At 41.5% G+C, this 72,089-nt stretch overlaps 1 protein-coding gene across 1 annotated transcript; it reads left to right on the top strand.

The window, feature by feature from the left end:
* Positions 1 to 25,047: 25,047 nt before the first annotated feature.
* Positions 25,048 to 64,777, top strand: LOC143316276 (uncharacterized). Its single transcript, XM_076724155.1, has 15 exons — positions 25,048 to 25,181; positions 25,874 to 26,002; positions 26,884 to 26,962; positions 27,121 to 27,337; positions 27,492 to 27,769; positions 29,414 to 29,424; positions 35,939 to 36,112; positions 36,551 to 36,724; positions 37,609 to 37,655; positions 37,824 to 38,370; positions 61,353 to 61,461; positions 61,753 to 61,933; positions 62,154 to 62,240; positions 62,352 to 62,469; positions 64,687 to 64,777. Exons 1-15 carry the CDS (start codon positions 25,135 to 25,137, stop codon positions 64,775 to 64,777), a joined length of 2,289 nt encoding a protein of 762 aa, XP_076580270.1. The 5' UTR covers positions 25,048 to 25,134.
* Positions 64,778 to 72,089: the final 7,312 nt, after the last annotated feature.

The following is a 72,089-nucleotide window of genomic DNA, read 5'->3' as shown; positions in this document are numbered from 1 at the left end:
GTTTTTAAGAAGAAACCATAACATATGTTGCAGGGCAAGTAATTTTCTGCATCTGTATGTTCAGATGGTTGTCTGTAGGTGACAATTTCACCCTTTCCCTCCTCCAGCACACTAATGTTATGATAGTAATCACCCCTTCGGCGAAGCTGCTCCAATATTTGTGTCCGTTTCTTGGACTTCAGTGGAAGACATATCACCTGTGCCACTTCTTTTTCATTGTTATGTTTCCGCATTAGATGTCTTGCCATCTTAGTTTGAGGTTTTTTGCAAAACACACAGTAATGTTTCTTATCCCATTTTCTCTTGTCCCCTTTCCTGCAGGTTTTAACAGTGATGCCACTTGACCTACAATCATCTCCATCCTCATCGTCTGTATCTTTGTCAACATCAGTGTCAGCGTTGTAATCGTCAATATTGTCTCCATCTCTCTCGTCTCCATCACTCCCGTCTCTGTCACTCTCAGCTCCATCTTTGGTAGCAGAAACCGCAACTTTTCTAGTTTTCCTTGGTTTTCGAAGTGTAGATTTTGTTTTACCTTCGGGTTCTTCTGCCTCCGAAGATGAAGATGATGGCACGTAGCTACTCTCTAGATCATGACTGGACTCGGATGCATCAGTGCCACAGACATCCTGAAAGAAATTAACAGATCAAAATAATTTTTAAACTGTTGACACACAGCACTCCTACAACGGCCAAAAAGTTTAATCCTCAAAATGTCATATTCTAAACGAAACACTAGCACAGGTTATTGTGGACCTCTCTTCATTTTCTTTGGTTTCATTTAATATGAATTAATATGAATTGTTTTGCTTTTTATCTGAAACATTCAGTACAAAAAATCCTAACTTGGCCCATCTCAGAGCAGGTTTATGAAACAAGAAGACGGGAAGTGACAGAATTTCTGCAGTAATGGATGAGTCAAAATTCATTTTTATAGGAAGAGAAAATCTCAGACAATACTCAGACAATAACTTTATAACAGGAACCTGGCAAATACAAAAAAAGAAAATACTGGGAAAAAAAGCGTGGACACAGGATCAAAGAGTTTTCTTTTCATAAAGTCGATGCAGATCAAAATGACTACATACCAATTCTTGATCTTCGTCCTCCTCTTGTTCCTCCTTTTTCTTCATCATCTGTGGCAAACAGTAGAATATTAAATATACTGGTTAACAAAACTCATTAAACAACATAGCATAGATAAACTCAAATTCAATGATGTTATCAAAGAGTTCAATCAGAAAAAAATGCTTGACCAAATGAGGTCAATTTTAACAGCACCTTGAATCAAAAAGCTGTCCACTACAAATATTATACAGATAATATATTTAGTAAGCATATCAGTCAAACCCAATTATTGATTGTACATTTGCAAACACATCATTTTACTATAGCAATTAAATAAGGCAAAACACTGTATTCGATTACTCGATTAATCAATGAAATAATCCATAAAATAATCTATTAGAAAAATAATCAATAGCTGCAGCCTACGCATTTCTGATGCATTATATTCTGCTCTGTTTAATTTGGAAGATCAAATATCTTGAGAGAGACAGGGACACGGAGAGACACTGAGAGATGACGCTGAAGTTAGCTTCCAATTGGCCAGCTTCCGTTTTGGGACAGCTACCAGCCTCATACTCCTTTAATGTAGGGAAAAGAATGTGTATTCTTTTCTTTTTTTTAAGTGTTTCACCATCCCTCATCTTTGTCAGTCAGCCCCTCCTGCTCTCTCTCTCTCTCTCTCTCTCTCACACACACACACACACACACACACACACACACCGGCGCATGAACAGGTCGCCCTGTACGCACCTGCAAGAAGCACTGCTGTCTGGACTCCTCGTCTGTCCTCCCGCCAGATGATTTTCAGCCAATTGCTAAGTTTTTTTTTCACTGGTTTTAAACACATCAAGTGTGACTGATGTCCAGATATCTTCTGGGATATGATCACTAACATTATGATTTATAAAAGACTGGATAATGGCCTCTTGCCCCCCAGCTTTTTCCCACATGTCTCTGGTCCTCTGTCTTTGGCCTTTTTTGAAGCGCCCCATATTCAAGACCACAGTTAACCTAACCTTGTCGTACAACCTGTCGCCATCAACAATTCTACCGCTTAAAATATGTAGGCTTAAACGTTTCGCGCAATCGAACAAAATGAAAACGGTTTCTGAAAGCAGACATTCGGTGCTTTGTGGTGATATACGAGTCATTACGGTAATCCCAGGCACTCTCAGCAGCAGAGTACTTGCAGCAGCCCCTCGATAGCCGACGTTTGAGGAAGGATGGAGCTGGTAGCCTATTGACAAGTGAGATTTTGTCGCACTTTTTTATGTTTTTTCCCCATTGTTTCTAGTTAGGCTATTCTTTTTACATTTCACATCTTTTTGTAATTTTTCAATAATTTACATTAGAAGTTCAGCTGAATAGCTCCCAGGTCATGTGACCAATGGACTCAAAATCAGAGTGGGATGATACTCCACTGGCTGCATGAGATACACCTCTTGTTTTTACATTTTAAATCTCCAAATAATTTTTATTAATTTTTCATACATGGCGAATGATATTGGAGCGGCTTAGGAGCAAAGGTCTGTCGAATATCCAACTTAAAACTAACTTCACTGTGGTTGAGTTAACGTGAACCAGAAACTTTGTGTAAAGTTAAGGTTGATATGGAGAAATAAAGCCCGACATGATGAATCTTCCGCCTATTGCACGTTGTACGAGTGAAATTATCAGTTTGAGACATAATGTTGATCAAAATTTGACTTTTAGCGATTTATAAATTGTGTTATTTAGCGTATAAATCTGCTCGTTGTATAGATCCAGTCACTTTTCCGCTGTTTTGCTAACCCTCCTCCCGGCCGAGTGCATTTGTTTTCAATGAAGCCTTTGAGAAATCAATCCGTGGAGCGGTGGATTATCTGTACAGTTCTGTACAATAGTACTCATGTCCCATGTCTGTAACATTTGTTATTCAATTTTGCCTTTTTTCTCACTCAGGTGCAATTTAAAGAGATCATCAGCACTGCACAAAATGTGGTGTCAATGCTGAATAAGCGTGTGTCAGGGAATGTCAGGCTGTTAGCTCAGGGACAAGCAGGAGAAGCTGCGCAGTCAGGTCTGAGGCCGCAGCAGGCAGTGCAACGAGTGAAACAAGCAATGGCGCGGGAGGATACATGAGTCATTTGTCTGGACAAACATTCGGACAGACTAGGTCCCTGATTCTGATTTAAGCAGAACGCAAGGAAACAGCTGCAGATGTTTTAAATTCTGTTATTTACCTCAGAATATTTTCAGGAGCTTTTTAGATCTTTTCCAGGATTCTTTAAGAAGGAGACAAGAGGCAAAAGGCGTTTTGCAGCTTACAAGTCAAAAGAATATGGGAAGAGTTTTTTGGTGAATGTATTCCTTCTCCATAAACAATATGAAAAGACACCAAAAGAGGAACTGCCTCTCATGCTGGCTGGCCTTGGAAAACGTACTCTAACCATCTCTGAAAACATGACACATTCAGAGGTATGCCACCATTCATTTACTGCCTTGTGTCAAGTCACATCTAAAGAGAACACACATCTAAGAATTCATCTTCAGGCATAATTGAATTCACATTTGCATGATGAAATACACGGTGTTTCAAAATGTAAGTCATTGCAATAAAGCCTTAACCATGCTTTTATCTCTTAATTTTTCAGATTTGCTTGTGAGAGCATATCCAAGACTGGCAAACATCTGTGGTGGCTGGATGCTGCACAAGTCCACAGGTATGTAGGCGTATACACTGGATTAACGCTGTTTCAAAATACTCTGCCTCCCACTGTTTGCTCCAGGGGAAGACGATAAGGTATATTCTTACATTTTAAACTACTTTTAATTGAACATGAACATCTTTTGCAAGAAGTACAATGTTGAATGTAGCACTGAAATGCACTTCCTTTTTCTTAAAGGTGGATGCAGCCTTCCTCCTGGAAAGGAGTCGCCCTGTCTTCAGTGAGATTGGTTCTGCCGAGCACCGGATGGAAGTAAACATCATGAACTTTCTCCAGGACTACCTTCAGGAAATTGAGGATTCTGGTATGTTTTAGCCAAGATGAAATATAATGTGACCTCTAGGATAACACAGTTTCATGAAACGAGACATGGAGGGCTAACAGATGGATGACTTGCATAGTTATGTTGGCAGTAACTAGAGGTGTCTGAACAGTTGCCACAACATAAAGCCTGTCATCCAGCCAAAACAAATGCAATTTTTGTCAAAATCTCCATGTAGTTTCTGCTTTGATTTATCACTTGAGAGCCCATACAAGATTCACCTCAGGATTTTGTTGAATTCACTTTGATTGAGGACACCTGCCTCTCCATCTGTACACACTCATTTCCTATCAATGCGTGTTGGTACCTCAGCATCTTTCCTGGTGTTGTTGTGCTTTCTTCTCTCATAGGTTCCCGTGGATCATGGCTGTGCATGTAATGTAGATGATGGACATGGTCCTCTCATGTTTATGTCCCAGTTTCATACTAGGCTGACAGTAAGTTGTTTTAGTGATCTTGTATGATTTAGTGGTCATTACGTGTCTCAGTGTTTCAGGTTGACAGGTGGATCAGAATTTTTCACAGGTTGACCAGCAGTCAGCCTGCAGCAGTTTTTGCTGGTTTCTAACAATTTTCAGTGGGTTCAGAAGGGATTTCTCTGGTTTGATTGATTTTACATGCAGTTGCCAATGAGGACTTCAATATTGTCTTTATTGTTGCTATGGAAACCAATGACCTCCCTCAAGCCCTGAGCTCAGTGGAATGTTGATGTCATCTCTGATAGATCAAAGCCACTTTGTGACGTATCAAAGGAGTGGACCAGGGCTTTGGAACACAGGTCCTTATATGGATGAGGTTTCACTCCAGGTGTTGCTGGATTGACCTGAGAGCCCATACAGGATTCACCTCAGGATTTTGTTGAATTCACTTTGATTTCACTAATTTCCAAGTCTTTTCACACAGATGTTTTGAGGTGTGACAGATTTTTCAAGAGGCTTTGAGCAAGTGCATTGTACTCTGACTCACAACTGGACAGTGCTACAGTTGGCTTCTTTTGGTTTTCCATGCCACTAAAGTGCCACCCTTTGTTAGGCTCATACAATAACCTGATGTACTTTGTCTATCACTGACATTAGCAGGCCAATCCGTTTCACTGTATGCTTGTATACTCAGGTTCTCATCACTTTTCCTGTAGCACAACTCTTTGTTAATTGTGCCTTTGAGATACATCAGTACAGCTTAACTGTACTCCATTGCTGTGCAGTAGGTTCAGTAAAGTACTTTGACTATTTGCTTACAGTGCAGCTCAAATCAGATCTGGTACACACAATCAAACAGATGAAGCTTCCTACTGCCTCTCTGTATCTTGTGTCATCATTCATCAGTGCTGCATCATCCACGTAGTTCAGTTTTTGTTCACACGGTGTGGATCTAGGTTTACAATCCTGCATGTTGAACCCCTCCAGGATTTTTTCAACATACTTTGTCTGTGACATTGTCACACAGTTGTCACTCTGGTTAAAATCAATGCCAAGAAAATATCTGAGTTTGCCCAAATCCTTCATTTTGAACCTTGCTGTAAGCATGTCTTTCACAAGCTGCAATGCATTTTCATCACTTACTGCAATGATGAGGTCATCAATCCAAATAACCATGATCACCTTATCATGTTCTGTTTCCCTTGCGTAAACACAGTGGTCAGCCTGGTTCTGTACAAACATGTTTTGGGTTAGATAGTCATGCAAAACCTTGTTCCAATTCCTGCCTGATTGTTTTAGCCCATACAGTGACCTCTCTAGCTTACACACCAACTTTTCATGTGTGAGATTTCACCTCGTACCCCTCTGGCTGTTCCATGTAAATGTCACAGTCTATTGGTGCATTTAAGTAGGCTGTTTTTACATCCATTTGCTGCAAAATCAAATTTTCTTGCTGTTTTCTGCATCAGCACTCTGATACTAGTCAAGTTAGCTGTAGGAGAAAATGTCTCCTCATCATCTACACCCATCTTTTGACTGTATCCCTTAGCAACATATTGGGCCTTGTGTTTCTCAGATCCATCAAGATTGTTTTTAATAGCATACACCCATCTACCCCCCACTGCTTTCTTTCTGGACTTGATCAGTCTCGTCATCAGACACATATTTAGACATTCTACAATCTGTGTATCTGTCTGGCATCCTTCTCTCTCTCGAAGGGTAACACCTGGGCTCAGGCTCACACTTGACCTCTACTGGCTGCAGTTGGTGGCGGCTCACTCCAGGCTGGTGGCTCACTTCAGGATTATGTTCTAGTGAGACATGGCGATCTGGACTTTTGGACTTGTACTGAATAAAGTCATCTACAGGTGTTAAGTTAGTCTGTGTCTGCTGCCCTCCACCTACACCCTGCACTTCTGCACTTTCTTAGTGTCAGGAAAGTAGACAATGTATTCTGGACTGTTTTTGTCATACCCGATGAAAACACCCTTTTCACACCTTGGATCTAATTTTCTTTTGTCTTGTTTTTAAGCAAAACACTCCAACCCAAACATCTGCATTCGAGGCAGGTTCGGCCGTCTGCCTGTCAGTGCTTGGATTGGTGTCTGCTTTGTGCGTTTATTAAAACATCTGTTCCTCTCCACAGCAGCAGTCTGGACTGCATAAGTCCACAGTTGTTTTGGCAGATTACTTTCAATCAACATGCAGCTTGCCATATCAAGAAGTGTGCGCCAATTGTGCTCAGCAGTGCCATTCTTCTAATCCCATGTTCAATGAGTAAAGCCTGGTAACCTTTTCCTGTGTATTCAGTACCTTGCGAGATCAGAAACACTTGATCTTGCCGTATGGGGCTGTGTCAGCCAGAAACTTCTCTGTAGCTTTTTAAGAAATACTACCGGCCTTACTACCACAAGTGGAGGGATCTCCAACTTTCTAAATTGCTTAAGAACGCACACTAATCACTGCAAAAGAACACGTCAACAACAACATGTTTTTTCTAAGAGTGTTATGAACAGAACTGTAACTGTGAACAATAGTTTGATGAACAATTTCCAATGAACAGTGAACATAAGCTATAAATCTAGATGCAATACCACTTCAGGCTTGCTGGGTCTAAGGACAGAGGATGTCACACTTTGTACAGACTGTAAAGTCCATTGGGGTGATGTAAATTGTGATTTTGGGCTAGACAAATAAACCTGACTTGTTTTTCTTTTTCTTCTCCTCCTTCTTTTATGTATTCAACATCGTGTAAGTTGTGGCCTCTTTAGTCTGGTCTCAGTGATCATAGGGACTCTCCAGATCGGCTCTATCCTGCACAGCTTACTCCTGCCTGACCAAACAAGAGTAAACTCTGCTGGGCAGAGCCAATCTGGAGAGTGCCTATGATCACTGAGACATACAAGCCTCCACGCCACGTCAAGGCAGAGTCCATGTGGAGGGTTTTTTTTTTTTCTATTTTTTAATTTTGTTTGTTTTTGTTTTTAAACGTATATAGACTATACAAAGATCAGAAATCTACACAGATTGGTTGTCAGTTCTGTCTCGGAGAATCATCTTCTTTTCTCGTTCCTCTCGCTCCAGCTGAACTCTCAGGCGTAGCACATTTTCACAGCCATATCCTGAGTGTGGTCTGTGCAGGTCCCCTCAGCGGCTACCGGAGGGGACGACGACAGACAGACAGGTAGACACAGACAGAGCCTTTAGGATGAGGCAACATGGGGGGAGGTGGCGAATCAGAGGCAGGTTAAGGTCAAAGGTCAAATGGGAATAAGACTACCTTTAGGTTCGGTTCCAGGTCCAGATCCAGCTGCAGGGTCAGACAGGAGGCTGGGGAGACGAGGGAGGGTGGGTGGACGAGACAGCCGAGGACAGAGGACATCTGGAGCAGCCAGGAGTTTGTCTGCAAGGGGATGTGGACATGTCATGTGGACATGTGTGGACATGCACTGACATGTGGACATGTCAGTGCTGTTTCGGGACAGAGTGGACAAATGTCCAACACTAATCTAGCTCTAACCTTCATCATCATTCTAGGACAACTTGAACATTAGAGGGACAACTGGTCAGACTGGATTTAATGAGGACAAACATCAGCAGTGGACAACATGAGGAGGACATGTGGACATTTCAGGTCAAATTGTCCAACACGAGTTTAATACTGAGAACAACTTACTGTCTGTCAGAGACATGTTGCTGTTTAAAATGAAAGAGGCGATCCATTGACCGGTCACTCCTGAAGGACACACAGCTGGGTCCAGGTCCAGGTCCAGGTCCAGGTCCAGGTCCAGGTCCAGGTCCAGGTCCAGGTCCAGCAGAGTCTGGTGGGTCCTGCTGCTCTGGCCTTCAACACAACACACACAGAGCTTTGAGTGTGAATAATGATGGTGGAGAGATTCGAGTGCTCTGACATGGAGACGAGTCCCGGACAGTCAGAGATCCTGGTCTCACCTCTGAGCTTCGGTCTGACCGTCATCGTCCCCACACAGACTGGTTTTAGAGGGACGGACTCCCTCCTCTCTGTCCTCACATCGATTCATGCTGCTGAACTCACGTCAGCTCACACACACTTTAATCTGGAGAGGAAACACAAATCAGTCATGTGCACGTCAGCTGAAATCATCCTTTCATGGTTTCTCCTGTCCAAATATCAGCTGCTCCTCCTCTGATTGGCTGTTATCTCGTCTTTCATATCAGTGTCAGCTGAATGCAGTCAGACAGCAGTGTGAGGCCGAGCTGCTGTACTTCTATCAGTCCACTAGATGGCGCCACGAAGCTGCAGTGAAGTGAACACACACTTGATGCCTGGATGACCGTTGACATCCACTGACACACACTGACTGAATCTGACAGGAAGCTTCAGTTTGTGGAATATTCAGTAAATTCAACATAACTGAAAGATCCTCGATCATCGATAAGTGAAGGAGAAAGTCAAATATTTACACAGGAGGCATGTAAAATAGCAGGAATATTCAAGTAAAGTACAAGTACTTCCAGACTGTACTTAATAACAGTACTTGAGTAAACTAGTTACTTTCCACCACTGAGAGATCCTTTCAAAATAAAAGCCTGTCTCAATCAAGCCCTCTCAGGTCACATTAAAAGAGGAATCTTTGATTTGATTCTTGATCACATTGAAGCACAAAGTGAGAAAAAGCAGCGACACTCGGAGGAGAGTTCAGAGCTCTGACAGCTCATTTAGTGACACAGTTACAGATTGAATTGAGAAATAAAAGGTTTCAGCTCCTCACAGCCCTCTGAATGCTCCTTCCTGCTGTCTCCACATCAACTATTGAGGATCAACTCACTCTGCTTCTGCTCTTATTCCAGCGTTTACACTCACAAACATCCACACAACATGGCCGATGTTTTTAACAGAGCTGCTTTCAGCTCCTTCGTCCAGAGTTCGCAGTTAAACTCAGAGTTTGGAGAAACGATGGACGGAGCTGCAGATCGATGCCGTTTGTGCTGAAGCTAAGCTAACGACAGTTTGAGTAAAAAACACCTGAAACGAGTTACTTTACCTTCAGCTGGAGCTTCAGAGGAGAAAACAAACTGCGACACACCGAAGGCAGGAAGTGAAAGTAAAGTTTAAACACTCGCCCAACTGGAGAAACCAGTTTACACCAACAAAAGTGATCAAACTGGGCAACCAGCCCAACCTTGTAGGTCTGTTTGAAGCTGATTCGTTGGTTTGGGACACTTCAGCTACAACGACAGCTGGTCTGGCTGCTGCTGATGATGATCGCAATCAGACGACATGACAGAGTCGGTCAGTGGGTTATTTTAGCTGTTTAGTAGCAAAAGGAACGGAGCTGCAGACGTCAGATGGAGTCAAGGACTTCATGATATGAACCAAAGATAAGCAAAGCAATGAACAGCTGGAAAAGACCCTCTCCTCTTAGGAGACTTGGCTAAAATGCTGCTTTACTGTGACTCTACAAGTGATTGAAGTTTACAGGTTTGTGAGATTTGGGTTCTCATCAAACACACTTGCGGCCGTCAGATTGGACTTTTGTCCAGTGTTGTCAGGAAGGAAGCATGTTAGCGCCATCGTGTCTTCCACTGGAATTCATTTCTGTGTTAATGACTCAGGATGATGAGACATCTTTGCTCTTACTTGTCTGTTACCTCTGAAAGAACATTTCTGCACCCCGAGTGATAAAAAGCACCTTTATATCCAGGTACAACAATGTACCTGCTGCAAAGGTGCTGAACTGTTAGCCAATGAGCTACAGCTTGAGCCACACGCCATGTTGTACCTTTATGAGGCACAAATGTTCCCTTACAATCAGAGACAAAATGGATTTAAAGAACAATGAAACTAAATCCTTTTTTACATGTGAACCAATCAGTTTTCAGTGGATTTCAATGAGAACATCGCTCTGCTGGGAAACTTGTAGCACGTCACAAAAAGCAAAAGGTGGAAGGAGCCATTCGCTAATCAATGAGCGCAACAAAACTCCACTTCACAGCGTACACGTAACAAAACTGAGCAGAAAGTACATCGACGAGACACAAACTCCTGATTCACATGCAGGGTTAGAGTCAGTGTTTCAGTACTGACCAGGGGCGGAGCTTCCAGGGGGGCTAGGAGGGCGACATGCCCTCGGCCCGGGGCCCAGGGGGGGCCAGGGGCAGGGCGGAAAAGAGAGATGTCTGTTCCAAGCACGGGGCACCGGGCCCTTTCTCTTCAATATTTTTTAATGTGTGATATGTATGGGCTTATACATGTTGACCCATTCAGGATGAGTCATGGTTGGTAAAAACTTTATAAGACTGACTTTAGTGATGTAGTTAGGTGTAAAATATGAATAAAATGACGTGCTGCGGCTCCATCTGTTTACATGGAGTTTGCGTTTGATAATTATCGACAACAAAAATGATGATGTAATTTTACTTTACATGCGCTGGAACAGGGACTGAGCTACAGGAGGAGAGAGTGGGAGAGAGGGAAAGGAGTAGAGATGATGGAGAACTTCTGTCCCTCTCATATTGTGTAATTTCTCGTCATGTGTGTCACATATGCAGATACAGACATTGTAATCGCTGTGAAATACTCACATGATACTTATCTGACTGCGGCGAGCCTTGGAATGTCTAGTTGATCTGATCTGATTGTCAAGTCTGTTGTTGTCGAAAGAAAACCTTCGGCCACTCGGCCCTTTGTGGAATAGAACAAAAAAAAAAAAAAACACTTTACTTCTGCTAACAATAGTCGTTGGGTTCCATTGATTGCATTTCCATTTGATTTGAGGTCAAAATCACTGCTTTTTAATGGTTTGTAAGTGTAGGACTAATGGTCGTTGTTACTTCCAAAGGTGGATGCAATGACTTGTTTTGTCCACTAGATGGAGACAAGTGACTACGGACACAATAGTTTATCTGTGTTGAAGTCTTGGACCCACTGCTAAAGAACAATGAGATACTCCTTTAACACCTAGAGCTTTGACCTTTGTCCCTGTCTGTCTGTCTGTCTGTCTGTCTGTCTGTCTGTCTGTCTGTCTGTCTGTTCATGTCAGTGTGATCCATTAGTCCTGTGCTTTTTTTTCATTGCAGCATATCTCAATAGAGCAGCCTGTGAGACACTAATGCTGGACAGAGCAGAGTAGGTGTTGGATACATTCTATATGTAACCGGCAGGTTAGGTCTGCCCCACCACCGCTGTATTCTAACAGTAACGTCCCCGCTTCTTCCGGTCACGCACCTGCAGCGAGGCTCCTAATCAGCACCATTAGCGGGACATAAATGCGGGTAGCGGCGCGCCAGCCAATCTCTCTCTCTCTCTCGATTTTAGTCTATTTATACATATACCTTTTATTATTCATATATTTTTTAGTATATTCTTAATTCGTTTTACATTTTACCAAAGATTGTAGCTTGTTTTAGGGTTGTGAGGCTTGTTTTTGTGTAACTACATTTTAAAACTGGCTGATTCATACAGAGGTGGCCTTGTGCTTTACCGTGTAAAAGGTGGCTGTGTGATTTGACTTATTTATTCCCTTATGTGTTCTTTTATATTTTATTTTGTGCTTTGTTTGAAGTGTTTATTGGGTTACAAACATATTTGGAAAAACGATACAAGTTATAAAATGTTGATGGGATAATGCTGCATGCTACTCTTTTGTCATTCTCTTGCAGACAAACTGCTGGCTGCTCCGGATGTCCTCTGTCCTCGGCTGTCTCGTCCACCCACCCTCCCTCGTCTCCCCAGCCTCCTGTCTGACCCTGCAGCTGGATCTGGACCTGGAACCGAACCTAAAGGTAGTCTTATTCCCATTTGACCTTTGACCTTAACCTGCCTCTGATTCGCCACCTCCCCTCATGTTGCCTCAACCTAACCGCTCTGTCTGTGTCTGCCTGCCTGTCTGTCGTCGCCCCCTCCGGTAGCCACTGAGGGGACCTGCACAGACCACACTCAGGATTTGGCTGTGAAAATGCGATGCCCTGAGAGTTCAGCTGGAGCGAACGAGAAAAGAGGATGATTCCCCGAGACAGAACTGACAACCAATCTGTGTAGATTTCTGATCTTTGTATAGTCTATATACGTTTAAAAACAAGAAAAAACAAAAACAAACAATAGAAAAAAAAAAAAAAACCCTCCACATGGACTCTGCCTTGACGTGGCGTGGAGGCTTGTATGTCTCAGTGATCATAGGCACTCTCCAGATTGGCTCTGCCCAGCAGAGTTTACTCTTGTTTGGTCAGGCAGGAGTAAGCTGTGCAGGATAGAGCCGATCTGGAGAGTCCCTATGATCACTGAGACCAGACTAAAGAGTCCACAACTTACACGATGTTGAAGACATAAAAGAAGGAGGAGAAGAAAAAGAAAAACAAGTCAGGTTTATTTGTATAGCCCACAATCACAATTTACATCACCCCAATGGGCTTTACAGTCTGTACAAAGTGTGACATCCTCTGTCCTTAGACCCAGCAAGCCTGAAGTGGTATTGCATCGAGATTTTATTACTTTGAAATCACAATATCATCTTGACACTTCATTTAACTTTCATGAAAAACATTGTGACTTTGAATAAATACGATTCATACAGTTATCACTCATTATTGTTCAATTACACATACAGAGAGGGAGGGAGAAAGAGGGAGATACAGACAGACAGAGAGAGAGAATGACAGAGAGACGCTCAGTCGCAGAAGCGGGATTGGCCAAAAGACTGAGGCTGTAGTTTGGACTGTTGACCAGTAGATGGAGACAAATGATAAGGCTTGGCAGCTGGGACAGACTCAGCGAGTCCTCTGGAGCCAGCTCCAAAGAGATTTCTGAATGATAGAAATCAGGAAAACACACTAGATTAACCAGCTGTATGTGCCGTGACAGACAAAGAGACCCACCCTTTTTCAGGTTTGTTTGATTTCCTCACCTGGCAAATCTTTTTATTCTCTGTTATTTTGATTTCCAATGTTATTTCATTGCTTGGTGTGTGCTTTTGAACCTTTACTGTTATTGTTATTTCTTTATTAATATTTACTTTTTAAGTACATTGATCTCATAATAATAATAATAATAATAATAATAATAATAATAATAATAATAATAGAATGCCATGTCTAACACAACTATGCTGTCTAGCAGCTCGAGGAGTATTGCAAAGATCCAGCGTCTTGTGTCAGCCTATGCCTTCGCCTTCAGAGTCAAGGATTCATTGTCACCAACACTCCTCAAATGTGCCCGACAGTTCAGCCAACTGAGAGGTATGCTGATCTTATTACCACTGCACTGTGACTTGCACTGATGTAGTGACTAATACACCTTTTCTACTCTGTGTTACCTCAGTGACTTTTGCAACAGGTCTCAAAAGAAGGATGTCCTTACTGCTGCACAGAGGGATATTGATTATATCCACCAAAAACTAATCAGTGGCGATTACATCCCCAACACTACAGTCACATCTTTCAGACACTACTGTGAGGTTATCCTGCTGTTGGAGCACCAACTGACAGGGAAAGAAGTTCATTATTTTTCTTTGTTTCTCTGGAGTTTTTGGAATGCTTCTTTAACAACATCAGGCCGTTTTCCCTTTAACAGCAAGATGGAGACAAGATGGACCAGGGCAAGTTCTTCCTTGGAGAAGGTGGGGTCCCATTGTCCAACCCTGCATCAGATTTACAACGGCTGAAGTCAAAGTGAGTAATCAGTATTACTACATCAAAAGCATGCTCTATGAATCTTTCAAGGCTTTGATTTGACTCATAGCAATTAAACAGACGAGGACACATTGCAGCTGTTTTTGTTTCATTCGTTGTGTTGAACTGCTGTCAAATTGGTCGACACACACCCGCATCCCTGCAGGACTGGGACGCTTATTGCAGCACCTTCCCTGTAACGCTGACGAGTGACCCGCCTTTAAAAGACCAATGTACAAAGGCTGGTTTTCTGCACTGCCGGCCTTACTACCACAAGTGGAGGGATCTCCAACTTTGGCAGTGGAGTTAATACATACTGTGTAAGCATTGTGCATGTCTTGTTAATGGAGGCAGCTGTATTGCATCATTTTTTTTTCCATGCACACCTTTTCTGCAATATATATATATATAGCTCTTATGCTACTCACTCACCTTTTTGTACTCCATGGTACAGCTCATTCCATTTACAGATTTACAGGAAAGACAACCCCCCTCATGCAGCCCGAATACAGAAGACACTGGACAAGGAGACAGTCTGGACATCAAACAGACCCACTGTCGATGACCTTGTGAAGGCCGGGGTTCCCCCTCAGCAACTAATTGAGGACAACAACGTCCTCATCCGCTCAGTCGCTGAGCAGAATTGGAAGGGCTTGGCCTTTAAGGATTTTGGAGAGGAAAACGGCAAAGGTACATGCACACATGACTTGCAATCCAATCCCCAATTTTAAGTGAGTGATTACTTCTATGTGCATATGTTGAGTCGGTGCTCCCAATTATTAAATGTTCATTTATTATTTTGTGTTTATGATGGGCAAACTTAATGTTATATTTTGTTTATTGAGTGTTTGAGTTGATTGAGGACTGATTGACTGCAGCTGTCTGATATCCATTGTGGGCGTGTTTAATAAAAGTCTCACACCCGCAGCTGAGTTCAGTTGTGTGTAGGTGACCTGGGAAACAGCATTTTTTCATCATTTCTCCTTGTATACAGTGCTTTTTCTCTAACTTCTGGGTCGACAATGCTGTGCTGCTGTATAGCCCTACTCTGTCAACAGGTTATGGGCCCAGAGTAATCCAGAGACAGTTTAGCGTGTTTCCACCGTGTGTGATGATTAGATGCTGTTAGCACCATGAGCAGAAGAATTGCAGACACAAGCCGCTGGTCTCGGCTCCTATTTGACGGAGATGAAAAGAATTACGAACTATGGGAGACGAAATATTTGGGCCTCCTTCGTCTGCAGGGCATGAAAAACATTGTTTTAAATGACACCGAAACGGAAGACGCAGAGGAGCTGCCAGTGGATGCAGCCTAGAATGCCGAGGCATATGCAGAACTTATTCAGTTCTTGAATGACAAAAGTCTATTGCTGGTAATGTGAGAGGCGGCAGACAACGGCCAAGAAGCTCTGAAGACTTTAAGGGACTATAAACAAGGGAAAGGAAAGCCACGCGTTATCAACCTTTACACAGAACCAACATCACTTCAAAAGTCAGACAGTGAAAGTGTGACTGAATATGTGATCCGCGCTGAGATCGCAATCACAGCATTGAGAAATGTTGGTGAAACATTCAGTGACGGACTACTGGCAGCTATGGTTCTGAAGGGGCTGCCTAAGTCCTTCAAACCATTTGCGGTCCATATTACACAGCGTGCTGAGAACGTATCTTTTGCCGAGTTTAAAACAAAGCTACGCAGCTACGAGGACACAGAAGATGCAGGCTGCAGCAACAGATACGTGATGAAGGCGCGCATGCAGCAGCAGAGAGGGAGACCTGCCAGCGCAGGTGACCAGGGAGCAGAGAGGGCAGCAGCGGACCTGGCGTGCTTCAAATGTGGCCTGAAGGGACACCTGGCCAGAGCCTGCCAGAGAGAGTTGTGGTGCAGTCACTGCAGGAGCACCACACACCGGGACACCACCTGCAGAAGGAAACAGAGCAGAGACCGAGACGATGCAGCAGGTGTCAACATGAGGGGTCTGATGGTCGACTGCGGGGCAACATTGCATATGATCACAGATCTCGCCAAGTTCAAGAGGTTTGATGAGCAGTTCCAGGCCGATACACACTGCGTGGAGCTGGCTGACGGCACAAGGTGCAAGGGGGTGGCAGAGTGCCGCAGCAATGCAGAGGTCTGTCTGATTGACAGCAGAGGCAGACATCTGATCACCACGCTGAGGCAGCCCTGTACATCCCATCCTATCCACAAGACATTTTCTCGGTGAAAGCAGCCACTGCCAGCAGAGCCACCGTGATCTTCAAGAAAGGGAAGGACGTTCTGATCCACAGAGACGGTACGAAACACATTCAGGTACATCACAGATCATATTATTTGCACACAGTAAATAATGATGATGATGAATGTGATGACCAATGCAGGGGATGTTTAGATATGCAGACATGGCATGAGATTCTGGGGCACTGCAACTATGATGACATTCAGAGGTTACAAAGTGTTGTTGATGGCATGAAAATTAAAGGTCCAACAAACAAACCTCCACATTGTGAAGTGTGCACTCTGGGAAATTTTTCCAAACCAGAAACAGAGACCCTGATACGAGAGCTAAAACACCTCCAGAGCTAGTACACACAGATATGGCAGGACCGATCCACCCAGAGTCCAGAGATGGTCACAGATATGCACTTTCATTCACTGATGACTTTTCCAGTACAGTGTTTGTGTATTTCTTAAAAAGCTACAGAGAAGTTTCTAGCTGACACAGCCCCACACGGCAAGATCAAGCGTTTCAGATCTGACAATGGTTCTGAATACACAGGAAAAGGTTACCAGGCTCTACTCATTAAACATGGGATTAAACATGAGACATCAGCACCTTACTCTCCTCACCAGAATGACACTGCTGAGCCCAATTGGCGCACACTTCTTGATATGGCACAGTGCATGTTGATTGAAAGTAATCTGCCAAAACAAATGTGGACTTATGCAGTCCAGACTGCTGCTATGGAGAGGAACAGATGTTTTAATAAACGTGCAGGGTGGTAAAATTTGTGGCTAAAACAAGTGTAGGGCAGCAGACACAGACTAACTTAACGCCTGTAGATGACTTTGTTCAGTACAAGTCCAAAGGTCCAGATCACCATGTCTCACTAGAACATAATCCTGGAGTGAGCCACCAGCCTGGAGTGAGCCGCCACCAACTGCAGCCAGTAGAGGTCAAGTGTGAGCCTGAGCCCAGGTGTTACCCTTCGAGAGAGAGAAGGATGCCAGACAGATACACAGATTGTAGAATGTCTAAATATGTGTCTGATGACGAGACTGATCAAGTCCAGAAAGAAAGCAGTGGGGGGTAGATGGGTGTATGCTATTAAAAACAATCCTGATGGATCTGAGAAATACAAGGCCCGATATGTTGCTAAGGGATACAGTCAAAAGATGGGTGTAGATGATGAGGAGACATTTTCTCCTACAGCTAACTTGACTAGTATCAGAGTGCTGATGCAGAAAACAGCAGGAAAATTTGATTTTGCACTAAATGGATGAAAAAACAGCCTACTTAAATGCACCAATAGGATGTGAGATTTACATGGAACAGCCAGAGGGGTACGAGGTGAAATCTCACACAAATGAAAAGTTGGTGTAAGCTAGAGAGGTCACTGTATGGGCTAAAACAATCAGGCAGGAATTGGAACAAGGTTTTGCATGACTATCTAACCCAGTGTTTCTCAATTCCGGTCCTCGGGCCCCCCTGCCCTGCATGTTTTAGATATTTCCTGCTCCAATTCAAATGAGTGGCTCGTTATCAAGCCACTGCAGAGCTTGATGACGAGCCGATCATTTGAATCAGGTGTGGTGGAGGAGGGAAACAAAACCGAACTGCATGGATGATGCAGCGCTGATGAATGATGACACAAGATACAGAGAGGCAGTAGGAAGCCTCATCTGTTTGATTGTGTGTACCAGATCTGATTTGAGCTGCATTGTAAGCAAATAGTCAAAGTACTTTACTGAACCTACCGAACAGCAATGGAGTACAGTTAAGCTGTACTGATGTATCTCAAAGGCACAATTAACAAAGAGTTGTGCTACAGGAAAAGTGATGAGAACCTGAGTATACAAGCATACAGTGAAACGGATTGGCCTGCTGATGTCACTGATAGACAAAGTACATCAGGTTATTGTATGAGCCAAACGAAGGGTGGCACTTTAGTGGCATGGAAAACCAAAAGAAGCCAACCGTAGCACTGTCCAATTGTGAGTCAGAGTACAATGCACTTGCTCAAAGCCTCTTGAAAAATCTGTCACACCTCAAAAAATCTGTGTGAAAACACTTGGAAATGAGTTAAATCAAAGTGAATTCAACAAAATCCTGAGCTGAATCCTGTATGGGCTCTCAGGTCAATCCAGCAACACCTGGAGTGAAACCTCATCCATATAAGGACCTGTGTTCCAAAGCCCTGGTCCACTCCTTTGATACGTCACAAAGTGGCTTTGATCTATCAGAGATGACATCAACATTCCACTGAGCTCAGGGCTTGAGGGAGGTCATTGGTTTCCATAGCAACAATAAAGACAATATTGAAGCCTGCATGCAAAATAGGGGTGGGACTTTAACACGTTAATTACGATTAATTAATTACAAAAAAAAAAAAAAAAAAAAAAAAAAAAAAACCACGTCAAAAAAATTAACGCATTTAATCGCAGTTTGCACTCCAGACACACGTTTGTAAGTGCACGAGTTCCTGGTCCACCGATCACACTGATGCACAAGACGCGTCAGAGCTAGGGTCGTTTCTCAATAGCAAGTACGCCAACTTGGCAGTTCGGACTTAGCAAGTTCAACCTGGGAGTACAGTCTCTCCAGGACGGGAGGACGCAGGACGGTCATTCTGCAATAGGGACGGCAGCGTACTTGATGACGTCACCATCGCAGCTCGTCTCCGAAAACTTTGGAGCAAATTTTAAACTACGCGCTATCGTGATGAATCGACCACAGATTTTAAGTTTTAACATCCACTTTCTCACATAAAATAATCTTAAAACCACATTCCGTAATACTAAAATAGTAGCATTTCGAAACTTGTAACTTTACAGTTGTGAGTCCTCTCCTCCGCTATCGTTGCTACGAAATGCATTCTGGGATACATGGCTGCCCCAAGTCCAAGATAAGAGCGTGGTTTTGTGCAAATTGTGCAAAAAAGAATTTGCCTACCACCGAAGCACATCAAGCCTGCGGTACCACCTGAATGCAAAGCATGTTGCAGCGAGCACAGAAACCGCCGGAGCTGTTAGTGCGAGCAGTCCTGGTCCGAGTACGAGCAAGCGGCGCCGGCAACCCACACTGGAGCAAATGAAGCAAAATGTGGCTTCTTGTGGCAAATATTGTTATACCATTAAACTGCGATTAATTGAGATTAATTAATCACAAAGCCTCTAATTAATTAGATTAATTTTTTTAATAGAGTCCCACCCCGAGTATTTCTATTTATATTGGATGTGTATTTTATATATAGTCTATGGGAAACTGTCTATCTAATGATTGCAACATCATCTAAAATAATCTTTTATCTACAATGATTGAAATTAATGAAATCAATTAAAATCGAAATGAATGATGCTCATGTTTTGTGTTAATGTTTAAATAATGACAGTGGATCTAGTTGAATGTGATAACAATGTGTAGTGGGCAGTGGAATAACTATTGGTTTCCGTTTGTGATGACTGCTGACTGAGATAAGGGATGAGATTAAATAAATCCTGGAATTTAGCCTGGTCTGGAGCAGGCTAGCTCCACAGAATAAATCTCCATGGTAACTTATCCCATAACATATCCCACTTTCCAATATCCTGCTTTTGGGCAACCGGATCACGGATAAATTGAGCCACGATAACCGACATATCCCGGCTTAATCCCTTATCCTAGTTTTGTGCAACGGGCACCAGATCAACGCTCAAGTTGAACACACACAGGGACAGCGTCATCGTGAAGCAGCAGCAGCAGCAGGAGAAGAGAGAGAGAGAGAGAGAGAGAGAGAGAGAGAGAGAGATAGAGATAGAGATCGGCTGGCGCGCCGCTACACGCATTTATGTCCCGCTGATTAGGAGCCTCGCAGAATGAGCATAGTCGTCAGACAAAAGTTCACATTTATCATGTTGGGTTTGACCAAACCCAATACAATAATCAGATATACGTTACAGAATATAATTGGTCAGTTCCCAAGGCCTGGGCATACCATATCTTTGTTCTGGACATGTGATAAACAACCTGTATGAGGGTGTGTTGTGTGAAGCGTGTATCTAAATGCAATAGACATCACAAACAGAGAAGAGGAGACAAGACTGTCAACAACCAGAGTGCCATCTGCCTTTTTGTTATGAGAAGTGGAGAAGTGGCTCTCACCAGTCATGTTATCCTTACGACTCTAGGCTATGAAAGACATTCATGTAGGTTAAAGATCATGGGATGAAAACACATGAGATGACCTAAAAGGGCCTGATCTTTACAGTTTCAGCTCAGTTCCTTCTCTTTGTCTTTGTCGTTGTGATGGTTGACTTTGAAGAGTTGCTGCTGGATGTTGATGTTTGTCTTCTTTCTGTTCATGAAGCTTTATTGAAACAGGAGTCCGTCTCTGCTGGTCTTTAACTGGAACAGCTTCAAATATTCTCACAGCTTCACACCATGTTTTCATTGGTTTGAAGAAAACTGTGTTTAAAGCTCAGTCGCAGGCAGAAATGAGCACATCCAGAGTTTTTGAAGACGCTGATTGATTTTCTCTTCAGTTCCTGAAATGAATCCAGTGTGAACCATCAGAAATATAGACAGACTTGCTGCAGCATGAATGTAAATGATTCAAGCATCAATAAAGGTCCGATATGGCAGAGATGGCCAGAACTTTAGAGTCAAACCACTGCCGCTGTCCTCCTGTCCTGCTGTCTGGCTCTGGCATCATGCAAAACCCTCAGTGGGGGGACAGTGGGCCATCAGAGTTTGTGGTCGGGGACCTCTCACACCTGGTGTAGAAGGTGTTGAAGCACAGACCTGCTGTTTTGTATATGTTGATATATGTTGTTGTTGTTGTCCTCAGGGATTCTCTGAGACTCCCAGTCGTGACACTCCATGCATCCTGGAGCATGTCAGTTGCTTCTGGAGTCCATCACCTTCCTGTGGTCCTGGATGGTTTAGTCCTCTTCAGGTGCTGTCTCAATGTTGGGACCATCTGTATGATGCAGTGATCTGAGAGTCCAGGACACTCACAAGGACGATGGACGAGATTTCTCTCTGGATACTGGAGTAATGTTGATGTGTTTTTACTGCGTCCAGCTGTTGGTGGTGTAAAAACATGTCGCTGTTGTTATCTGTCGCAATCTGAGCGTTTTCTGTCTTTTGACAACAGAAATCCATGTTGGTGTCTGTTGAGTTTCTTGTGAAAATTGACAAAATGAGCGTCTGAAAACACATAAAGACGTCTCGACCGTGTCATGAAATTGCTGTCACTGTAAAAAAAAACATTTCCAGTTGAGGTCATTCAGTCTGTGAAGGAGTTTTGAGTCTGAACGAGCTGCAGTGACTTTTAGTGTTGTTCTTTTTATGCAATGCAGGAATGGACTTCAGGGACAGACTGAACCTCCTGACGTCTGTCTTCAGAGGACAGATGGACCATCACTGTGGGAGAGGTGGCGTCTGGACTGTCCTGCAGTACTGATGGTCCACCTCACGTAAATACACCAACACTAAACGACTGCTTGGATTCAGGAATGAACCGTCTCCTGCAGACATGCTCGATTTAAAGCTTGGATTTTGTAGACTTGGTCAGCTGTGTTAGTGTTTTCTTTGCTTCTTCTTTTAATGAACGTAGTTTGAAAAATAGACGGTAAGTGCACCCATAAAGTCCACCTCTCTGTTTACAGGGAACTTTCAAGGTAAATTTGTTGGATTTATACAGAAAAAAATATGGCTAAACTGAAAAATTAATGTCCTGTTCGACGTATGGTTGATTACCATAATATATGATGAAATGATGTCTTCAGTGGGTCATCACATACAGATTCAGTTCATATGACTTCTCACTTTTTATGATTAAGACTAAACTAAGTACTCAGATTAAGACTAACCCGTCATATAAACTGAGTTGTTTTACATCCAGAATAGTTTGTTCCCATTTCAGACTTCCTCATGTCACATGCTCTTCATGCTGCTGCACCTTTAAACCTTCCTGTTAAAACCCCTGATGATAAAAACAGCTGATGCAGCGAGTGTGCTGCCTGGGCGTCTGAAACATCTCATCTTTGGAAACTGTCTTCATGTTGCTGCTGCAAATCATCCAAACCTTTCACACTTCAGGGCTTGAACCCAGGAGGCTCCAGCGTCACGCTGACAAATCCTGATTTGCTGCCAGTAAAAATGCAGTGAAGCAACTCATTAACTGATTGTTTTCAAGCTCTAATTTTTCAATTCATATTTTTATTTTCATGGAATTCTTGGAAGGAGTCGAAATGCATCCCACATTTGATTTTCCTGAATGTGTTTGATGCAGATTTAATATCCTGTTAATTTTCTGCATGTTATGCTCAGAATTTGAAGCCTCCTCTTTAAATCTGTAAATCAGTGCTCCACATGTGTGTTTGGCCTTCAGAAGTGACCGATAAACGTCTCAAAGCCCGATGCCTCCAGCGTCAGTGCTGAAACACTGACTCTAACCCTGCATGTGAATCAGGAGTTTGCATCTCGTTGGTGTACTTTCCGCTCAGTTTGTTGCGTGTACGCTGTGAAGTGGAGTTTTGATGCGTTCATCGATTAGTGAATGGCTCCTTCCACCTTTTGCTTTTTGTGACGTGCTACAAGTTTCCCAGCAGAGCAACGCCCTCATTGAAATCCACTGAAAACTGATCGGTTCACATGTAAAAAAGGATTCAGTTTCATTGTTCTTTAAATCCATTTTGTCTCTGAATGTAAGGGAACATTTGTGCCTCATTAAGGTACAACATGGCGTGTGGCTCCAGCTGTAGCTCATTGGCTAACAGTTCAGCACCTTTGCAGCAGGTGCATTGTTGTACCTGGATATAAAGGTGCTTTTTATCACTCGGGGTGCAGAAATGTTCTTTCAGAGGAAGCAGACAAGAAAGAGCAAAGATGTCTCATCATCCTGAGTCATTAACACAGAAATGAATTCCAATGGAAGACACGATGGTGCTAACATGCTTCCTTCCTGACAACACTGGACAAAAGTCCAATCTGACGGCCAATAGTGTGTTTGATGAGACCCCAAATCTCACAAACCTGTAAACTTCAATCACTTGTAGAGTCACAGTAAAGCAGCATTTTAGCCATTTTACACACAAAATACAGCAGGTGTTGGTTTCTGATGAAAAATACTCAAATCTGAAGGGAGAGAAGCACACAGACGGTGCAGTTGAAGAGGAGAGGGTCTTTTCCAGCTGTTCGTTGCTTTGTTTATCTTTGGTTCATATCATGAAGTCCATTGACTCCATCTGACGTCTGCAGCTCCGTTCCTTTTGCTGCTAAACTGCAAAAACAACCCACAGAGCGACTCTGACCCTGTCATACCTGATTACAATCATCATCAGAAGCAGCCAGACCAGCTGTCTTTGCAGCTGAAAAAACGAAGCAGCTTCAAACAGACCTGCAAGTTTGGGCTTGTAAAGTGTCTTAAGTTTACTTTCACTTCCTGCCTTCAGTGTGTCGCAGTTTGTTTTCTCCTCTGAAGCTCCAGCTGAAGGTAAAGTAACTTGTTTCAGGTGTTTTTTACTCAAGCTGTCATTAGCTTAGCTTCAGCACGTACGGCATCAATCTGCAGCTCCGTCCATTGTTTCTCCAAACTCTGAGTTTAACTGTGATCTCTGGACAAAGGAGCTGAAAGCAGCTCCGTTAAAAACATCGGCCATGTTGTGTGGATGTTTGTGAGTGTAAACGCTGGAATAAGAGCAGAAGCAGAGCGAGTTGATCCTCAATAGTTGATGTGGAGACAGCAGGAAGGAGCATTCAGAGGGCTGTGAGGAGCTGAAACCTTTTATTTCTCAATTCAATCTGTAACTGTGTCACTAAATGAGCTGTCAGAGCTCTGAACTCTCCTCCAACAGCAACGAGTGTCGCTTCTTTTTCTCACTTTGTGCTTCAATGTGATCAAGAATCAAATCAAAGATTCCTCTTTTAATACGACCTGAGAGGGCTTGATTGAGACAGGCTTTTATTTTGAAAGGATCTCTCAGTGGGGGAAAGTAACTAGTTTACTCAAGTACTGTTATTAAAAACAGTCTGGAAGTACTTGTACTGTACTTGAATATTTCTGCTATTTTATATTTCTCCTGTGTAAATATTTGACTCTCTCCTTCACTTATCGATGATCGAGGATCATTCAGGCGTAAAGAACCTTTCAGCCATGTTGAATTTACTGAATATTCCACAAACTAAAGCTTCCTGTCAGATTCAGTCAGTGTGTGTCAGTGGATGTCAACGGTGTGTGCTCACTTCACTGCAGCTTCATGGCGCCATCTAGTGGACTGATAGAAGTACAGCAGCTTGGCCTCACACTGCTGTCTGACTGCATTCAGCTGACACTGATATGAAAGATGAGATAACAGCCAATCAGAGGAGAGGCAGCTGATATTTGGACAGGAGAAACCATGAAAGGATGATTTCAGCTGATGTGCACATGAATGATTTGTGTTTCCTCTCCAGATCAAAGTGTGTGTGAGCTGACGTGAGTTCAGCAGCATGAATTGGTGTGAGGACGGAGAGGAGGGAGTCCGTCCCTCTAAAACCAGTCCGTGTGGGGACGATGACGGCCAGACCGAAGCTCAGAGGTGAGACCAGGATCTCTGACTGTCCAGGACTCGTCTCCATGTCAGAGCACTCGAATCTCTCCACCATCATTATTCACACTCAAAGCTCTGTGTGTGTTGTGCTGAAGGCCAGAGCAGCAGGACCCACCAGACTCTGCTGGACCTGGACCTGGACCTGGACCCAGCTGTGTGTCCTTCAGGAGCGACCGGTCAATGGATTTCCCCATTTCTTTTAAACAGCAACATGTCTCTGACAGACAGTAAGTTGTTCTCAGTATTAAACTCATGTTGGACAATTTGACCTGAAATGTCCATATGTCCTCCTCATGTTGTCCACTGCTGATGTTTGTCCTCATTAAATCCAGTCTGACCAGCTGTCCTTCTAATGTCCATGTTGTTCTTGAATGATGATGAAGGTTAGAGCTAGATTAGTATTAAAGGACATTTGTCCAGTCTGTCCCTAAACAGCACTGACATGTCCACATGTGGACACTGAAAGCTGAGGACAATATGAGGCTTCAGCACAAATCCAGTAGGGACCTTCCAAAGTCTGTTTACCATCAAACTTCCTCTTTGAATGTTGGACTAAAATGCTTCAGTGACCATCGTCTCTAAATAACAGTCAGGATATTTGTGCTGAGTCTCGTGATGCAAACGTTCGAAAACAGACCAACAGAGTCGGTGCTGATGGACTCCACAGTTTAGTTTGTTGTCTGTCAATCACAGTAAAATCTGCTCAGAAATCAGTCTGTTGAGTCCTGCTTTGGTCCAAGATTTGATGGACAAATGAAGCGACGATCCACAGACTGAAATCATTCAGCTTCATGTTTGATTGAACTTTGGTGTGTTGATCCTTTTCTTGTTGATAGCTGCTAGTTTCTCCAGCAGCTTCTGAGTCTGAAGAAGTAAAAGTGAATTTCCATCCCTGGTGGTCTTCCTCTGTGTCTGACAGGATCGATGGGAGACCAGCCTCTGATGGACCTGGACCTGGACCTGGACCCAGCTGTGTGTCCTTGAAGAGTGACTGGTCAATTGATCGCCTCATTGAGTTTAAAGTAGATCGACCGTCTGCTGCAAAGAGGTAAACTGTTAATAAAATTAAAGTATCACAGATACTGTTATTTACTGTTATTTATCCAAAGAAGTTTTTTCAACCTGTTTGTTTATTTTCAGCATCGTTCTTCTTCTCATTCGTATCCTCACATGTGGAAGCTGCCCAGTATAACCACCATAACCAGTCAACTCTTGACTCCAGTTGAACATTTCCTCCACACACATCTTCTGACTGATGACTGCATGAGTATAAAACAGTGACTTGATTGAGGCTAACAGATGCTAACGAAGGCTAACCCTGATTCCACTGAGTTCCTCCATCAAATCAACATGTTGTGGTTTTCAGTCATGTGACAACACAAACACAAACATGTCAGTGATAACAGCTGGACTGAGATCAGCTGCTGTGAAACACAGAATGAAGCAACACAGAGAGTCTGAGGAAACACACAGTCTGTTTGTGATTGATGCTGCTGATGGATTCACAAAGTCAAGAACAACACTGACGGCGGCATCATGGCGCCTCACATCAGGCTGGAGTTGTGCCTCTGTGAAGACGTTTCACTCTCTTTATTGTGACTCACTGCCAATTTGTGCTGGACAGGTAGCATCCAGTTAGCTTGTGTGAGCTGTGTGACGCTGTCCACAGTATTATAGGGGTCAATGAGAACTGGAGGGACTCAACCAGACAAGCTGGTGAACCAACACAGTAAAGTGAAAGCTGCACAGAAATGCAGACTGGAATGTTGATTCACGGTGGGATCAGCAGTACGAGCAACACTTTAATGTCAGTGGAAACCATCTGATTCAATGTTGGAATCAACACTTCAGCTCAAAGGACCTTCAGCTTGTGTTTGTGTCTGTGTGGACGGACATGATGTGAGCTAATTCTTCATGATTCCTCCACAGAGTCCAGCAGGAGAGCTCAGAGGTTCCCAATGGTCAGTCTGCCCACCAGCATCAAACTCACCTGGACTCCATATTTATGGTCTGTACATGTACAAGAGCTGCTTTCAAATCTGTTCTGTTCACAATAATCTCCACACTGCACTTTTTAGACCAGTGGACCGTCAGTCTGTCCAACATGGATCTGATGTTTGCTTCCATGAGTTCAGTTTGTGTCATTCATATCATCTTCTGTTCCAGCTGCTGGAGGAGAACATTGTCTCTTTTGTGAGGAACGAGCTGAAGAAGATCAAGACGGTTCTGAGTCCAGATGACCCAGAATGCTTAAAGAGTCAGGGGGAGGATGAGGATGATGATGCAGAGCAGAGGAGGAGCAGCAGAGAGGCATTTCTGAAGATCACACAGCACTTCCTGAGGAGAATGAAGGAGGAGGAGCTGGCTGAGCGTCTGCAGAGCAGTAAGAGGATTTCTCTAAAGGTTTAACTGCTGGATCAGTGGAACATTCACTGAGGTCTCAACAGATGGACCAAAATATGTTCAGACAAGGTCATTAAAATCTCATCTGAACTTTATCAATCACTTATTGATTTATTTGTTGTGTCTTCATTCAGAACATCTTGCCTCAGTTTGTCAGCGTAAACTTAAATCTAACCTGAAGGAGAAGTTCCAGTGTGTGTTTGAGGGGATCGCTAAAGCAGGAAAGCGGACCCTCCTGAATCAGATCTACACAGAGCTCTTCATCACAGAGGGAGGGACTGGACAGGTCAATGAAGAACATGAGGTCAGACAGATTGAAACAGCATCCAGGAAACCACACGGACCAGAAACCACAATCAGACAAGAAGACATCTTTAAACCCTCACCTGGACGAGATGAACCAATCAGAACAGTGATGACAAAGGGAGTGGCTGGCATTGGGAAGACGGTCTTAACACAGAAGTTCACTCTGGACTGGGCTGAAGACAAAGCCCACCAGGACATACAGTTCATGTTTCCATTCACTTTCAGAGAGCTGAATGTGCTGAGAGAGAAAAAGTTCAGTTTGGTGGAACTTGTTCATCACTTCTTTCCTGAAACCAAAGAAGCAGGAATCTGCAGGTTTGAAGAGTTCAGGGTTTTGTTCATCCTTGATGGTCTGGATGAGTGTCGACTTCCTCTGGACTTCCACAACAATGAGATCCTGACTGATGTTACAGAGTCCACCTCAGTGGATGTGCTGCTGACAAACCTCATCAGGAGGAACCTGGTTCCCTCTGCTCGCCTCTGGATAACCACACGACCTGCAGCAGCCAATCAGATCCCTCCTGAGTGTGTTGACATGGTGACAGAGGTCAGAGGGTTCAATGATGAACAGAAGGAAGAGTACTTCAGGAAGAGGTTCAGAGACAAGGAGCAGGCCAACAGAATCATCTCCCACATCAAGACATCACGAAGCCTCCACATCATGTGCCACATCCCGGTCTTCTGCTGGATCACTGCTACAGTTCTGGAGGATGTGATGAAGACCAGAGAGGAAGGAGAGTTGCCCAAGACCCTGACTGAGATGTACATCCACTTCCTGGTGGTTCAGTCCAAAGTGAAGAACATGAAGTATGATGGAGGAGCTGAGTCAGATCCTCAGTGGACTCCGAGGAGCAGAACAATGATTAAGTCTCTGGGAAAACTGGCTTTTGAGCAGCTGCAGAAAGGAAACCTGATCTTCTACCAATCAGACCTGACAGAGTGTGGCATCGATATCAGAGCAGCCTCAGTGTACTCAGGAGTGTTCACACAGATCTTCAAAGAGGAGAGAGGACTGTACCAGGACAAGGTGTTCTGCTTCATCCATCTGAGTGTTCAGGAGTTTCTGGCTGCTCTTCACGTCCATCTGACCTTCATCAAATCTCGAGTCAATCTGCTGTCAGAAGAACAAACAACCTCCCGTGAACGTGCAGTGTCTAAACTTGTTGTCCAGTTGGCAAAAGTCTTCAAAGACAGAGATCCTCATCTTTCACATCTCCACCAGAGTGCTGTGGACAAGGCCTTACAGAGTCCAAATGGACACCTGGACTTGTTCCTCCGATTCCTCCTGGGTCTTTCACTGCAGACCAATCAGACTCTCCTACGAGGCCTGCTGACACAGGCAGGAAGTGGCTCAGAAACCAGTCAGGTAACAGTCGAGTACATCAAGAAGAAGATTGAAGAGACACCTTCTGCAGAGCGAAGCATCAATCTGTTCCACTGTCTGAATGAACTGAATGATCGTTCTCTGGTGGATCAGATCCAACAGTTTCTGAGTTCAGGAAGTCTCTCCACAGATGAACTGTCTCCTGCTCAGTGGTCAGCTCTGCTCTTCATCTTACTGTCATCAGAAAAAGATCTGGACTCATTTGACCTGAAGAAATTCTCTGCTTCAGAGGAGGCTCTTCTGTGGCTGCTGCCAGTGGTCAAAGCCTCCAAGAAAGCTCTGTAAGTACAGAGATAGTGAAGTTTATTCATCAAAAAATACTCTGATATCTAACTTACTGTTTGCATTCTTCCTGTGTCTCTTCAGACTGAGTGGCTGTAACCTCTCAGGGAGAAGCTTTGAAGTTCTGTCCTCAGTCCTCAGATCCCAGTCCTCCAGTCTGAGAGAGATGGACCTGAGTAACAACAACCTGTGGGATTCAGGAGTGAAGCTGCTGTCTGCTGGACTGGAGAGTCCACACTGTGCACTGGAAACTCTCAGGTCAGATCAAGTTACTGTTTGTGTTGACAGATTTAAGTTAGTTCTGTACATTTAGAGATTCATTTAGTTTAAACAGTCTCTCTCATGTCAGGATTTGAATCTTTCAGTCTGTTCTCTTTATTTTCAGATCTCTGACAGATTGATGATTTTGAGTTTGTCAAATGATGATCACAAATAATTTCCCCGTCTGCAGTTGTAGATTATCTTTTCTGTGCATGTCAGAAAAATGTATGCACGTGTCTGAATGTGTGAATTAAGAAAAAAGAAACCTCTCAAAGCCCTGCGATCGGCTGGCGACCGGTTCAGGGTGTACCCCGCCTCTCGCCCATTGCTAGCTGGGATAGGCTCCAGCCCCCCGCAACCCTGAAATGGGATGCGCGGGTAAAGAAGATGAATGAATGAATGAATGAAACCTCTCAAATTCAAGTTTGCGGATGTGTCATAAAGTTTTGTAGCTGTAGAAATATTTTGCGTATCTGTAATTAAAATCTGTGCAGGAATATTTTCTACACTGAGCTTTCACAAAGTGCAGCATGGGTCATTAAATGTGATGAATTGACTATTGATCAGAGTGCTGAGTCATGGGAAACATGAATTCTGAAGGACTGTGAGTCAGCAGTTTGAGTCCAGCACAGAGGCTGTCTCGTGTGAAGCTCAGTGGGATGAAGGACAAAACAAATTAGACCAAGCCAGGCTTCCTCTGTGTGAGCTGCCTCAACTAAACATGAACTCCAGCCAGAGATAACGGCATCACGACGGTGGTTATCAGCTTCCTTTGTTAACTCAGGTTTCCTTCATCAGGCTCTGTGCACGTTGTCATTAAAAGAGACGTTTGCTCCATCATTTGACTCTTTGTCACCACAAAAAGGACCAATCATGTCCCCCCTCCTTCAGTCCAGAGGAACAGATTGTTATAATGGAGAGCTTTGGAGAATGTAAAAAATGAAAGAGGAAAATCAAGACTGTTGCTGCACAGAAGACGAGAGAGGAATGCTGGCAGAAAACTGCTGATCATTTAAATCATTCACTTCATATATTTGTTTCAGCACTCAGTCTCTCTCAGAGCCTCCTGTTTATTTCTAACTGCACATTCAAGAGTCTGAAACTTTAAACTTCATCCAGCAGGTTTAAACATGAGACTCAGGATCTGGATTCAGGTCTGACACTGTCCCCTCATGAAGGACACATGACTGTGTTCTTACAGACGTGAAGACAGGGAATGAACATCTGCAACATGTTTCTGATGGAAAAGCAAAGATTTGAACACACGCTGAGAAGAGACTCAACATTTTAAAATAAATGTTCTTTTTCTTCTTCTTCTTCAGACTGAGTGGCTGTAACCTCTCAGAGAGAAGCTGTGAAGTTCTGTCCTCAGTCCTCAGATCCCAGTCCTCCAGTCTGAGAAAGCTGGACCTGAGTCACAACCACCTGCAGGTTTCAGGAGTGAAGCTGCTGTCTGCTGGACTGGAGAGTCCACACTGTGCACTGGAAACTCTCAGGTCAGATCAAGTTACTGCTTGTATTGACAAGCATAGAGGCTGTATCATCTGTAGCTCTGGAGGATGAACTACGATTTAAGTTTGACAAAACAGATTTTTTTGTTCACTGAGGTTTCCTTCATCAGCCCCTGTGCAGATTCCAAAAGAAGAGATGTTTGGTTTATCAACACTGTCCCTGCAAATCACACGAGAGACATGCTGACAGAAAGCTACGAGCAGATGATAAATACCAATAAACTCATCAGTTGTTCTATTAGCTGCAGTACCAGCAGTGTCAAATGAAACTGACAGTGAATCAGGACCAAACATAAAACCAGAATCCAAAGTGTTCTCTAGATTCTGTACCTTCATCATTCTTTTAGTGTGTTGAAGATCTGCTGTGTCAGATTTAAAGTGTTAATGCGACCTGAAGCAAACAGAGACAAAATGATTGATTACCAGCTAAATGCAAGAAGGTTCCTGTGGCTGAAAACAACATGAAGCATCAGGCTTGTTCTGCTGTGGTCACACGGCTTTGAACATCTGGCTCAGCAGGTCTGCAGACAGAACGTATTCCCTCAGCGGAGAGTCTGGATCCTCATAGAGAAAACCATCAGGAGAAGAATTAAAGTTCAGTCTGAAACTGTGAACAGAACCTCGTCTGGAGCAGGTCAGGTGTGGGCAGGGTTTGTTTTGACCAGAGAGAGAGGACTCATCAGGGAAGATGGCGACTGCAGGGTCCATCCAATGGCTGGACAGACTGCTGTTGGCAGATGCTGGTCCAGTCTCAGAGCTGGGTCTGGGTCCAGCTCGCCAGAGAATGAAGCAAAGTGGTGCTTGATGTGTGTGGCCATCAGGAGGGATTGTGACAGCCTCAACCACAGACACAACCAGAGCTCCACAGAACACAGCCTCTATGGCTGACTCAAACTGTTCCTCTGAATATATCACACAACTCTGAGCTTTCAGTCAGTGGAACAGCAGCACAGCTGCGTTCTTACAGACATGAGGACAATGAATGGACGCCTGCGTGGCCTGAGCGACGCTCAGTGAATTATTTCCTAACAGCTCAGTGAACTTTTAGCTTCAAACTTCAGTGTCACTCACAAAGATAGGAAATTTGTGTTTCAGTCTCTCAGACTCTGAAACTTCACTGCTGAAAATATCTGAAGTATATTCAGATTATCTGTTTGCACAAAACCTTTTCAAACATGGAAAAATATTTCGACAGCTAAACTTTCATTTGTGAGATTTTTTAAATCAAACTCACACATTCAGATTCGTGCATACAGTTTTTTCACATGTACACAAAAGATGATGTTCGACTGAAGGCTGTGAAATTATTTCTGAACATTATTTCACAAAAACTCAAAATATCAATGAGCCTAATTTTCTCCCAGATTCATTTTTTGTATCATGTGACGTTGGTTTCTGGATGTCTGTTTACTTGTGATTCACTGATGATTTATTGTCACATCTACAACATGTTTATGATGGAACAGCAAAGATTTGCACACATGCTGAGAAGAGACTCAACATTTTAAAATAAATGTTCTTTTTCTTCTTGTTCTTCAGACTGAGTGGCTGTAACCTCTCAAAGAGAAGCTGTGAAGTTCTGTCCTCAGTCCTCAGATCCCAGTCCTCCAGTCTGAGAGAGCTGGACCTGAGTAACAACAACCTGCGGGATTCAGGAGTGAAGCTGCTGTCTGCTGGACTGGAGGATCCACACTGTGCACTGGAAACTCTCAGGTCAGATCAAGTTACTGTTTGTATTGACAGATTTAAGTTAGTTCTGTACATTTAGAGATTCATTTAATTTAAACAGTCTCTCTCAAGTCAGGATTTCAATTTTTTAGTCTTTTTTTTATTTTTAGATCTCTGACAGATTGATGATTTTGAGTTTGTGAAATGATGATCAGAAATAATTTCCTAGTCTGCAGTTATAGATCATCTTTTCTGTGCATGTCAGAAAAATGTGTGCACGTGTCTGAAAGTGTGAATTTAAAAAAAATCTCTCAAATTCAAGTTTCCAGATGTGTCATAAAGTTTTGTCGCTGTAGAAATATTTTGCGTATCTGTAATTAAAATCTGTGCAGGAATATTTTCTACAGTGAGGTTTCACAAAGTGCAGCATCGGTCATTAAATGTGATGAATTGACTATTGATCAGAATGCTGAGTCATGGGAAACATGAATTCTGAAGGACTATGAGTCAGCAGTTTGAGTCCAGCACAGAGGCTGTCTCGTGTGAAGCTCAGTGGGATGAAGGACAAAACAAACTGGACCAAGCCAGGCTTCCTCTGTGTGAGCTGCCTCAACTAAACATGAACTCCTGCCAGAGATAACGGCATCACGACGGTGGTTATCAGCTTCCTTTGTTAACTCAGGTTTCCTTCATCAGGCTCTGTGCACGTTGTCATTAAAAGAGACGTTTGCTCCATCATTTGACTCTTTGTCACCACAAAAAGGACCAATCATGTCCCCCCTCCTTCAGTCCAGAGGAACAGATTGTTATAATGGAGAGCTTTGGAGAATGTAAAAAATAAAAGAGGAAAATCAAGACTGTTGCTGCACATAAGATGAGAGAGGAATGCTGGCAGAAAACTGCTGATCATTTAAATCATTCACTTCATATATTTGTTTCAGCACTCAGTCTTTCTCAGAGCCTCCTGTTTATTTCTAACTGCACATTCAAGAGTCTGAAACTTTAAACTTCATCCAGCAAGTTTAAACATGAGACTCAGGATCTGGATTCAGGTCTGACACTGTCCCCTCATGAAGGACACATGACTGTGTTCTTACAGACGTGAAGACAGCGAATGAACATCTACAACATGTTTATGATGGAACAGCAAAGATTTGAACACACGCTGAGAAGAGACTCAACATTTTAAAATAAATGTTCTTTTTCTTCAGACTGAGTGGCTGTAACCTCTCAGAGAGAAGCTGTGAAGTTCTGTCCTCAGTCCTCAGATCCCAGTCCTCCAGTCTGAGAGAGCTGGACCTCAGTCACAACAACCTACGGGATTCAGGAGTGAAGCTGCTGTCTGCCGGACTGGAGAGTCCACACTGTATACTGGAAACTCTCAGGTCAGATCAAGTTACTGTTTGTATTGACAAGCATTGAGGCTGTATCATCTGTAGCTCTGGAGGATGAACTACGATTTAAGTTTGACAAAACAGCTTTCTTTGTTCACTGAGGTTTCCTTCATCAGCCTCTGTGCAGATTCCAAAAGAAGAGATATTTGGTTCATCAAAACTGTTCCTGCAAATAAGACAAGAGAGACATGCTGACAGAAAGTTACAAGCAGATGATAAATACCAATAAACTCATCAGTTGTTCTATTAGCTGCAGTACCAGCAGTGTCAAATGACACTGACAGTAAATCAGGACCAAACATAAAACCAGAATCCAAAGTGGTCTTTAGATTCTGTACCTTCATCATTCTTTTAGTGTGTTGAAGATCTGCTGTGTCAGATTTAAAGTGTTAATGCGACCTGAAGCAAACAGAGACAAAATGATTGATTACCAGCTAAAAGCAAGAAGGTTCCTGTGGCTGAAAACAACATGAAGCATCAGGTTTGTTCTGCTGTGGTCACACGGCTTTGAACGTCTGGCTCAGCAGGTCTGCAGACAGAACGTATTCCCTCAGCAGAGAGTCTGGATCCTCATAGAGAAAACCATCAGGAGAAGAATTAAAGTTCAGTCTGAAACTGTGAACAGAACCTCCTCTGGAGCAGGTCAGGTGTGCAGTATCAGTTACCACAGAGACCGAACCATGTTAAGAGAGAGACGCCTTCATAACACTGAAAACTGTTCTCGGCTCAACAGACCTGCTGACCATTGGTCTCTGTTTGGAGTTCAACCCTCTGGTTGTGTTTTTCTCTTGTTTGCTTTGTAAAACAAACAGCCGGCAGTGCTCATACGGTGGATTGTGAGCTGTAGTTTTCCCGGGAAACACACCGACCTCTTTGGCTGTCACAGTCCCTGTCACTCTCCGGCCTGAGTGGGTAATCCTGACCACAACCAATTCTCAGATCAGGCAGTGATCATCCCTCCCACCTGGCCTGGTGCTGCTCCACCCTTTGCTGACGGAGTGTCTCTGGGCTGGACAGAGTGGACAGGCCGGAGTCCACGGCACCACCTGCCGTCGGCTGCCCCTCCACACGCACCGAGCCTGGAGAAATCACTGACGCGGCAGGGCGGGGTTTGTTTTGACCAGAGAGAGGACTCATCAGGGAAGATGGCGACTGCAGGGTCCATCCAATGGCTGGACAGACTGCTGTTGGTAGGTGCTGGTCCAGTCTCAGAGCTGGGTCTGGGTCCAGCTCGCCAGAGAATGAAGCAAAGTGGTGCTTGATGTGTGTGGCCATCAGGAGGGATTGTGACAGCCTCAACCACAGACACAACCAGAGCTCCACAGAACACAGCCTCTATGGCTGACTCAAACTGTTCCTCTGAATATATCAATATATTCAGATTATCTGTTTGCACAAAACCTTTTCAAACATGGAAAAATATTTCGACAGCTAAACTTTCATTTGTGAGATTTTTTAAATCAAACCCACACATTCAGATTCGTGTAAACTATTTTTTCACATACACACAAAAGACGATGTTCGACTGAAGGCTGTGAAATTATTTCTGAACATCATTTCACAAAAACTCAAAATATCAATGAGCCTCATTTTCTCCCAGATTCATTTCTTATATCATGTGACGTTGGTTTCTGGATGTCTGTTTATTTGTGATTCACTGATGATTTATTGTCACATCTACAACATGTTTATGATGGAACAGCAAAGATTTGAACACACGCTGAGAAGAGACTCAACATTTTAAAATAAATGTTCTTTTTCTTCTTCTTCTTCAGACTGAGTGGCTGTAACCTCTCAGAGAGAAGCTGTGAAGTTCTGTCCTCAGTCCTCAGATCCCAGTCCTCCAGTCTGAGAGAGCTGGACCTGAGTAACAACAACCTGCAGGATTCAGGAGTGAAGCTGCTGTCTGCTGGACTGGAGAGTCCACACTGTGCACTGGAAACTCTCAGGTCAGATCAAGTTACTGTTTGTTGTGAAAGCGTTGACGTCTTTCTTTAACCTCAGAAGTCCACACATTTGACATATACAAACATTGATTGGCAGATGTTTTCTCTCAATGTTCCTTTTATTAATGAAGTCTGGCTGAGATGGAAATCCTCTTTTCTGTTTTGTTGTCATGTGACTTTGATTAGTGGACATCGCTTTATTCCTGATTCAGTCATGATTAATTACCACAAAGGTGTCACTGAGGACCTCAGGAAGTGAAGTGTCGAGTGTGAAGTCGTTGACCTAAAACACAGAAACTGTTGAGAATTATTATGTGTTGTAAATCCTCCCACGTGATGCTGCTCAGCCTATCAGATCTCTGCATTTTGAGAGCAATGATTTGACGGACACAGCAGGACCCTCAGATGATCTTCCATGTGTGTTGTTCTGTGTGTTTTCAGGCTGTCAGGCTGTCTGATCACAGAGGAAGGCTGTGCTTCTCTGGCCTCAGCTCTGAGATCCAACCCCTCCCATCTGAGAGAGCTGGACCTGAGCTACAATCACCTAGGAGACTCAGGAGTGAAGCTGCTGTCTGCTGGACTGGAGGATCCTCACTGCAGACTGGACACTCTCAGGTATGAAGAGGCTGCTGCAGCCAAAGTCAGTCAGTGTGAAAGAGGAGGAAGAGCTGGAAACATGTTGTCTGTCTTTTTGGTTGATGGTGGATGTGAGTGAGACATGAACAATCACACATGTAGGAAACCTTTGTCCTTTGATCACAACATGAAACACTGGTTGAACATGAAAAGGACATATTTGTGTTGGAGGTCTCAAGGAGAACATCTCCAGGAACAAACATGATGACAGAGCAGGACTTTTGAGATGCTTCATTCCAGTGTTTTCCTCAAAATGTTGGAGTGTTCCTTCATCAGTGGAGAACATTTGGACTGAACATGGTCTTCACAGCAAACATGGCTTGTAAATATTTCCATGTACAGACATCAAGTGGCTCTTCTTGTTCTGGTGAACTTCAGGAAGTTTGACATGAAAAGATTTCCATACAACAGAGTCATGATGACTTGTCTCAGATATTGAATTTATTGACAGTATTCACACTTCTAATGAACACATGAAGCATGGTCACATATGGGACATGACGAGGAGAACCGTGTCCAATAATCAATGATTAAAGCTCTGTTGGTTTGTTGAGTGAAGACAAAGTCAGATTGATTATTGATCATCACAGGTGGGAGAGCGAGAGAGTGATCAATGAGTGAAGCCGTTTCGAATAGAAGTCAGCAACAGATTGAAATGAGGAAATGAGCTGATGAAGGCAGATTTAATGATGAGAGAGAATCAGTGTCGCTGTCAGTGTCTGAGCAGAGCTGAAGAGGTTTCGGGGCAGCAGGGAGAAGCAGGCCGGATCAACATATTGTGTTTGTGTGTATGAGAGTGATGTAACGTCCATGTTTGCATGCTGAAAGAGGAGGTGCTGCTCTGACCCCCCTCCTCCTTTCAGGGTGGAGCCTGCTGGAGTCCGATGGTTGAGACCAGGTCTGAGGAAGTGTAAGTGTGTCTTTAATTTGACTGATGAAAACAAAGCAGAGCACATTCAGCCATCTTCAAACTGTGACATCACTCATTCACATCTCTGATGTCATCATCAAACTGTCCATCAATCAGGAGATGATGGATCAATAACTGCAGCTCTTTTCTTCTTCTTCTCTCCATCAGATTCCTGTGAACTCAAACTGGACACAAACACAGTGAACAGAAACATCAAACTGTCTGACAACAACAGGACGATGACGTATGAGGAGGAGGATCAGTCATATCCTGATCATCCAGACAGGTTTGACCGGTGGCCTCAGCTTCTGTGTGGAACTGGTCTTACTGGTCGCTGCTACTGGGAGGTCGAGTGTAGAGGAAAAGTTCATGTATCAGTGAGTCGCAGAAGAATCAGAAGGAAAGGAGATAGTAGAAAGTGTTTGTTTGGAGAGAATGATCAGTCCTGGAGACTGGACTGCTCTGATGGTCGTTTCTCTGTCTGTCACAATAACAGAACAACGTCCTCCTCCTCCTCCTCCTCCTCCTCCTCCTCCTCCTCCTCCTCCTCCTCCTCGGTCTCTCACAGAGTAGGAGTGTATGTGGACTGTCCTGCTGGCACTCTGTCCTTCTACAGAGTCTCCTCTGACTCACTGATCCACCTCCACACCTTCAACACCACATTCACTGAACCTCTTTATCCTGGCTTTGGGCTCTGGTCCTTGTCCTGGTCCAGGTCTGGTTCCTCAGTGTCTCTGTGTCCTCTGTAGGAGGGAGAGTCTCCTGTTAGAGAAACACTGCTGAACAGATCAGTTGAGTCTGTGCAGGATCTCAGTCACATCAGTCTTTCAGGTTATTGGAATAAATTGATCAATGAACTTTGTTGAAAATGATTGAGAAGATTCCTCATTTACTTTGTGAACTTCTTCCACTTCCAGTCCTTTAAAGATGGAAGCTGTGATCATTAAACTGTGGAAACGCTGTTGACTTGAACCTTCAGCTGTGTGTTGATTTCAATTCTGGATCTTGTTCTAATCAAAGCTGAATGTTGCTGTGAGTGTTTGTTGTGTCTCTCAGATCAGGACTAGAGGTCCACCGATACAGTTTTTTCAGGGCTGATACAGATTATTAGAAATCAAGGAGACGGATAACTGTTAAAATATCAGATATCATCTTGATTGTTTCACTTCATGTTGTGTTTTCATGGTTCATTTTACTCAACAACATCAAGCTGAACCAAGAATCAAGTGAGCACAAACTAATTCCTGATGGCTGATAACACTTGAACTGTTTGTTGACGTATTAAGACATGAGGAAGGAGACAGCAACCTTCAAAATCCAAGACAAGTGACCACAGCGAGAGCAGCACAGGTTTCCTCAACACCAGAGACAACCTGAGGGACGTGGACCTTGTCAGCAGACGTCCACTTCATTCAAACAACTTTATTACCACCAACAAGTCTTCAGTTTGACCAGCAGAGGTTTTGGTGTCTGATAACATGTCGTGATACTGTTTGTGACTCAAACTTTGATTTGGAGTCCAGTTTCATCTTCGAAAGCAGAAAAACAAGTTTGGAAATCGTTGTTAAACAAATCTGTCAAAGACTTTTAGAAAAGTCTTCAAACTTCAACGGTACATGAGAAACAACTGAAAAAAGGAAACTTTTTTTTTATACTTTATTGTGTCAGTACAGTATACGACATTCCTACAATACACATCCTGTTATTTAAATAACTTGACACAATATTTAGTTTTTTGTTATCTTTCACCCGTGTGGCACAGTCAAACATAACCTTTCATAATGTAACCCGCTAGTTACTTCAGAGTTTGGACCAGAGACTAGGTTCGTGGAGGAGGGTTTAAAGAGGAAATGACAGACACAATAACTAAATGGAGCCACAAGGTATGTTGGAAGCAGTCAACTATATTAACAGTAAAATAAAATAAAATAAAATAAAATAAAATCAAGTAAAATAAAATAAAAAAAAATTTAAAAAAATAAAACAAAATAAAATAAAATTCAGTGCAATGGCATCTGATCACTCAGTGGTTCACAGTTTTCCTTTTCCAGTACAAAACCAAATAAAAGTGTCCCATTGGAACAGTAACGTTCCTTTAATTGTTCCTTGAATGTTCCTTGAATGTTCCTTTAATGTTCCTTGTATGTTCCTCTGATGTTTTCAATGTTCTTGAATGTTCCTTTAATGTCTTGTCGTTGTTAGTCAGTGCGCTTTGTGTGTATGTCAAGTCAAAGGAAGGTTCAAAGAGTCAGGGGTCACACGTCAGGTGTGTGTGTGGTGGTCCTACCACAGACACCAACAATTAAGGTGAAGAAGTGGTTGGATGTCCTCTTCCGGCTCAGGTGCTGGTTCCCTACTCCGTTGGCAAGGAAAATCTTCACTGGCTCGCCATCTCCCTCAGCCAGGAGAATCCAGATCCATCTCTAAAGGTTTCTATAGGGTCTCAAAAACCTAGCCAAGTCTCTGCCAAAAATAATAACCCACAGATCCTCGACCACCTCTCTGCTGCAGGTAGGTACACTTTCACGGTTTATTCTGTGTTGATAAGTGAGTTAACAACCGCTGTTTTTGTGACTTCCTATTGACTTTCTCTTCCGTGATTTCCCTCTGCCCGTACCGCTGCTCTGGCTCTGTAGCTCTGACTCCGCGCCGCACTACTCTGCATTCTCCCTCCGCACTGTAACTCTCGCGAGAAGAGGGTGGGACTACTTTCTCTCACAAACCATCAATATAATACAACAAATAAGAACTGAGAGTGTGCGAAATTAATGTTACTGACAGAATAATAACTAAAGAGGGTTAATTAATAAAAAAAATAATATTTTAAGGGGAACAACAACAGTAACTGTTTTCTACTGGGTTACCAAAACTCAAAATACATATACACAAATACCCCAAAAGTACAAAAAATACACACGCAATTACAACAAATACAACAGTAATATAAATGCGCGCATAAACGGTAAGTAGTTTTTTCCTTTTTTTTTTTTTTTTTTTGCTTCATCTCTACTGTATGCTACGGAAGCTCTGAGAGGCAAGGTGGAAAAAAAAAATAAAACGGCCAATGTTTAAGTTTATCTCATACGTACGAGATAGTATCTCGTACGTACGAGTTAGTATCTCGTACGAGATACTATCTCGTACGTACGAGATAACTCGCAATTATTATTTTTTTTCACCTTGCCTCTCAGGGCCACTGGCTCAGTTATTTTGGAGGAAAAAAAAAAAATCTGAAACGAGAGGTTTAACCTTCTCAGTTACTTTAACTACAAATATCTGCTGTAAACCACAATGGGACTGAGAGATTTCTCCATAAAATATTTATATCACATAATTTTATATAGAATTATGAATGAAAGCTCCATGTGACAACACGTAGCTGTTCCGCCACTGACAGTATGCCACGTCATCCAGACTGACCTGCCATGCAAAAGTACGTAAGTGTGTACGACGTTGCTAATGTCAGCTAGTCATCACAATGAACTTTACAAGATGCCTGCAAAATCTGTCAAAGATATCTATCAACGATGTTCATCGTATCGTGGATGCCCACTCCCCTGCTCCGAAGAGCAAACGGGAAAAAGGGTTTCGTCTCTACATCTCTAGTTACGTTCACCAGTACGAGGATAAGTGATTTATTGGTGACGTTAGCTGACTAGCTGACGTTAGCAACGTGCTAATTTTTTTAGTTTTGTGTTTGCTTTGTATGTTCTTTACTGTTACTTGTTGTGCTAACTGTGTTGACTTTATGTCCATTTCAGTGTCAGACAAAGATCAGGGCACAGGTGATGTTTCTGGGCTTGATGTCAGTCGAGGGCGGCGATCCCAAACACCGGCTCTTGTCTTGGTTGCTGTGTAACTGTTCCATTCAAACAGTGTTGGCACTGCGTTTGCTGCTAAAACCCGTCTACCTTTGGGGGTATTTCGAATTTGGGCATTTTCGAAATGTCGGCTGCATACCTTCGTATGCTGAGTTACCGAAAATCCCGTCCTGCATATTTTCTGCAGCCACTGTGCACGAAGTTCGGTGTCCTTCGGGAAGCAGTGGAAGCTAAGCTCGCTGTTATAGCGACTTGAGCCGGCACAAAGTGGTACACAACAGTGCTCATTAGAGCCATTCACCATCTTCTGGAACTTAAAAGTCCCTCTCACATTATACTTCGTCTTCTTTCGTGGATGTTGATTCATTTTTCATTCCTTGTATTTATTTTAGCACTGTTTTGACTGGAGAGGGAAGTAAACCGGAAACTGGTTTGCCGATTTCAGGCGGAATCGGAAGTACGTCACGAGGCTTGCGCACAGAGCCTATTGAGTGGTACCATAAATTACACAAACCGACATAACGCAAATAAAAAGACATTCTCAGATAGATAGATAGATAGATCGATAGATCGATAGATCGATAGATATAGATTGCATCTCCACTCAATCAGAGCACGCCACTTAGTTACCACAGTAAAAAAAACAAACAACAACAACAAAAAAAAAACAAATCGACCACGATCTGAATCTAAAATCTGTTGTCGCAAGAGTCAGTAGGCTACATGACGTGCATTAGCCCACTACTTTAAAGCATCGATTGAAAAAGACAAACACCTGATAAAAATGATTACAAATATGTTTGAGCCGCTTGCAGCTCACTTTTGCATGGCAGGTCAGTCTGGATGACGTGGCATACTGTCAGTGGCGGAACAGCTACGTGTTGTCACATGGAGCTTTCATTCATAATTCTATATAAAATTATGTGATATAAATATTTTATGGAGAAATCTCTCAGTCCCATTGTGGTTTACAGCAGATATTTGTAGTTAAAGTAACTGAGAAGGTTAAACCTCTCGTTTCAGATTTTTTTTTTTTTCCTCCAAAATAACTGAGCCAGTGGCCCTGAGAGGCAAGGTGAAAAAAAATAATTGCGAGTTATCTCATACGTACGAGATACTAACTCATACGTACGAGATACTATCTCGTACGTACGAGATAAACTTAAACATTGCCCGTTTTATTTTTTTTTTTCCACCTTGCCTTTCAGGGCTTCCGAAGTATGCAGAGGATATATCTAGTTACTTTGATTTAAAACGAGCCCATCTTTTTTCCTACAACTTTTCTTTCTTATTAATTCTATAAGTTACCCTCTCCATCCTATAAATATTCTCTACAGTCTCTAGCCATTTATTTATTTAGGGGGCTTACAACTTTTTCCAGATTCTTGTTATTTGTTTGAGTGCTGTAATTCTCAGAATCCAAAATAAATATTTGTCATCCTTTCGAAGGCCATTAAAACCTATTCCCAACCATAAAGTGTGTTTATTAAATTGGCCCAATTTCCCAAACATCTGTTCTATTATGTGTATGACTTCTGACCAATAAATTTCTATTTTTTTACATGTAAAGAATATGTGAGTGTGGTCCGCTTTGTCTTCCCCGCATTCCCTCCAGCAGCTAGAATTATTCTGTGTATATTTGCTTAACATCACTGGTGTTCTAAAATACCGTATATTTATCTTCCAAGCATATTCTTGGCAGAAGGCAATTTTATGTTTGAGAAATGATCTTTAAGACTCTGATTCCACTCGTCATCTGATATAGATGTTTTCAGTTCTATCTGCCATTTATCCTTCATGTTATTTCTGTCTTCGGTTCTGTAATCCTGAAATATTTGATACATTTGTCCAGTTATATTTTTCAAATTATGCTTTTGATTGGCCTTTATCATATGTCTCAGAATGGGATGGAGATCTCCAAGAGATGTAATTTGGACTTTTTCCTTCAAATAGTTTCTCACTTGCAAATATCTGTAAAAGTGATTCTTGTTTAAACCATATCTATTTACTGTATTTTCAAAAGAATCCATTGCCTCTTCCTTGTACATTTGACAGAATCTTGTGAGGCCCTTACTCTCCCATTTTTTAAAAACATCATCAATACTATTTGGAATAAAATCTGGATCCCAGGCTATCTCTCTTAAACAAGTGATTTCCTGTTCCTTAACTTTGGTTATTTTACATATTCTTCTCCAGATTTTAAATGTGTTATGTACAGAATAACTTTGTGTTTTAATCTGTGCTTTTCTCGAAACTGAGAAAATCAAAGTACTGAGTGATTCAGCCAAATGAAACTCAATGAGTTTCCATTTGGGTCTCATCTCATTATTCATCCATATTAAAATTGGTTTCACCTGTGCTGAGTAATAGTAGTTAATTAGATTTGGTAATGCAAGTCCCCCTCTTTCTTTTCTTTTTTCTTTTTTTTTGTTGCAAAATTTTAAGTTTCACTTTTGGCTTCTTTTCGTCCCATAAAAATTTTCTAAGCAGCCCATCCCAAACATTAAAACTTGTGGGTGGTATGTATGTAGGCACATTCTGAAATAGAAACAAAAAGCATGGCAAAACATTCATTTTAATGGTATTTATCTTTTCAAATAATGTGAGAGGTAAGATTTTCCACCTATTCAGATCTTGCTTTACTAAATTCTCCAGATTCTCGAAATTACAATGATATATCAGGTCTAAATTATTGGGTATGATAACGCCTAGATATCTCACTTTATTCTGGTCCCATTTAAAGTCAAACTGTTTTTTAAAGTTTCTCTCCAAAGGGGTACCAATTTCCATAGCTTCACTTTTATTTAAATTTAACTTATAACCAGACAGTATTCCATAGTTTCCAACTTCATCCAGTAACGCAGGCAATGAATTATGTATATCTGTGAGGTACACCATGATATCATCCGCGTACATTGCTAATTTCTGTTCATCTTCCTTAATTTTGAGACCCTTTGTCTTCTCACTTGCCCGAATCCTCTCCGCTAATGGTTCTGTGTATAAAGCAAATAGTTGTGGGGATAATGGGTCTCCCTGTCTTGTTCCTCTTTTTAAATTAAAAGTCTTAGAAAGGATCCCATTCACTCTGACTCTTGCTTTTGCTTCTTTATACATATTCTTCATCAAATCAATAAAAGTTTGGTGGAAGCCAAATGTCTGGCAAACTCCAAATAAAAAGGGCCATGACACCCGATCAAAGGCCTTTTCAGCGTCTAGCATCAATGTTAGCATTTGTTGTTTTGTTTTTATTGTACAGTCAATTACATTAAGAGTACGTCGAACATTGTCACTTAAAAGACGGTCTTTGACAAATCCTTTCGATCTACATTTAGGAGGGACACGGGTCTATAAGATGAACAGTGTTTTAAATCTTTTCCTTCTTTAGGTATTACAGTAATAATTGCTGAATTCCATGAGACTGGCCAGTTTCCTGTTTGTAGAATTTCATTAAAAACTCTGCATAGAATGGGAGAAAATAAGTACCTGAATTCCTTATAGAATTCACAAGTGAAAGCGTCACTCCCAGGACTTTTTCCAGTGTTGCTTTTCTGAATTACCATTAGAATTTCTGTTTCTCCTATTGACTGTCCTAAACCATCATTCAGTTTATCCGTCACTGTTGGGAGGTTTAAGAGTTCCAAGTACTTTTTCATTTCCTGCTTGTCTACTTCTGCTTCTTCTGGGGTATAGAGGTTTTGATAGTAATCCCTAAAACATGAAGCTATTTCCAACTTGCCCCTCTTACTTATGAAGTTTTTATCTATAATGGTGGTTACTGCAGTTTTTTCTTTCCGTTTCTTTAATTAGTTGCTAATATCTTCAGTGCTTTTGGACTGTTATCATAGTATGTTTGCCTACAGAGCATGAGTTTCTTTTCAATTTCTTGTACTTCTACTGTTTCCAAAGCTTTTTTTTTTTTTTTTTTTCTACAATTAATTGTGTTTGTATATCTTTCTTCATCCATTTTTCATGCTCTTCTTGTAATTTCTTTATTTTCCAACGCCCTCTTTTCTTTTTCTCTTTGCCTCTTTTTCCAGCAAGAATATGCTATTATTTCTCCTCTTAATGTTGCTTTAGCAGCTTCCCACAGTATTATAGATGTTACTCCCCCATTATCATTTATCTCCAAATAGGACTTCATCCTATTTATTATTTTTTCCTTAAAACGTTCATCCCCAAGTGAGGAGTTATTTAAGCTCCATACCGTTTCTCCTGGTTCCCTCTTCAAATTTAATTCCATTAAAACTGGTGCATGGTCAGCTATAGTTATAGGTAATATTTTGCATTTTGTGACATTTGAAATTTCATCTTTGAACATAAAAAAATAATCTAATCTAGAATAAACCTTTTGTGCATCAGAATAAAAGGTGAAGGCCTTTTCCTGTGGATGTAAACAACGCCAGCCGTCTAATAGCCCCAACTCTATTTGAGCTTTTCTCATTAAACTTGCTGCTTGTTGTGATTTATGTTTTATTCCACTTTGAGTGTCAACCTTCTGGTTCACCACCAGGTTGAAATCTCCCCCCATTATAGTTATTCCCTTCGCTTCAGTCATTAGCAGATCTAGAATCCTTTTCAGGAGGTCAACTTCTTTTCCAGGTGGATAAGCATTATGTGTTGTTCTTCTATTTCCCCCATTACAAATACATACCTTCCTTCCTTATCTCTGATACATTTTTCTTTTTTAAACATGAGATTATCTTTAATGAGAACTGCTACTCCTCGTTTAGCTGTTGTGTGGGAGGAGGAAAACACCTGTGCTGAGGCTAATTTCTCCAGTTTTGCATGTTCCACCTTACTCAGGTGTGTTTCCTGGAGAAAAATAATTTCTCCTCCTTCTTTCTTAAGTTTTTGGAGTATTCTCTTCCTTTTTATTGGATTATTTAGGCCGTTTGTGTTGAGAGATATACATTTAAGTTTCCCCATTACATTGATTTAGAAAATATTTGTTCCCTTTATATATGTATAGAAAGCCTTTAAACATAAGAAGAAGCCTACAGAATACATTCTGTGTGCATAAAAAACACCTGTGACCCAAACATCAGCTTCAGTGTGTGGATCTCCCAGATTTGCATTTGATGATCATCTGCATCTGATCCACCAGTCCATCCGAAACAGTGAGACACGTAATGACCACTAAATCATACAAGATCACTAAAACAACTTACTGTCAGCCTAGTATGAAACTGGGACATAAACATGAGAGGACCATGTCCATCATCCACATTACATGCACAGCCATGATCCACGGGAACCTATGAGAGAAGAAAGCACAACAACACCAGGAAAGATGCTGAGGTACCAACACGCATTGATAGGAAATGAGTGTGTACAGATGGAGAGGCAGGTGTCCTCAATCAAAGTGAATTCAACAAAATCCTGAGTTGAATCCTGTCTGGGCTCTCAAGTGATAAATCAAAGCAGAAACTACATGGAGATTTTGACAAAAATTGCATTTGTTGTGGCTGGACGACAGGCTTTATGGTGTGGCAACTGTTCAGACACCTCTAGCTATTGCCAACATAACTATGCAAGTCATCCATCTGTTAGCCCTCCATGTCTCGTTTCATGAAACTGTGTTATCCTAGAGGTCACATTATATTTCATCTTGGCTAAAACATACCAGAATCCTCAATTTCCTGAAGGTAGTCCTGGAGAAAGTTCATGATGTTTACTTCCGTCTGGTGCTCGGCAGAACCAATCTCACTGAAGACAGGGCGACTCCTTTCCAGGAGGAAGGCTGCATCCACCTTTAAGAAAAAGGAAGTGCATTTCAGTGCTACATTCAACACTGTACTTCTTGCAAAAGATGTTCATGTTCAATTAAAAGTAGTTTAAAATGTAAGAATATACCTTATTGTTCTCCCCTGTAGCAAACAGTGGGAGGCAGAGTATTTTGAAACAGCGTAAATCCAGTGTATACGCCTACATACCTGTGGACTTGTGCAGCATCCAGCCACCACAGATGTTTGCCAGTCTTGGATATGCACTCACAAGCAAATCTGAAAACTTAAGAGATAAAAGCATGGTTAAAGCTTTATTGCAATGACTTACATTTATGAAACACCGTGTATTTCATCATGCAAATGTGAATTCAATTATGCCTGAAGATGAATTCTTAGATGTGTGTTCTCTTTAGATGTGACTTGACACACGGCAGTAAATGAATGGTAGCGTACCTCTGAATGTGTCATGTTTTCAGAGATGGTTAGAGTACATTTTCCAAGGCCAGCCAGCATGAGAGGCAGTTCCTCTTTTAGTGTCTTTTCATATTGTTTATCAAGAAGGAATACATTCACCAAAAAACTCTTCCCATATTCTTTTGACTTGTAAGCTGCAAAACGCCTTTTGCCTTTTGCCTCTTGTCTCCTTATTAAAGAATCCTGGAAAAGATCTAAATCCATCTAAAAAGATGGCATACTATTATTCTCATATTTTATGTTCCATCAACGCGAAATAACTTCACTCAGAAGACGTCTACATTCTGATGAAATAATTATGTTGCGTTAAATTTAATTTGTTTAATGCAATAGTTTACATGATGATGATCTGAAGCTCCTGAAAATATTCTGAGGTAAATAATAGAATTTAAAACATCTGCAGCTGTTTTCTTGCGTTCTGCTTCAATCAGAATCAGGGACCTAGTCTGTCCGAATGTTTGTCCAGACAAATGACTCATGTATCCTCCCGCGCCATTGCTTGTTTCACTCCCGGGCGTTGCACTGCCTGCTGCGGCCTCAGACCTGACTGCGCAGCTTCTCCTGCTTGTCCCTGAGCTAACAGCCTGACATTCCCTGACACACGCTTATTCAGCATTGACACCACATTTTGTGCAGTGCTGATGATCTCTCTTAATTGCACCTGAGTGAGAAAAAAGCCAAAGCTGAATAACAAATGTTACAGACATGGGACATTGATTTCTCAAAGGCTTCACTGAAAACAAATGCACTTGGCCGGGAGGAGGGTTACCAAAACAGCAGAAAAGTGACTGGATCTATACAATGGGCAGATTTATACGCTAAATAACACAATTTATAAATTGATTAAAGTCTAATTTTGATCCATAAAGTGTCTCAAACTGATAATTTCACTCGTAAACCGTGCAATAGGCAGGAAGATTCATACAAGGTTGAAGTTGGCATCCGATTCACAGCTTCTGATTGGAATTTTCCGGTCCACCTTAAAAGTGTCATGACGCCTGTAGATGGCGGTATTCAGTCGTTTTCCCTACTCATGAACTGAGAGCGTGAAACATTGTAGGAGGATGAAAAGAGAATCAACCCTCGATTGCAACGGTATTTAATTCATCTAAAAACCAGGATTTTATTTATTATAATTGTAGATCTACTCTCTAATATGTGTAACTCACAGTAAAATGTAAAAGATGTATTTCTATGTCTTTTTCTGATCTACATCACATTAGACCTGTTCCTGATATAAAACCACAAGACTTAGACTCCTCAAACCTGGACTGAATTATTCTTCAGAGCCTAAACATTCATAAAAACACAGTCTCTGATTTGTGAAACCTTTATTCTATTTGTGAAAGTGCAAAAAAAAGGCTCAGTTCAGTCTTTCTTAACATCTTTATTTTCTTTTTTATTATTTTCTTTTTTATTATTGGTGAGATAGCGTGATAAACATGAAACAGAGACATTGGGAATTGCAGATATATAGCACAAAACAAACATGCAATGGAGAAAGGATCTAGATATGACAAAACAAAATTAAATGATCAAACAAGCAAGAAACAAATAAGTCAAAATACTTCATTAGATAAAAACAAATACATAAATAATTTCAGTATATTACATCACGTATTAACATTTTTATTTTCAGACGATCCCACGTCTCTCCATCTCGTTCCTGAGTGACATAAATAGTTCTTCTCTCTCACTTCAAAACAAAAGTAGAAAAGTTATGTTTACCTCTTGAGAAACATTAAACACATCTTCGCAGATTGGTCATTTGGGAAATATACCAAAAAAAATTCTGATTTGCTCTTACCTTTCCTCCATCCGCCCATGTTCCACCGCTCCCACAGCTTCTGTCACTGCCAGTTTCCTCACCTCCTGAAGAGCCTTTACTGTTGCCTTTGGTAGAACCACTTTAGCTGTTAGTGTGCTTATTTTTCATTTGAACAATATGAGGACATGTACAGTAAACCTTTTCTGTCAGTACTCATCACACTTATGAATATTTGATGATTAATCAGTTTGTTGGTTTTACTAACATCTGCCATTATTTCAGACCCTGCTCTCGTTTTCCTGGCCACCAGTTGTCCTAACTGTGTTCCTTCCTTTGCTCGTCACCTGAACTCCTACCTACCTGCAGACATGATCCTGATCCTACCCCACTATCCAGAGTTTACAATGTAGACCTGCAAATCATTTGTAACATAGTGTATTCTGTCTCCTAGACATACTTTACAAATAGGAAATTAATTCAGGTGTTTGATAGCTTTACTTTTAATTTATAAAGGTGTGTTATAAGTACATCAATAGCATACCAGGATAAAATTATTTATTATAATGTGTAAGGCTGCTGCCCCTTTGTTTTGCTGGATTCTGCCTTCCTGCAACAAAGATTGTTACTAGTTAACAATCTTTGTTTTTTTAAAGCTTTTTCCTGCCTGCTTGGACCTTTTAGCTGTTCCGTTTGTTAGCGTCTTGTACAATACCTGCTAACAAAGTAAACTATGTTCCTAATACTTAATTTTCATGAGTCTGTGATTCTGCTTTTATGTTAAAGGCAACATTTAAAGTTTTCCATTCTCTTGCTCTCACTACCTTCTCTGTTTCTCCTCTGTTCCATATTCCTGCAGTTCTCTCACTTCAATCAATGGATTTGTTGTTGTCCTATTTTCCTTCACTCTTTTTTCTATTCCAATTTTATTTCCCTTTTCCTTTTATTTTATCATTTTCGTTAGAGCACAGGTAGTTACTATTTCTAATAGAAAAATGTTTTTTACAATAACTCACATCTAGTGGATCGTGGATTTTTTTGGCGTAACTTGTCTGAAAGTGTACTGAGCTGAAAGGTTAAAAATAACAGAAATATATGTGCTTCATAGAACAGAGAAGTACACATCTTCTGAGGTTAAATCTCAACTACCAACACTTCTCTTAATTGTACTATGCACAAGGAATAGGAATACTGTCATTCATGTATTTAAGTTCATAAATGAAAGTCAAACAGCCGTTGACCTACCTCTGACAGCATGACATTCAGGATATATTTGATCCTGTCAGAGGACACCATGGTGCAGACTTCAGGAGAGAGGGTGTCACAGCTGTCAAGGAAGCCTGACAGGTACCTCAGAAATCCTGTCCAGCTGCATATCATCATCAAAGATGATTGGAACCCACAGATCTTTAAAAGAAAAGTGGGGCTTCTCATCAGTGGAAAGAATGGCCTGAAAAATATGAATTATGGAAATAATGAAACATGTATGCATGTAATATTCAGTTCATTCTCCTTTGCTCCTTAGCACTTTTCCAAACATATTTGCAAAGACCCATGTTTCCACAATTTGGTTGTGGTCTTGTACATATTTGAAAGATGGCGTTCTTGGCAGAAACGAATAAAGCCTTACTCAAGAAAGTAAGCAGCTCTAATTCCACTAACTCTATAATTGGTTAATGGGTGTTTAACACATCACATTACTGTATATCACAGGGTGATACTTTATAAATGGATCAGGTCAAGTGTTGCTCTGTAATTTGGTAATTTTTTGTGGCAAAACTGTTCCATAGGAATGGTAAAGTTATTACATGTCAAGTAGAGACTTACCTTTAGCTTTTCATCTGCACCATTGTGGTCCACAATGAAGGTTACAAGCTCTTCATTTTTTTGCCACCTGGTTTCACCAGCTTCTGCTGCTTTGTCCTAATGCAAGGAGAATACAAATTATTTTTCTGATAAGATTATGTAAGAGGACTAAAACCAAATTTCTCCATAAATGAATGTCACCAGAGTTTGAAAGATAGTATAAGCAATAAGCTAAGCAAATCTGATCAACAGTAGTTATAGTTATTACTGATTGATTTCAGTTTCTTGATTGTGAACCAATGAATATTGTTGTTTTATGTTGGAAAAAGGAGAGGAAAACAAAGGAAAACTAGTTTTAGAAGTCAAGACAATCTTGTGCCATAATTAGATGTCCATGCTTACCCTGATCATGACAATGTGTCTGACATTACACTTAGCCTTAAGTTTCTTCCTCACAAATGTGTCACTGATGACAACATCTCCCTTGCCAGGGTTGAGGAGTTCTTCAAGGGCATCAAAAAAATGCCAGCCTTTTTCAGTGCCCAGTTTGTGGAATGCCACAAAGTGATTTTTTGTGCCCAGGTGGTACGTCACTGCAGCTGGCTCGTACCTTTGTGGGTGATGAGAGTATAGTAGAAAAATGTGATGGTCACAAATTAATTGAAACTACATTAGAATAACAAAAACAAATAAAAGCAGTGACAATAAATTATTCAAGTGTGACACAGTGAATTGTAAAGTCTTTACAGTACTTACTTCCCACCAAGAATTGTCACCAGGTGTGGCAAGGTTGTAGGATGCAGCTTGTGACTGAGCTTGTCTTTGTGTGTCACTGAGACCAGTAGAAGACATGGCTGTCCATTCATAAAGACACGCTGCAGTGCTTGCTCACTTTCAGTACACGGGACAGGGCCTCTGATGAGATAAAAGGTATAAAAGAATAAATACTAGTAAACAGACTATTAGGCAGTAGATCTGTCTAACTGCATTTGAGAATGATTTGTATGAATGAAACACCTGTTTGCATACTGTATACTTACCTTTTGCAAGGAGCTGTGAGGGATGCAGTCATCCACCTGTCAATATCTGTCCGTAAAGTACTAAAGTCTTCACACCTTGAAACAAATAAACAAAACGCTTGTAAGCTATGAAGATGAAATTAAATATGACCAGACTCTATATTTGTTAATGTATATGAAGCAGTATTCGTAGTTTTAGAAGAAACTATACTATTTTTCCACAATTACAGTCATTTGATTTACAAAAAACATGCATAAATTTTAATTCTACAGAATAAAAAAATCCTTCCAAGATATCAACACAGTTGACTCTTCTTCTCCAGACAGGACAAGCTGCATTCTTGCACCGTTGCAGGATTTCTGTTGTCATGAGGAATTCAAGACGACATGCAACCATGTCTTCCTCTGTCCCATATGCATCCCATGAGGTCCCTTTGAAGCGCCCAATGGTGTTTAGCCACAATAATTTACCCTGGGACCACTTCTTCTTGTCAAACAGTTCGTGGACTTCTAGTAGGATGGAAATCCAATCACTCAACTTGGCATTTGCATTGAGGTCAGTTTTAATCCCAGGTCTCCTCTTAATAGCCAAATGAAGCATGTACAGGAGGTTGTCCACTGTACATGTATTTGTCATGGACACTGTTTGCTGCTTTATAGTCCCTTCTCCTCCCCAAAATGGACAGCATCCCTTTTCTTGTGGTGGTGGTGGGTGTGTTGTTGCACCTTTGATGTGACTCTTTGACCTTACATTTTTTTGCTGGCCTCTGTTGCTGGTTTTGCCACAAAATGACTGACTGGAGGAGGGGAGTTAAAGTACTTTGATTTTGTCTTCCGAGTACTTCGCTTCTTCCATTTCTCCTCTTGTGATAGGGGAGGAGAGTCTGGACCATCAATCTTCTCTCCATCTTCATTGCTGCTTGGCTGTTTTGTCAGTGGTACCTGTTTATTGACTAATGTTCCTTTTATTCTTCCCACTACAAACTCATGCTGGAGCTGCAGAAAATCTCCAGCTCTTCTATGCAGCTTTGATGCCAGAACCACAGTTTTTGTGGTGCGAAACCAGTTCTCAACTATGGCATTACTGTCTCTTGTTTTTCCAAGATGTTTCAGCATAACACCTGACCAAAGAGGAACAGTACCTGCATAATCTAAAAGAATCTCCACCACAGACTCACAGAAATGGGTATTCTTTTGTGTTGCTCCCTCTGTTTCATCTTCCTTTCTTGCATTCTCTTTGGCTTCCCTCACCACTGTTTCTATGGGGGCAAAGAAAGGTGATGACTTTCTGATTGATCTATGCTGGTCTTCAGAGATCCTGGGTTCACTGTCATCATCATCATCATCTTCATTTTTTATGTCTATCTTGTCCGTCTTCTGTGTCTGTATGGCTTCCTGCAGTAATGACAGATGTTCCTGACACGCTTCTGTCTTAGTCCTTGAGGACAAAACAAACACTACAGATTTTACAATGGACAAGATCACACAAAAATCTGTGGCATTTTGGAGAAGGGCAAAGCAGTACAGAAAAAATTTTTGGTTTCTTTTTTGCATTGCACCTTGCTCAATTTCATGCTTATCAGCTTAAGCATGTGAGCAGCACAGAGGTGCATCAGTCATTTGCACTGTGTGCTGCTCCTGGCACACCTGGAAACAAAGCTGCAGATATTCCTGAATGCTGACAATGTTAAATGCCTGAACAACTGCATGGATCATGGCCCAACTGAAATCAGTTTCAATTTTTTGTGGCTTCAAGTGTTTCACGAACAGCTTGTAGTAGTCTCGACGCAGTCAAGTCAGCCAATGTTTTGGTTGTGGACTTTGTACACCATACAAAGTGCATAGTACAGTACTGACTGGCTGGAGGGGTGAGGTTTGGCAACTACACTGCCAGTTGCATCCATATATAGCAAACACTTATTATTCTTCTGTTGTTCATGAAGAATCTGCAGCTGTGATTCAGAATAAGTGTGAACAACAAAAGGAGACATTGCAACATACTGAATGCCACTGTGTTTTATCTTGGAACTGGGATTTTCCACATCCTGCTTTTGCTGAATTTGAAAACACTCCATGAAAGCATCCCTGTCTAAGCCATTTTCAAGATTTTTTTCACTTGATATCTTTTGCAGCACTGGGACGGACTTGACATCATTTAGATTTCCAGCTAGAAGTTTGTCTTCATCCGTGGATGCCAGTTGTTTTGTGTGGACCAGCGTGGGAGAACATTGACCAAGTTGTCCTTTGAGCGTGTGGCGTTCAGGTTGGCGACAGTGTCAGCGGTGTTGTTCATGGCAACTGTGTTGAATTTTTCCCTGGACTTTGACATTTACAGGTATATCACCTTCTGTCATTAGGGTCTTCTTCTATGGACAGGAAATAAGTTGTGCAACCAGAAAACTTGCACACAGCCTTACCCCTCCAATAGACATTTTTAGTTTTTCAACTTCGACTGCATTTTACTTTATTAGTCTTGAAGGAAAGGACACAAAATTTGTTTACAGAGCTTATTTTGCGGCTCATAACATCAGCCCAGCCTTTCTTCAAGATTCTGTGTCCTTCTCTGTCAGCTGGCTGAATTGCTGCCCATTCCGTCCTTGTCAGGCTGACACTGAACTCTTGGGGACAAGAAGGCAATTCTTTTCCAAAAGATAACCTTCTCTTCACCTGGTCCTTATCTCCACACTGTGATGTCTGGGTATCTGTGGTACATGACGGACAGTGCCATGGGGATATGGCAGCAATGTCTTGAACACTTTGGAAGCCAACACAAACAGGATGAAACCAGTCTTTGCAGAGGCTACATTGGGCATATGGCTCATTAGGATTATTTGGCTGTCTACAAATACAAATTAAGGCGTCATCCAGAAACAAAGTGCTGTCAGTTTGAATGCACTCAGACGTTTCATCTCCACTGGCTTCAGTCATAACCGTTGTGTCTTCATGTGTTTTCTTTATCCCTTCCTCCATTTCCAATGTTTTCTCAACTTCTTTGCTAACAGCCATGCAGTCACCATCATTATATGTGTTTTTTTCAATACTGGGATCCACATGGGTCTCCTCTTGAACTGCTTCAGTTTTATACTGTTCCTTCTTTTCAAGTCTTTCCTTAATCTCAGACTCTGTGTCTCTTGTTTCCTCATCTTCATTTTTTTCCTCAGTTGCCTTTTCACCAGAGTCACATTCTGTCATGACCACCTGCTTTTGCTCCTTCTGCCTCAACAACACCCTTGTTCGAATGAACTTTCTGTCACTGTGCCATAGAGTGTACAGCCATTTCCTTTTCTTTAAACTCTTGTCCCTGAATATTTTTTCTGCCAACATTTCCCACATGGGGCTATTCCAAGAAATTTTTCGAGTAAGATTTTCAAAAGCTGACAGTTCAGTAACTATCCGGTCCTGTCCTCCTGACTCTTCATAAATCTGGAAGGCCATGTCTCTGACCTCTTCTTAATTTCTTCATTTTGAAGCCTAAGTAATGAAAGAAACATGTATTTATAAAGGTTATTTGGAGTACAAAACAATGCTTACATCCAAACATTTTTTGCAGTTAAGAGCTCCTACTTAATCCCTGAAAGATAAATTTTGGCTGATGCTTTGCGCCCTAAACCAGCTAAATGCGCATCACTCCTTTTAACTGCACCTTCTCTATCACCCATTAATAAATAGCCTACTGCAGTCAAGCCAGCCGTATTCAACATTTTGAGTGTGACCGTGTCATGGAACTTACGGCAAATGCTCGGAGTCCACTGAGAAAGTCGGCGATAGAGCGCTGGAATAAAACATCGCTGGTTTAATACCGAGCGAGATAACTTCCATTTTTCAAAGTAAGACGTTGGCGTAACTAATGTGCATATTTGATTTTGTTAAATGGGCCTATTAATCAGGGTTTTTTTCTTATTCTACTTTCGCTTTATTTTATCATTATTAGTGATACAGTGCTGAGCGCTATGACATGGCTATTGCACGGAATGTTCGTGTTAGAGTGATGTCATCGGTCAGAGTGGCCGAAAAGAGAGCCTAAAAAAACTCCAGATTTTTTGTCTTTCCACGCTCCTCCCAGCCACAATTTACGCTCTAGACACATGATTTTTTTCCACATTTGTAGACAAATGTGCTCTGTCTCTCACAATGTGCTCCAACAATCAGAGAGACTTACAGAATTTGAATTAGCAGCCTCCAAGCGCAGCCACGTCTGTCTCTGCTCCTCACTGACTCCAATACAAAGATTTTCTGAGAGAAGCACAACGGACCCCTGTTTTTAACTCGCAAGTGTCTGCAAAGTATTTTGTGTAGAAACACCAAAAGCACACCAAAGCGTTCAGGAAGTCCTTACGGCAATGGTGGTCTGTGTGTTTTTCTGATAGGAGCTGCCGTTCTCTCAGGATAAGCCCAAATGTGAGAGCAGTGCAGAGGCAGAAAATGGCTCTTTTCTCCGCTTTTCTGTCTGCCCCTGTCTGTCTGCCTGGGGAGCCCCTATCATCAATGGCAACCAGCTCAAGTTGCCGTGACAACCTCTGAGCCTCAGTACTTTTCTGAGCACTCCTCTCCCACACACCCAAACACACATATGAAGCTTCGTGTGATTACAGATACACACACACACACAGACACAAATGCCAACACACATGTAACCAGGGTTAAAATCCTCACATGTGGCCCAGTAGACCTCTATAGCATTTACAAGGATCTCATGCAGTGTTGTCTGTGGTGTTTACTAACACAAACACAAACACACACAGCTGAGATGTGTGTGTTTCTGTGTGTGTGTTTTAATAGCACTGCAGTGCTATAGAGGTCAGTGTTCTGTCTTTAGTACTGGACACTGACCTCTATAGCACGAGCCACACACCCCGGCGTTTGCGCACTGTATCACTCTCAAAATTTCCCGCCGGGGGGAAATTGTCTAGTTATTATTGTTATTATATTAATAATTTTGTTTACATGTTTGAAATAAATATATCAAGCAAAAAAAAGTCTATGTAGCCTTGAAGATTGTGTGCATTTATTAATGGTAAAAATATATAGTTTTAATAAATTGCTTTGAAATGCCGTGGTGTCACAGGGTTCATTATAACATTGTTGACATGAGCCAGTAGGGCCCTACTCTACCTACTAGTAGGTGCAGGAGGCTGTTATCACCCATTAATCTAGTTAACCCAATGTTATTAATGCCCAGTAGGCACGGAAGGTTTATTATGGAGCCCTTGCCTCCCCCTCCCGTTTTTGTTTATTTAGCAAGAATATTAAAAAAATGAACCATAGAAAATGGCGGATCTTGTTCATTAAAAACAATATATTTTCGCCTTCGTAAAGATACGGAAAGACACGAAAAGATACGGAAGGACCAGGAAACAGACTGTGGAGGAGTTTAAGTAGCCTACCTATCTCAGAAAGACGGGGTCATGGATATATTAATAAATCAAAGATTGGGGCTTATTTTGGGAAAGCTGCTTTTTTTTCTTCCTCCCTTCATTTCGTTTGGTTTGATGCGGTTTGATGTCGGCAGTACGCCTCGCACTCCAGGAGGTGGCGGTGTTGCACCTGTAAGCGCTGCCTGCTATAAATTGGAAAAGATGACAAAGAAGAAGCTTGTGGAGAGGAAGGCGCGTTAATGGCAGGTTTGTAACTCATGTTCTTGTGTAGCAGTAACAACAACAACAATAGTAACGATAAAGTAATGCGTCTTATTTCTGATAGATGTCTGAAAACTGTCCAGGTCCGTGAGCCAGCTGGCTTACTGAGCACTGACCACTTGTGGTTAATGCAGTCCATTGAATATACTGTAGTCTACCTGTAAACACACCTGCCTGTGAGTAATAGAAACAAACAGGTCAGACTGAAGGTTTACAAAGTTTAATTGATGGAAATACACAGACATTCATTCTATGTAATGTTATAGCAAAGATAGGATTCCAAGGTCCACATAAAACACAAAACATGACAGATGTTTCCAGCACTAGCTAGCTAGCTGAAACGGTTATGATAGGATCTACTTGGAATACAGTGCCACATCTCCCATTTGCCAATATATAATTTTAGTATTTTTTTATTTTACGTGATGCTCGTGTATAATTTTGTAATGTGATCATGTTAATGTTAATCTTGTTTATTCTTTTTTTGTTTGTTATTTTGTTAAATATTTGAATAGATGAACATGGTGAAAACAAAGAGAGTGAGACCACACATAACTTTAAAAAAAATCCCACTGAGAGGAAGGGCAACAGTGTCCAGGAGATATGTGAGTGAGAGGACCCCTTTGCCCTCAAACCCACCAGCAGAAAGGTGCTGCTCTGCAGCTCCATCATCAGCTTGCAACTTCCCAATTGCAAGTGATGAGGAAGCAAGCACCAGCAAGAAGCAGGGTACGGTGGAAGCATGGGCCAAGGCAAGGGAAATACTCCTCGATGTGAGGTCGGAGCTTTTCTGTCCCTCAGAAAACCCGCCTTGCACAGTTTGTGGAGTTTCCCTCGCCAGTGGTGCAGACATCTGGCGATGCAGTGACTGTGGCAGTGAAAGGTACTACTGTGGAGGCTGTATCAGCACTGTACATGAAGGCTCTGCTGTCACACATGGACTGGAAAAGTGGGAGGTTTGTGTTCTTAATTTTTTTCTCTTCAATTTAGCAAATTTGTAAACAAATTATTATTTTTTAACAGTGTATTTTCCAAAAAAGTATGAGTGGCACTCATAGAAAGAGTGGTACAGAATACAATTGTATATCGGGCTTGCATTATGATCGTAATGCTTTAATCTCTTGGTTATAACCTCTATCTAGTGGACAGCAAAACTTTATAATGTGATTTTTATATTTAAGGATGGGGAATTTTACCAGAAAGTGCCAGTAGGTTTTCGGTGGCACTGGACAAGGAAGGATGGGCACCAGTGTGAGACATCCTAATCCCGTCAATTAAATGTGTTTGATCAGCAAGGTAAGTAATGCAGTATTTCAGAGACAGTCATATCCACCCTGCACAAAATGGAAAGTTGTACAAATAATTACGGTGTTTAACACTTATTCTGTCGTGAATTGTAGGAAGGCTTCATGATGTGTGGATCCAGTTCTGCCACTGTGAAATAGAGGTTGCATCACTCGTGCGTTATGACCTTTGGCCAGCGACAGCGAAGCACCCTCAAACTGCAGTCTCCATGGCGCTGCTGGACCTGGTCTGTCGCCTTCAGCTTGAGTGTGGTGCATCACTAAAAGCTGTCTGTGCAGCAATTCAGTGTTCGCCAGTTGCCTCCAAGGTTTGTTTATTATTAGCTTCTGTTAATATGTATCCTTTCTCAGAGTGACTGTCATATGCAAATTTCCAATTTGAAAAACTTTTTTTATGACTAACCTATTGTGATTATGATCACTTTATATTGTCATGACTTGTATGGAATTCTCATAAATGAGTCCTATGAGGAATACAGACACTTCCGATACCAGATGTCAACACTACGCCATCTTGGACCACACCTAACAGATGGAACACACTGTCCTCTCTGTCCAGAGGTATAATGTACACATGTGCTAAATCAGTTATGTTGAATCACTAGGAATGTCCTGATCACCTTTTTTTGGTCCCGATCAGATCCCGATTTTTTAATGATGAGTAATTGCTGATCCTGCGAACTTTGTTGGAAAGCTAAGCTAAAGTATAGCTATAGCTATGCTCGTTATGAAGTGCCTAGACGGTAGCTTGTAGAATGGCTCCAAGAATTCCAAAAGCCGACAAAAGCCAGTGTTCTCTAACACAGAAATGGGCTGGTCGTCTAAACCATTAAACTCTGTGAGCCTTTTGGTAATCATCCTGGCCTTCTCTCCACCGCAAGGAAACTTGTCTTTTCTTAAACTAGAGAGCAGCATCTGCTGCTTCAAACCCGCTTTTGATTTGGTAGCAGCACTGTGTTCCTTATATTCTGCTTTGTGTTTCTTGAGATGCCGAATGAAATTAGTTGTGTAGGAAGGTCTGTTGCTGCCACCACGTGAAACCATTAGCTTGCAGACTCTACATTTTGCTGTGGGTCTACATTTGTCTTCCAACTCATAGAATTGCCAAACGGCCAACATAGTTGTTTTGTTTACAAATGTGGAGACTAGTGATGTGTCCTACTGTGCCAAGGCTTCGAAGCGTGTGTCGAGTAAAATCCAGGATGATTTCCATGAGGCACGTATCGAGGCGTGTTTTTGTGACGTGACAAGGCCTCACAGACCGGTCTGCCACGTGAGAGGTTCAGGAAGCTTCATGTGTGCCGTCTGAGCGTATTTTCAAAACCGCGTGAAACAATCTCAAAAAAAGAAACCACCTGAAGCCAAGCACTGTTGAAAAGTTGCTCCTCTTGGACACATCAGGTTACATGGAGCCCTATCCACTCTCCTCTCCTCTCCTCTGCTCAGGCGTCACGATCAAGAATGAAAAATATAATCTGTTATAATGTTTTGTTTGAAAGCTGTCGCAAATACCTAATGACATGTTTTTACTCTGACTGTCACTTGTTATAGAATGGATGTCTGGTTGTTGCGGTGGATGGACTGTTTGGACTTCCAAGGAAAAAATCATCTGGAAGTAGCCTTGAAGCCCCCCAAGCACTTCAGCAGGTTCTTTTGCCCCCAGGATGTTGTTGATGCTTTTACTGGAGAAAAGGAGCATTCTTCTGAGCAGGTAAAGTTTATACATTGAAGTTTAATATCTTCCTCCTTCATTACTGGGGGTTATAAAATGTAATGTTAATGCAGCATGGATTTATCCATAGTTTATGTTCACACATTAACCCTAAAAAGTAATTTCTTATGTATTTAGGACATGTGATCAAATAGGGATTTGACAGTGTAATTTGAAAGAGTACCATACCCAGCAATGTGAATACAATCATATGCAACAACTTTTACAGGGTTGTGTCAGCTTTCAAGCAGGCAATGCCCTCCGCTCAAAGGTGAAGAACTCCAAACTGCATGAGACTGGTGTTTTTGGCGTATCCTGTAAGCATGAACATCCACGTCGTTTTCTGAGCCTGAAGAGAGGTGAAAGGTAAATCCAAAGCTTGCACATAAGAATCTTTTGTTAAGATGGTCTCTAAGTATTTGTTTTTTCTTTTAGCCTTTCAAATGCTGCCTACCTGCTAAAGGAACTGCGAGAGCAGTTTGGGACAGACAAGAAAATTGTGTTCATGTACGATATTGCATGCAAACTGAAACCTCACCTGCAGGTAATTTTTTTATATAAATCTTTTATTGCTTGTCTTTCAGTTATAGAGAAGCCAAATTATCTGTGTATATGTATTATTTCTCTTGCAGAAGTTTTATCCCGATCTTCTGACAAATACGACATTTGCTGTTCCTGCATTCCATGCTTATGGACATGATGTTGCTTGTCAGGTTGCCATCCAAATTTTTTGAGAGATTTTAGATTTTGCTAGTAACTGGAAAAAGTTATGATTAGTAGTCTATAACTTATTTAAATGATCAACGTCTGGTTTTGTTTTGATTCTCTTTTGTAGATTTCCTATAGCTGTAGGAATGTTGAAGGTTCAGGGTTAGCTGATGGGGAACAGCTGGAACGACTGTGGTCATACCTTCGCCGTTTTGGTAAGGTGACCAAAGAAATGACACCCTCACACAGAGTCGACCTTCTGACTGATGCTTTACTGCATCACAGTTCAAGGATAAGGAAGAGCCAAGGTAAAGGTGTAATCTGTTAGTGTCTTTCTCTCATGTTATTGTATACATGGTCTTTGAAGATGCTTTAAAAATGTACAAACAACCTTTTAAGTCATTGTTATCTTAATCTTAATTTGTTTAATAAGTTAAATTAATAAGTTGTCCAATAACCGATCAACTATGGAGACAAATAAGACAATATTATAATGTCTTACTTTGGATTTCTTGACTCTGTTTAAAGCAAAAGCCCTGGTTCTCAAAGCTGCAAAGGTCAAGTCAGTTGAGGAGGAAGCAAATGCAGAGATGGCTGAAATAATGGAAAATACAGGTAGGACACAAAATGTTGGAAAGGTTTTAACAGAAATGTAATAATGATCACTGTACTAACTATACTATACCAGTTTCAAGGTATTGAAGTATGTCATGTTCTTGTCTTAAGGCCTCACACAGCAAGACATACAAGTCTGGACAAACGAATACCACACAGAGGCCGAGCGGTCTGTAGACTGGACCTGGGAAGAGGACTATGTCCAAAAACTAATAGAGCACCAGGAACTGTGAGTTTTTACAGCAAAATCTATTTTAGCTGTTCTAACTGTCTGAGAGGAAATTACAAATAATCCCTGGGCTCTAATTTCGTGCCTCGCCGCTGCCGACCTGGGCCTGTGGACCCCTGCGCAGCGGTATTTTAGTCTGGCGTGGCGGGGTGTGCAGTCGATTTGGTAATTTGGTAGACTGAGGTGCGCCAAGCTGGGCGTGGTGACGAAGTAGTGGAAGGTTTCGACAGTTTCCGCCTGGCGTAGCGATAATTTCTTGACCAAAAACCTCGCCGGCGGCGGACTGAGAGAGCTCACCAACTCCAACCTGGTCTAAACCTGGCGCAGGCGGAGCGCGGCTGGCAGATCTGGCACGCAATGCACACAAATCACCAAAGCCTCGCAGGCAGGTTTCCAGAACATTTCAATGCAATAAATAATCATAACAACCACTATTCAGTGTAACTATCTGAATCAGCACATACATTGATCGATATTGATCGTCTATTCGCATCTGATGACAGATCAAAGGCGGCTGACACGCGTAATGGAAACTCAACCTGACTGAATTAACACATCTTAAACTAACGAGCTGTCGTCTCTCACGGCCACAAACAGCCTCAGCATCAGATAGTGAGGATATATTCAAAATCTCTCATCTCAGAAAATTCAAGAGAAAAGAGACAAAGAGAGACGCTCACCACGGAGCTTGGTGATGCCTCCTTTACGCACAGGTGCCTCTGATTTCATCCCGTTACGCACGGTATTTGTTTGTGTATGTTTGCGAACACTGGACACCTTTTGTCATGGGGTTAAAATATAGTTTTCTAAATGTGAACGGTTTTATTGGAGAAGAATAACAATGTAATTGTTGCGCTTCGCCTCCGCCAGGTCTACGAAATTAGAGCCCCCTCTGTGCAGTTCAATACCACAGAGAAATACACTGAATGTATGTCTTCTTATATAACACATGACACAATCTAAACAAAATGGCCAGTTAGGGTTGCTGCACTTTTTGTTTGAATTGAATGACTATATCATGTGTTAACAATCATGAATGCAGTATACAGATTGCAACAGTTTTATGTATGTTGGTACTAACAACACATTGTTTTTCCCAGACAAGTCTTGAGCAGTGTGACTGCCAGCAGGACTTGTGATGTCATAACACGTCTTGCTAAGTAAGTATTGCTTCAGCTGGATCCATATATATATATATATATATATACATATACATATACACACACACATATATATATACACGTATACGTGTATATATATATATATATATATATATATACACACACGTATACGTATATATATATATATATATATATATATATATACACACACATATATATGTTCTTACTCCTACTTTCAAACATAATGTAATCTGTAGTTATGTGAGCCTTTATTTGATCTCAATCCATTTATCAATAAGATTTATATTGCATAATCAAGACTTGTATTTATTTATTTATTTATTTATAACTTTCAGACTAGATAAGAAAATAAAAACAGTTGAAAAGCAACATGGCCTTGGAGAAAGATGGAGTCTGACAAGTGAATCATGTCTGCGCATCCAAAGTGCAATAGAAGACAAGAAAAGACACAACTCATTGCAGGCCATGTATCGACTTGTCTTAGAGCGGAGGTTTCTGTGTGGCCTTGTGAGAAAATATGCAGGTACAGTAGGTATATAAAATGTTACATTTGGTTAATCCTTTCTTCCATTTATGAAACTGAATCAACCATTTGTTTTGCAGAGGGACAGAAAATTGCAATCTGACTGTCAAGGAAGATCTCTTCAGTCTGCCAGAAGATAAAACAAAAAGTGAAAGAGTTCAACATTGCCACCAGAGCAGTCAACCAGCCACATGCCTTAGACTACACTGATGTCATTCAAATCGACAACCCCATTTGGTCAACCCTGACTACAAGAGAAATAGACAACATGCCAGTGAAACAGCAGCTGTTTGTGTTATGGAACACAATACGATGGGCAAATGAAGAGAAGGCATATCTGTTGGAAGACTGCAAATCAGCCAAAAGGTTTTATGAAAAGCAGATAACTGAAATTGACCGACAATCCCAGCCAGAAGGTCATTCCTCAAACAGGCAGGAGAGAGGCACAAGAGCAGCTTTGCAGAGTAAGAGGAGAGAATTTTCAAGGTATCTCTCACAGTTTGAAAGTGTCTTTACAACACTGACCACAGGTGACTGTGATGTTGTGAACAGTACTGACTCTGACACAGATGAAGAGGTGGAGGATGTTGAGAATGAAGAGGAAGGTGATGATTTGGAGGATGAGGAGGAAGAGGGACAATAATCATTTGGTCTTTAGAAAGACAACACTTGCTCATGGTATTTCTAAGACCTGGTCTATGACCTAGTTCACTAATCTGTATTAACACTTTCACCACACACATTCACTACCAAAGTTTTTTTTCTCATTCTATTTGTGAATCTTTTCTTATCTGACTCAGATATTGCATGAAGGTAGTCCATACCTTTATCAGATGTTATCTTGAACTTGAATACAGTTTGCTTTTGCACTTGTACATTTGTATAATTCTGAGATTCTTTGGTGAGTGTTTTTTTTTCATTGTTGAGACTTTTTTGACACATTTTTTGATTTTTCATGGTGCTTTTCCACAGGCAGTTTAGTGTTGTGAGAAAACCATGAACTCTTTTGTGATATTTAAGGCTAACATCCTGTGTAGATACTGTAATCACATGTTGGATTTTTCTATTGTTACTGTGTAGCATTGTTAGTAATTGTGGCTGTGTTGTAGGGAACTATTGTGGAAATCAAAAATGTCTGATGTTACTTTTTGACATGTCACATGACAATAGTGAAAACAGTTGTTTCATGTTTTTTGGTACAACTGCTTCATGATTTATTTTGCTCGATCTTTGAGGAGGCAGGCTACATGAATGGTAATATTAAAAAAAATGAAATACCTGCAACCTGTCACTGCATGTGCTCATTTCCATTCAATTTAGTTTCATGATTGTTTACATTTTATAAATTTGCAGCCTGATTAAGTGTGTTTTCAATTAAAAAGGGTGAGGGGATAACAGACAACTCCATCAAATCACATCCATTACAGCAGTTCAGCCAGCATAAAAGACACGGCCATTTCATCAAGAAATACAGCATAAATCTGTACAGTAGTTACACTATAGGTAAGGTAAGGCTGGAGGTCACAAAATATTGAAATCAAGGAATATCCCCTGTCATATATCCACATTAGTTGTCTGTTAAGAAGCTTATTTTTTTAATTAAAACACACAAAGTCAAAGTCAGTTTTATTTGTCAATTTCTTCACATGTACTTGACATACAAAGGAATCGAAATTATGTTTCTCACTATCCCATGCGTAGACAAGCATCAAGACAGGACAGGGCAAACAGTAAAGTGCATAGGCACAACAGGAAAGGACAGGAAGGTAAAGAACAAAAACAGCAGTGAGATTTGGCAACGAAGTGTCGTTGCATGGCTTCCGGATTACAACAGAGATGGAATTGTGGGGCAGTTTAAGAAAATATAAAAATATAGTCTATATAACTAAAAAACAAGAGCTAAATAATAATGAGTGCAATAGAGAATAAATAGATAAACAGAATGTAAACAACAGAATAAATAGTGCAAAAACAGAGTAAATAGTATATAAACAGTGTAGTGCAAAAAACAGAATAACCAGTATATAAACTGTGTAAACAGAGACATTGTAGCAGCTGGGCGGGTTATTGCACAAACGAGAGGTAATTAATTAATTAATTAATTAATTAATTCTCCTCAGGCCCAGGGTGAGTTGCCCGGGTCTGGGGGACTCCCCTGGGGTGAGGAGAACCAATTACCAAAAACCATACCTCCATAGTTATATTGCACAGAAATATTGTCCATATGAAAAGGTGCACTGAGAAAAAGTTGTCTTGTCCATCAGAAAGATATTCTGATATTGTCCGTGGGGTAGGTGGAGTCTTACAGCCTGATGGCTGAGGGAGGGGAGGGGAGAGAGTTCAGCAGTCTCACAGGCTGGTGGATGAAACTGTTGGTGAGTCTGGTAGTGCGGGAGCGGAGGCTCCTGTACCTCCTTCCAGAGGGCAGGAGGCAAACTACAGATGTCGGAAATTACCCATTAGACATCCTAACAACAGCAATGGTAACTGATCTACTCAAAATCCCTTGATAAATAGCTGTGATTTTTGTTTTCACACTATGCCAGCCATCCTCCACATAGCCACACAGCCCTTGTCACCTGATACTACGGGGTCAGAGGTGCCCACATCAGAAGGCAGTGGGTTTCAGGCACCAAGTGACACATTTTTATCTTGCTCCAGGTAAAAGCCCTTTTAGGTGTATTTTCTCAGATCCTTCCTAGGACCACTGGATGAAATCAGTCTAACAGTGTTTTAAGTGGTACAGTAGCTAGTGGCCATATGTGTTCAATGTATTGATGTCTGTCTGAAAAAAGGAAACATTTTTTTTGAGCAATGCAAATAATTTATTGTTGGCATGTGACCATCCACTGCACATACTGCACTGTGACCATGAACGCCACTTCTTCTTGCTGTTCTTCTTTATGTTATAGAAATCTGCTCCACAGACACAGCAGGCATTGCTTGTACCTTTGAAAGTAAACCACATAACAAGTATCAGTTCATTCTACTATTTCATGATTATAACATCATACATACAATTTATGTATGATGTTATGTTTATGTTTTAATTTAATCTGAAATACATGTCAAGTACAGATATCTAAATTAAATGTATACTGTACCTTCGACAACAGCTTCCACTACAGCCACCTCCCCAGAGGAATGTGGGGGGCCTGCTGCTGCACCTAAATATAAAAATGCAAATAATTTGCAAATGTCTTTCCTTTACATGTATTTTGAGTCCGATGTATACAGACATAACCACAGACTAGAAGACAGAGTCGTGTCAGATTCAGATTCAGATTCCAGACACTGTAATGCCATACATGTAAACTTCCTCAGTTGATAAGACATTCTTTTGAACCTCTAATCAATTTTCTCAAAATCTTCAAATTAGATTCCCAAACCCCTGGCTTTTCTATCAAAATCAAATAGTGTTTGAGTGCCTGATGGTGGCCTTCTCAAATTGAACTTGAGAAGTGAGTGGGGCAGGGGAACCCACAGTCTGGCTGACTGTCTTTACTAGGTTATATTTTTGAGATTTGACTCCAAGATTACCAAACCAGGATGTGATGCTGTATCTAAGGATGGACTCAGTGGTGGCACAGAAGATGATGTTCATGTTACTACTCACACCGAACAAGCAAAGTCACCTGAGAAAGTAAAGGCACTGATGGATTCTGGCACACACACCTGCCACATGAGTGTGCCAGCTGAGGTCACTGTCTACAGTATGTGCACACCCAAATACTTAACAGAGCTGACCTGTCTGATGTTGTTGTTGTTTAAAGTTTGGGCAAAAGACAGTTTGATTCAAAAACTGAGTTCAGGCCACAGAGAGAATTTGGTTCAGAGAAAGAGGTTTGGATTTTTAGTAACTGGGAAAAAACGTAAAACGTAAAAAGGAATATCCTAAGCATTATAATGATTGATTAGTATTCTGATTCTTTTTCTAGTTAGACACTTACCATCGTCAAACATGGACGCGAAGATTTCCTCCACTGTCTGATCATGGGTACCAGCATCCTCAGCTAAATGAACAAAGACACAATGAAAAAATATACACAAGGACACAAAAATCATATGTACTTGGCAATGTTTTATAGAATTGTGTATATTTGCTCATTTAAGACATTTTCTGGTTCTGCATAGCATTTGTGTCTATCTCAACAGCACTAATGGATTGTCATGTGTCTAGGGTCCAATTCCAATCCAACCCCTTACGCACTCACTGACTTAAAGGCGCGGTCACGTTGAGTCAGTGAGTGTGTGAGGGCTGTTCCACTGTCATCAAGTCATCAAGTCAGTGAGTCCATGAATGAGCCCTTTCTGCCCCCTTACCATAAGTCAGCATCGATGCTGACTTACCGTGAGGAATTACCCACAGTTCATAGCGTTGTGAAGTCAAACACAGGGGATGCCGTCAGAACGCGAGTGTTAAAAAAAGTAAATAAACGTAGCCAGAGAGAGCTCTGCAGGTCTCTTTATTGTTAATGGAGGGGGCAAAGAAAAAACTATTAACAATTTCACATGCGTAGTTTATGTTTATTGATGAGAAATCGACCTGATCTGATCTGATCTAGGATAATTTTGTTTTGAGTCTGCCTCCTCACACTCCTTGTGTGTTTGAAGTAAACGGTAATTTATTAGTCCAAGACGAGTCAACAACATTAAGTTGCCGAGGTAACATGTCGTGAAAGTGGGTAATTGCTGTTCCATTCACGTCTACAGCATCTGGACCCTCACAGACTCGGTCACTTACAACGGACGTCAGTCAAGTCAGTGAGGGTTCAGGGCTTGAGTCTTTAGGGGGCGGATTGGAACTGGGCCTAGATGTTTGCTCGTGCAGGCTACAGAAACTAGGCATTAGCATCTCTTTTACCTTGTGGTGTACATTCCACGGTGTCGACAGGTAATTCAGATTCTTTCCCTAAGCAAGTCAGAAAACCACAACAATCTATAGTTAAACATGTTGAGTTTTGAGACACGTAGGTACTGTATAGTGCTGCTTGTCCTAAGGTTTCAGGTGAGCTAGAGCCAATCCCAGCTGACATGTGATATACAGCCTGAACAGGTCACCAGTCTAATACAGATCAAACAAATACACTGATGGCCATATCTTGAGACAACTGAGTGTGTCTTTAGATTGTGGGAAAGGTCAGTTTAATATGTCACCTGAATATGCAAAGCAGGACCTTCTGGCTGAGAGGTGACTGAGATACTGCACTACCTTACTTATTCAATATATTTACATCATAATTCACCACAATTTTAAGAAGCTCTCACTGATCGGCTTGTATGTCATACCTTGTGGTTCAAGTTGGACTGCATCGACTTGGAGTGGTTCTGGTGAAACAGGGAACATATTTAAGAAGGGTTCAAGTCAAATATAATTCCTGGACTACTCTTTGTAATAACAAGAAGCAAACTTACTTATCTGGAATGATATTTTATCTGCTGCCTTTAAGATCACCTCCAGCTGCTTCCGTCCATAAAATGAAGGCTTCCTCGGTGTGAGGTCAGTTGGCAGCCCTTGCATCTCTATAAGCAGTGTCTGGTTGGCCAGTGCCTGGTATGGCAGTCTTCCAGAGCCACCTGCAGCAACTTTACGAGATAAAATTAAAACCATTATGTCAAGTTCACTTTTAAAAAGCTGAAAAATGTACAGTATGGTTTAAGGTCACTTTGTGCCCAGTCGAAGCGGGGCTGCCTGCTGTGAGGACTGTAGCGTCTACATGAGATGGCAGAGGCCCACATGGACTAGATGAAATGTACAATTTTCATTAATTATGGTGAATTGGTACAATTTTTTGAAAAAGCAGCATTGTCAAACTCTTCCTATGCCATTCATCGTTGTGCATGTGCAGTTTCAGGTGGCTTGACCGCATTACCGAGAAGATACCATAGACTGTATAAAACATGGACGTAGCACCTGTGACACCCATTCATTTTGGCGAGTCTGTTTTGTGATCAAAATATGGCCAATATGGACCTCGCCATCTTGGGTTTAGTGGGAGTATACTTTCCATATTTGGAGGAGAGACGGTAATTCTACAGGTCCGCCGGCCGAGAACCCGCCCACTGAACTCCAAAGTCGCCAGCTCATTGTCTGTTGGACCTGTCACTCAACGTATTTATATGAGAATTTAAAGCCTAAATAACACAAAAATGGTTGTGTTTTTAAAAACTTCACTTGACACCAGATTCATAAAATGAACCAGGCTGTAAATGTGTTTTTTTAAGCTGTAAAGTCAGCGATTTTAACATGGGGGTCTATGGAGAGTTGCTCACTTCTGGAGCCAGCCCCCAGCAGCAGCTGAGATATTGCAGCTTTTTGAACGCGGAAGCGAGCTTTACTTCTCAGACCCAAAACTCCCCGCTTGGAAGATACATGCATAGTGACAGACAGACATTTCTTCCTTTAAGGGTAGGATACAAAGTCAACAGATATTCACATGAGAAAGAGTAAAGAAAAAAAGAAAAACATTCAGAAAGATTGTGGAATCATTAAAAGACAAAGTATAACCCAAAGAGATTAGGGCCAGGTCATGTCTATATCAAATTTTAGACTGATGCTGCTATGCTGAACATCATTGCTGGATTAGCACATCTATCGATCTATCTTTAGCACATCTATTGATCTTTCTATCTTGTTCAATTTTTTAAGTTTATTGTTTCTGCAGGAAAGAGAACTTACTGTATTTCTGGTTGAATAAGTCTTGGACCTTTTTCACCAGGTTATGGACAGACTCCACAGGAGATGGTGAACAGCAGCTTGCTAAACATATATTGACAGAACATATTAAATTAAAAACACAGTGAAACACAATCCAGTGGACTTAAGTGACATAAAACATGTTTGAGACAGTAGAGTATAGGTACTCTTGCAGCTGAATGATGGCACAAACAGTGACAAAATTGAAGTTAAAAGTTAATAGTGAAGACAAAGCTTATTAGGACAAGACATAAAAATGTGAGTTTATAATATTACCTGACATTTTAAGAGCAAACTTGTTTGCTGTGTCTGTTTCCTCCAGAAAGGCTGCAGCATTTTTGCTGGCAACCTGCATGACTGATGTCATGGAATCCAGGCAGTCGACACATAATGCAGCGGTTTCTACGCCCAACTCCTCCAGTTTGGACGCCTTCACCACACACAAAAGAGAACAGACATCTCATGCTAAAACAGGATCAGTAGAACAAATGTTAGAATATTAAAGAAAATAAACATGCAAAGAAATTAGTTTAAAATCTCCCTCTCAAAAAATTGAATCTTGCCAAATATCTATCTGAGCAAATTTTATCACTGAACTTCACTAACACTCAAGTCCTGTTCTGTGTTACTGTATACTGTATTTAAACAGGACCACAACAACTCAATAAAGAAAATCTGCAACACCATCACAGCTTCACTGAGACACAGTACTAACAAACCTCCAACTTAAGCTGCTTTATGTGCCTCTTAATTTTCAGGGCCCTCATTCCAGGACTAAAGTCCTGTGGTTTGGTAGAAGCCTTTAAAGCTGCTGCCTCCTGCTTGTACCTCTCCCTGTCTTCTTGCCCTAAACTGGACCACTGTCTGACATCTTTCAGGGTACCTGGGAAAACGTTTAGATCATTATTTAGATCATTGTTATCTTTGCTCACAACAAAGATGTGTTCAGGAAATGTACAAGTACAGTACAAGTATCTACTTGTTAGACCAAAGTTCCAAAACAATTCCTGTAAAACCTGCTATGAGGATAGAAATTTTATGCAGTTATTACAGTAAAAATTCTGTTAAACTTTGATGTAGACATTGAATTGTATCCAGAAGAGAAGTTCTGTACCATCTGCTTTTCCAAATAAACAATAATTAAAAATTCTATGTTAAGTGAAGAAAATACAGAATTCAATTGACAAACTAAGACATCTCTGCAAAAGAGATTATATGCTGATAAATCTCTCGTCAGCAATTTCAGCTTTGGTGGTTT

Source organism: Chaetodon auriga, chromosome 23 (genome assembly GCF_051107435.1).
Source record: "Chaetodon auriga isolate fChaAug3 chromosome 23, fChaAug3.hap1, whole genome shotgun sequence".
NCBI classification, from domain to species: Eukaryota; Metazoa; Chordata; class Actinopteri; order Chaetodontiformes; family Chaetodontidae; genus Chaetodon; species Chaetodon auriga.
The sequence above is the reverse complement of the archived record's forward strand: the minus strand, read 5'-3'. Positions and strand labels throughout refer to the sequence as shown.

Coding starts and splice junctions, on each gene's coding strand:
- LOC143316276 (XM_076724155.1), top strand. CDS start 25,135: ATGGATTTCCCCATTTCTTTTAAACAGCAACATGTCTCTGACAGACA. Junction 38,371..61,352: donor TGGTCCTTGTCCTGGTCCAG/GTCTGGTTCCTC, acceptor TTTTTCTTTTAG/CCTTTCAAATGCTGCCTACC. Junction 61,934..62,153: donor AAGGATAAGGAAGAGCCAAG/GTAAAGGTGTAA, acceptor CTCTGTTTAAAG/CAAAAGCCCTGGTTCTCAAA.